The sequence below is a fragment of the Glandiceps talaboti genome, chromosome 20 (assembly GCF_964340395.1).
Source record: "Glandiceps talaboti chromosome 20, keGlaTala1.1, whole genome shotgun sequence".
Lineage (NCBI taxonomy): Eukaryota > Metazoa > Hemichordata > Enteropneusta > Spengelidae > Glandiceps > Glandiceps talaboti.
In genome coordinates this window covers 1,107,748-1,179,836 of record NC_135568.1, presented here as the reverse complement: position 1 = coordinate 1,179,836, position 72,089 = coordinate 1,107,748, and the positions used below count along the sequence as shown (strand labels likewise).

Here is a 72,089-nt window from a genome sequence, read left to right as displayed (position 1 = left end):
TATTTATGATATATACATTTCATGTAAATTCCCATATTTATGATATATACATTTCATGTAAATTCCCATATTTATGATATATACATTTCATGTAAATTCCCAATATTTATGATATATACATTTCATGTAAATTCCCATATTTATGACATATACATTTCATGTAAATTCCCATATTTATGATATATACATTTCATGTAAATTCCCATATTTATAATATATACATTTCATGTAAATTCCCAATATTTATGATATATACATTTCATGTAAATTCCCATATTTATGATATATACATTTCATGTAAATTCCCATATTTATAATATATACATTTCATGGAAATTCCCATATTTATGATATATACATTTCATGGAAATTCCCATATTTATAATATATACATTTCATGGAAATTCCCATATTTATAATATATACATTTCATGGAAATTCCCATATTTATGATATATACATTTCATGTAAATTCCCATATTTATAATATATACATTTCATGGAAATTCCCATATTTATGATATATACATTTCATGTAAATTCCCATATTTATAATATATACATTTCATGTAAATTCCCATATATATGATATATACATTTCATGTAAATTACCAATATTTATGATATATACATTTCATGTAAATTCCCAATATTTATGATATATACATTTCATGGAAATTCCCAATATTTATGACATATACATTTCATGTAAATTCCCATATTTATAATATATACATTTCATGTAAATTCCCATATATATGATATATACATTTCATGTAAATTCCAATATTTATAATATATACATTTCATGGAAATTCCCATATTTATGACATATACATTTCATGTAAATTCCCATATTTATGATATATACATTTCATGTAAATTCCCATATTTATGATATATACATTTCATGTAAATTCCCATATTTATGACATATACATTTCATGTAAATTCCCATATTTATGACATATACATTTCATGTAAATTCCCATATTTATGATATATACATTTCATGTAAATTCCAATATTTATAATATATACATTTCATGTAAATTCCCATATATATGATATATACATTTCATGTAAATTCCCATATTTATAATATATACATTTCATGGAAATTCCCATATTTATGACATATACATTTCATGTAAATTCCAATATTTATGATATATACATTTCATGTAAATTCCCATATTTATGACATATACATTTCATGGAAATTCCCATATTTATGATATATATATTTCATGGAAATTTCCAATATTTATGATATATACATTTCATGGAAATTCCCATATTTATGATATATACATTTCATGGAAATTCCCATATTTATGATATATACATTTCATGTAAATTCCCATATTTATGATATATACATTTCATGTAAATTCCCAATATTTATGATATATACATTTCATGTAAATTCCCATATTTATGATATATACATTTCATGGAAATTCCAATATTTATGATATATGCATTTCTTGGAAATTCCAATATTTATGATATATACATTTCATGTAAATTCCCATATTTATGATATATACATTTCATGTAAATTTCCAATATTTATGATATATACATTTCATGGAAATTCCCATATTTATGATATATACATTTCATGTAAATTCCCATATTTATGATATATACATTTCATGTAAATTCCAATATTTATGATATATACATTTCATGGAAATTCCCAATATTTATGATATATACATTTCATGGAAATTACCAATATTTATGATATATACATTTCATGTAAATTCCCATATTTATGATATATACATTTCATGTAAATTCCCATATATATGATATATACATTTCATGTAAATTCCCATATTTATGATATATACATTTCATGTAAATTCCCATATTTATGATATATACATTTCATGGAAATTCCCATATTTATGACATATACATTTCATGGAAATTCCCATATTTATGACATATACATTTCATGGAAATTCCCATATTTATGACATATACATTTCATGTAAATTCCCAATATTTATGATATATACATTTCATGTAAATTACCAATATTTATGATATATACATTTCATGTAAATTCCCATATTTATGATATATACATTTCATGTAAATTCCCAATATTTATGATATATACATTTCATGTAAATTCCCAATATTTATGATATATATATTTCAATTGACACAGACACAGCCATGTTTTGAAAGTAGATAACATGGGTATTTTAGAAGGAACTCTGTGATTGGTCAATTTGCTGCTGGCTAATGACAGGTGGTAACCGTTTGAGGGCGCTCTAAGATACATGACTTTCAATGACTTTCCTTCAAGGCAGTTGATGGAGAGATAGAAATTGTAGTCATAATGCTTTGATTAGTTAAGATATATGATAAAATTCAATGACTTTCCTTCAAGGCAGTTGCATCTCTCTATTTGTAGGATGTACAACTAATTCTATTGATAATCTAAACCTATCTAATATCCGTTTGTCATCTCTCTGTTTGTAGGATGTACAACTAATTCTATTGATAATCTAAAGCTATCTAATATCTGTATATCATCTCTCTCTATTTGTAGGATGTACAACTAATTCTAAACTGGTATTGTAATAAACACTACAAACCATTTGATGGTGGATTGTATTGTTGTCAAGAAATTGAACAATTAACTCTTGTACAACTCGTTACGTTTGGTGTCTTCATTTCTTGGTGAGTCTTAAACACTGTCATTTGTAGACAATACAATGAATGATACTTATAATGAGTTGAATTTATAGTGTACAAAGACACCTGGTACAAATTGTAAATATCACTGCCACTGGCAGACTGCACCCAATCAAAATACTTACAAATTGTAAATATCACTGCCACTAGCAGACTGCACCCAATCGAAATACTTACAATGTGTAAATATCACTGCCATTGGCAGACTGCACCCAATCGAAATACTTACAATGTGTAAATATCACTGCCATTGGCAGACTGCACCCAATCGAAATACTTACAATGTGTAAATATCACTGCCATTGGCAGACTGCACCCAATCGAAATACTTACAATGTGTAAATATCACTGCCATTGGCAGACTGCACCCGATCGAAATACTTACAATGTGTAAATATCACTGCCATTGGCAGACTGCACCCAATCGAAATACTTACAAATTGTAAATATCACTGCCATTGGCAGACTGCACCCAATCGAAATACTTACAATGTGTAAATATCACTGCCATTGGCAGACTGCACCCAATCGAAATACTTACAATGTGTAAATATCACTGTCATTGGCAGACTGCACCCAATCGAAATACTTACAATGTGTAAATATCACTGTCATTGGCAGACTGCACCCAATCGAAATACTTACAACTTGTAAATATCACTGTCATTGGCAGACTGTACTATTTGTTTGTACACAATTACTAGTAACTACTACATGTAATTAGGAGAAAGAGGATTTAATCAAACTTGGTACAAATATGAGCCGCTACCCATAGACCTTATCATCAGAATTAGATGACATTATTTTTCGCAGTCAGCTGTTGGCTAACCAATTCCATTTTACTTTTCAGTCTTCTTTTGGGTATAATTCTAAAAATACAGAAAAAGTACAAAGCTCTGGTGCCTCAATCATCAAATCATACAGCACCAAGTCAGTCAGAAAGTACTGTTATAACAGCTACATCGAATGGAGATCAAATTCTGAATGGTCCAGTACCTGACGTGGAGAATGCTGCTGTTATGAAAAAAGAAAAAGAGAAAGAGAAAGAGATTACATGTACAGATTATGCTGACTTACTGTGGGCACTTGGTAAATTTGGTCTTATCATGATTTATTTTTATATTTGTGACAGGTTAGTGCTACTCAAATTTGTTTTTTGTTATTCTACAGGAAGATAGTTTTAAAATCTTTATCCTTAGAATGTTGCATATGTGTGACTTTCTGGGCCCAGTAATTTTGCCCTTAGAAGGTCATGTATTGTTTCACCCCCCCTATAGACCCAGTAATTATGTTAGTGCATAGACTTTACCAAATCTCTAATCAGTTCTTGCAGTAACTGTAACAAATTTGTATCTCAACTTTCATTATAATCAGCCCAGTGGGCTTTGAGATATTAAGTATTGTATGATGAATGGACACACACAGACAGACAGATCTCACACAGAATCCATCACCTCTACACTACATCTCCTTACGAGTACTGTACATTCATTTCCTACAGTGTATGTTTCCAATGAAATTCTGATGGAAGTCTGTGTTGCCATGGTGATATAAAAGTTGCTCTTTGATCAGTGATGTAAGCTCTTGATGTTTTGTTTGTAGGAGTGGTTTTATTCCTAGAGAACAAAAACTTTATACACATTTGAGGTTTTTCCTTCCATTATGTTATGTAACTTTACTGGGATTATTTTTCAATGCCAAGACATCTCAGGTAAGTGATTGATCAGATTCTTCATATTTTAATCTCATGTAAAAATTATTTTGAAAATTTTACATTATCAGAGTTGTTGAACATCTGCCTACACCCTGGGGGGGGGGGGGGTACTCAGCCGGGTAATGGGTACAGGTGCACCTGGGTAGATTCAAATTACAAGCACAAACGTTACAACAATTAAAACTAAGAGTCAAATGTTTACCATATTAACGCCTGTACTGGAAACCATAGTAAGTTGACTACCTTACTATGGTTTACAGGTATTAATATTTGAACTCTAAACTTGCAGTAGATCAAATACTCCAAATATGTAACATTCCTAAAAAACATTCTTTTATAATACCAGGTTTTCCAGTCATGACCACACTATTTATTTTAAGGAAGTAAGCACTTAGGAGTCATCAATATTCATATATATTCAGCTTATATCTAATGAATATTCATGTATATTCAGCTTATATCTAATGAATATTCATGTATATTCAGCTTATATCTAATGAATATTCATATATATTCAGCTTATATCTAATGAATATTCATATATATTCAGCTTATATCTAATCAATATTCATATATATTCAGCTTATATCTAATGAATATTCATGTATATTCAGCTTATATCTAATGAATATTCATGTATATTCAGCTTATATCTAATGAATATTCATATATATTCAGCTTATATCTAATGAATATTCATATATATTCAGCTTATATCTAATGAATATTCATGTATATTCAGCTTATATCTAATGAATATTCATGTATATTCAGCTTATATCTAATGAATATTCATATATATTCAGCTTATATCTAATGAATATTCATATATATTCAGCTTATATCTAATGAATATTCATATATATTCAGCTTATATCTAATGAATATTCATGTATATTCAGCTTATATCTAATGAATATTCATGTATATTCAGCTTATATCTAATGAATATTCATATATATTCAGCTTATATCTAATGAATATTCATATATATTCAGCTTATATCTAATGAATATTCATGTATATTCAGCTTATATCTAATGAATATTCATATATATTCAGCTTATATCTAATGAATATTCATGTATATTCAGCTTATATCTAATGAATATTCATGTATATTCAGCTTATATCTAATGAATATTCATATATATTCAGCTTATATCTAATGAATATTCATATATATTCAGCTTATATCTAATGAATATTCATGTATATTCAGCTTATATCTAATGAATATTCATGTATATTCAGCTTATATCTAATGAATATTCATATATATTCAGCTTATATCTAATGAATATTCATATATATTCAGCTTATATCTAATGAATATTCATATATATTCAGCTTATATCTAATGAATATTCATGTATATTCAGCTTATATCTAATGAATATTCATGTATATTCAGCTTATATCTAATGAATATTCATATATATTCAGCTTATATCTAATGAATATTCATATATATTCAGCTTATATCTAATGAATATTCATGTATATTCAGCTTATATCTAATGAATATTCATATATATTCAGCTTATATCTAATGAATATTCATGTATATTCAGCTTATATCTAATGAATATTCATGTATATTCAGCTTATATCTAATGAATATTCATGTATATTCAGCTTATATCTAATGAATATTCATGTATATTCAGCTTATATCTATTTGTTGATAAGACCTTTTAAGCAATGATGTTCCACTGAAAGCACAATAGAGCTAAAACAGAATTTCAATTTGGTGTTTCATGGTAACTGAGCAAAAATTATGTTATGTGAAATCATGAAATGATGCTCCAGAACCCAAAGTTTTATGCAAATACCTGTATTTCCTTGAGTTGCATCCTCTAAATTAACAAATTTTCATTCACAATTTTGTTTTATAGACAGTTGTTTTAAACAGAGACCAAACGGAGGAGTGGAAGGGATGGATGCAGTTAGTTATTTTAATATATCATTATTCAGGTGCTAGTGGGGTAAGTAGTCACCACTTCTTGTAAAACTTGATAAGTTTTGAGTTTACAAAGTTAATCTTAAACCCCCATGTTTGCATCCCATGGTCTTGGATTACTACTGTCTTATTTAGTAATTAGATAGCATCATTATTTTGTCTCAGACCAACTCTTTCCATAGTTCTATCAGAAAACCACTTTTAAAGTCCAAATCTTTTAATCTAGAATCCTTCATCCTGTTCCTGGATAAATTTTGTATTAAAAACATTACGTTTCAAAGGATGTCAAAAGTCATAAAAGTCAGACTGTGCAATTGCACGATTTTGTGTGCAGGGAACAATTGCGTCCTCATTTGCATGTCATTTGCATACAGGTGTGTAATAATATTTCAGTATTGCACTGCAGTGCAAGTACCACTAGTATGCATGCACACCGGTGCAAGTAATCTCTGGTACATATGTACCAATATTTCAGTATCGCAATGCACTGCAAATAGCACTAGTATACATGTGTTTTGATTTCCCACAAATTATCTTAATCCCCCATGTTTGACACAAATGCAAGTAATCACTGGTACATAATTATGCAATAATATTTTCAGTATTGCACTAGTGAAAATACCACTAGTATGTATGCACACCAGTGCGAGTAATCACTGGTACATATGTAATAATATTTTCAGTATTGCACTGCAGTGCAAGTACCACTAGGATGTATGCACACCAGTGCAAGTAATCACTGGTACATATGTGATAATTCTTAAAACCATGTCAGACTTGTTGTATTTTTCTCACCAGGTATTACCTATTTACATGCATATCCGTATTTTAGTTGCTATGTATTTATTTCAAACTGGATATGGACATTTCTCCTTTTTTTGGAGCAAGGCAGATTATGGAATTATTAGATTTTGTCAGGTGAGTGGAAAAATATCATTTGATTGTCTTTCAAGATAGTTTTGAAATGGGTGTACTTACATTCCATTTCAAACAACATGTATTTCCTACAATAGGTATTGTTATAGTCAGAATATGGCAGCCTTTAAAGTCTAGCTACCTGGGATATCATTGCAATGCTAGGGAGTCAAAACATCACATTGTATTGTGGGTAAAGGGTTGACAACCCCTTGTTCCATACAGAATTGACCTGTTAGTCTTTGTTTGCCCATTGAAGTTACACCAGGTTGTAATTCCCTGGTTATAACAGGGTATGGTGGCCTGATTCCACTCTCCATGTACCTGTTGAATTGCCAGGAATTAAGATGTTTGCTACCTTGAAACTTTCTTAGTGATCTTCCAAACTAAAAGTATTAATGTTGATAGATTAAACCAGTATGATGGGTTGGTCTAACTCACCACCTTTATACTCTCAGCTGTCTAGTAGAAAAGTTTGAATGTGTAACAGTTTGAAAAAGTTTGTAGAGGAATAATAAAATAGAAGTGTTTGTTGTAATTATAGGTACAGTTTCATCTAAATTGACGGTATTTATCTGCTTGTTGTAATTATAGGTACAGTTTCATCTAAATTGACGGTATTTATCTGTTTGTTGTAATTACAGGTACAGTTTCGTCTAAATTGGTTAGTATTTATCTTATGTCTGGTGATGAACAGACCATATCAGTTTTATTACTTTGTACCACTAGTGTCTTTCTGGTTTGTGCTGGTCTACATAACCATGTCATTATGGCCCAGAGCTTCAGCTAAATCAGTCACAGGTAAGATTTGATATTATTTTATTACTTGAGTATATGAGGCACAAAAATGAAAATAAAATATAGTTAGCTATACACAGTGTAAGGATTGTATGTTTACTTGAACCATTCCAGCAAATATTAACTTTGTTATGCTACTTTTTATATAATAATATTTTAGTTTAGTTTAGTTTATACATAAATATTATTTCTGAGAGAATTCAGTCCTCTTTACATCTTCTTACAAACTATCATTTTACCCAGATGTATCAAATATTCTCACACCGCTTTCAGTGGGTATATGATATCATCAGAACGTTACGTAATGACAGCACAGGAAATTCGCCAGAATTTCTGCATAATTGTCTCCATTTGGGCTACTTTATTGGTATTAGCAAGCACATATTTCAAAGCCTCAGTCTAGTTCAAGCCTAGTATGAAGAACACAATTAATCTGGTCTCTGTCTACACTTTGTACATATAATGTACATAACTCTTGAATTACTACAGCCAGTTAAATTAGTTGAAATGATTCTAAAGATGGCTACTTTTGATAACTTTTGATAATATGTTATTTTCCATGTTACAGAGAATTCATCTGATTATGTGTGGATGGTATGTAAATTTATTGGTATGGTTGGTATTATAGTTACCGTAGCAATCTCAGAGGTAAGTACTATACTTCTGTTTACATCTGTCTTACAGTATTCAACCTAAAATATGGCGATAGAATTTGCCATCGTGAAAAAAGAAATGATTGAACATGAGCAATGTACCCTCTTCAAAAGCCAATCTGATACACTGCTGATGTATAAATTCTTGTTAGACACCAAAATATGATGTTCTCCTATCCCTTACTATATGGTTACCAGCAGTGAGCCCTCTACAGTCAATATGACAACCACTTACACGGCAATTACTTATGACACACCAAAAGTTGGTGTTCCTCTACCCATATTACAATGTGGTGACCAGTTAGTCCTCTAGGCCAATTTGATGTACCACTGACACATGACAATTTCTTATGACACACCAAAACTTGGTGTTCCTCTCTACCCATATTACAATGTGGTGACCAGTTAGTCCTCTAGGCCAATTTGATGTACCACTGACACATGACAATTTCTTATGACACACCAAAACTTGGTGTTCCTCTACCCATATTACAATGTGGTGACCAGTTAGTCCTCTAGGCTAATTTGATGCACCACTGACATATGGCAATTTCTGATAACACACCAAGATTTCAATTCCCCTATTTCATACATGTACTATGTGGTGACTGTCAAGAAAACATTTCTTAATTTGACAAACAACTCTCTTTTTGTTGTGACAAGGTACATTAAACATGACGAAGTGATGAATGTTAAATGTGTGTGGACAAGGTAGTTGTAATACTTGTGAAGTGACATGAGATCGTTTATGTTCTTCTTCAGTATCAAAGTGATGAATACTTACTGTACATGCTTTGAGGTCTTTACTTCTAAAACCATTGATAAGAGTCAATATTTCCAAATTAACAAACTCAAATAGTTACCACATGTTCACTTTCTTTGAAAGCTCAACTAGATTTGCTGTAAAAACTACTAAATGGTCACCACTGTGTGGGCACCAATGCAGTACAGACACTGTGTTTCTGAATCTAATTTACATATTATTTCAATAGTAATTTGTCCTACTTTTTCAGGTATTTTTTTACAAAATTTTTAACTGGTGGCCGCTTAAAGAAATATTTGTAACAGCTGATGGTAGACTTTATGAATGGTGGTTTCGATGGCAGCTTGATAGATTTGTAAGTATGCAAATTATGTTTGACAAATTATGCATATTAAATAGTAACATTTGTAAGTATGCAAATTATGGTAGACACATAGACTAGATTATGCACATTAAGTAGTAACACTTGTAAGTATGCAAATTAGGATTGACAAACAGACTATATTATGCATATTAAGTGGTAATATTTGTAGGTATGCAAATTAGGGTTGACAAACAGAGTATGTTATGCATATTAAATGGTAATATTTGTAGATATGTAAATAAGTGGAAACAATACAGATCTTACAGGCTATAAATCAGGTTGTATGTTTTCATCATATTTATATAGATTGTTCCGTTTGGGATGTTGTTTGCATTCGTTTATATCACACTCAAGAAATACAAGAAACTAGAAGACAGTAATAGCACTGACAATTTATGGAGTGGTTGTGGTGCATATGCTTTGATGTTCCTGGGAATTTGTATGGTCACAGTAAGTATAACTTGAGATTGCTCAGACTCTTCATTGAAAGCATCAAATACTTCACAGCAAGGAGAATAACCCCCCCCCCCCCATTATCTGTTATTGCTGTTACATATATACTAGCTAGCCTTCAAAGGTGACAACAGAACTTGATAATGATTGAGTCATAAATAACTCAATTTGAGTTGAGGGCTGTCAAAATCACATTGATAGAAATCTGAATAGTCAATGGCTTCGAGTGGAGTATCATATGGATTTGAATTGCAATGATGGTAGTAATATTTTTGCTAAGGGCAATAAGCAGGTAAAATCTACCTGAGTTCTTTTGTCAGTTTACTGGAGTTTCTCACCAGAATTATAGTATCATGAATCTATTGGAAACTATGCCAGTTTTACCATATCCCCCCATTTTGTTACCGCGGTTCCCCAACCCAAGCAAAAACAGTGGGTTGCGGCAATGCCACTACGGTATTATGTCGTTGACATTGTGTTGCATGCATCTGTTTAGCTTGATAATAAATTTCTGCAGTTGATTTGAAATTTCAGACTTCTACCTATTTATAATGTAACAAATATGTAAATTTTATGTCTTTGTTACAATGTTTCCATACAAATATATAAATATATAAGTTTGTTTTGTTTCGTTTACAGTCATATACAGTGTTTGCATGTTTATGCCCCAATAAACCAGCCTGCAATCAGACCCACTCCTACATCAGTGTATTACCGGTAAGTATGCTATAATATTCACCCAGGTCTTGTAAGTAAGACATTGGATCTCTACTTCATATGCTTGCCAGATAGGGCTGAAAAGTGATGATAGAACCTATGGCTGGGTATGTAAGCCATCTTGGCTTATGTCCTCAACAGTACCTTTGGATCAGTGAAACCTTCGGTCACTCTAAAGTAGGCAGAAGAGACTGCAAGTCTAGCAGATAGACTACTCTACACCAGTGCTCAAAGTTTGACTATTAAAATGACACATAGTATAAATTTCAAAGTTGGGCAATCAGTAACATTTAATGTTTAGAACATACACTAGCTACTAACTGGAAGTACTACAATAAACCTAGGTTTCAACCATTGCAAGGTAACGGCCCACTCCACTTTGATGAAAGGTTATAATGGAAGTGCCCAGGGCACTAACATAGCTAAGTGTGGTGTAACCAAACTTGGTACATTGTACAAAACAATCTATTCCCGCATTGCTAGAATGTAGGTGCAAGAAACCATCCAATGACAAAAACTCATCTATTAACAAAAAATCATTTTGGAAACAGGCTGTTAAAGTGTTTTGGGGTTGTTAGTTTGGTTTTTTTTTAGGGGGGGGGGGGGGAGAACAAAAGTTCCGATATTTGAGCTCCCCATGTCAGTGATACACTGTCACCCATTATTTACAAGTACAACTGAATATGCACTTTCAGTAAATCTAAAGAAACAATATTGAGAAGTTTAAAGAATGAATGTTTTAGATCTCAACTTGAAAGTAGACCGGCTGACCTCATAAATATATACTAACTGAACATTTCAATCTTCAGCTTACATTATTTCTTTAAAAAAATACCTTTTGATTCCATTATGCATTAAAATTATATTAAGAATCTTACCTCAAGATTTATATTGTATTGACACAGGTGGCTGGCTTCATTTTGTTACGAAATGTCCCAGGCAGACTAAGAGCAAGATATAGTACATTCTTTGCATGGTTTGGTAAAATTTCATTGGAGGTAAGACATCATATTTATTGTATAGTCAAACATTCTACCCCAGGTATTTTACTTTCACACATTTTAAGAAACTACAGAATGATCAGGGGTGAACAAATTTTGTGAACTGGTGGTCCCCGGACCAGTGCCTTAAAAAATCCAGTGGTCCTGCTGAAAGAATTAGTGGTCCCAGGTCCCGCTAATGTGCAACATTAAATCTTAACCTATGAATCTGTATATTCAGACGACTTTTTAGCATAGTTATTAACAGTAAGGTACTGGTCCAACGGACCAGACAAGGTAAAATTTGTGTGGTCTACCCAAAAAAATTGCTAGTCCCAGACCCAGGACCAGTGGATTTGTTCACCCCTGATGATGTAAAGGGTACGTAGTCAAGCACATGTCCTGTATTATCGAAATATCCAAAAACCTGTGATTTATTATCAATGAATAGAATCAATTAGAACTCACGTTTTCATCCATAAAGCACACCCTTTCTGAGTCAGTGTGAAAAACTAACCATATAACAATAAAATAAAATTGAAATTATTATCATACTTTTCAGATAATATCATTTGTTTGTAGTTATTCAGAAATATTGACATGAAAATCTTAATTAAAACCACATCTATGTATTAAACTATGTCTGTACTGTAATTCTAATCTGTAAGATACAAGTTTTACAATCTACTGCAATTCTAATCTACCCCTATCCATAAGATCAGCTCCGAACTCATCGATATTTAAAAGACATCTTAAGAATGTAGTCTGGTAATAATGTGGGTGGACATCTTTTAAAGTGCACTCTGCGTCTGTAACTTTTTGTCCTGGTTTGTCCCTTTTGTTTGTTTGTTTGTTTGTTTTCTGTGTACATAATCTTGCAACATGTTCCATTGGGAGAACAGTGCTAATGCACTGAAATGGTGTCTGTATATGAAAGATTAATAAATAAATAAATAAATAAAAAGATACAAGTCTTTCAATCTACTGTAATTCCAGTCTTGGTACAACTTTGTATGTGTACTTATTAGAATATTTACAGAATCTTCATATTTTTCCTTGTTTTTTTTCCAGACATTTATTGGTCAATACCATATATGGTTGGCAGCCGACACAAAGGGAACTTTGGTGTTAGTTCCTAACTATCCAGAAGTAAACTTAATTGTGACATCGTTTATCTTCCTGTGTACAGCTCATGAAATATCAGCCCTAACTGTTCAACTGCAGGGTTTCTTTGTGCCAAAAGACTTGAAGGAACTTTTTAAGAGGCTTTCTGTTGTTATTTGTGTTGTGACGGTACTTGCATTCTTTCACAAGGGATTCCATGTTTAAGATCAAACTGTGTAAGGAATGACGCTAGAGACTGGATATAATGGACGAGTTCAGGATTTCATGTTTAACAAACTATGTAAGGAAAGAATGTGGAGGCTGAAAATAAGGACAAAAGCAATGGTCATCATGAACAGTGTATAGTGTGTGAACTAAACATCTATGTCAGAATTGACACAATGTGTAACACCTGAATTGTCACAATCAGATGAACCAATCAAATGCGTATTTCAATCGATGAAGTGTTGAACACCTGGATTATCACAGTCAGATGAACCAATCAAATGCGTATTTTAATCAATGAAGTGTTCAACACCTGGATTATCACAATCAGATGAACCAATCAAATGCGTATTTTAATCGATGAAGTGTTCAACACCTGGATTATCACAATGAAGTGGAGGAACTTGACAGTGGACAGTTTCACAGAATTTAACTTCAAGGTTCCATTTTTCAACAGTTTGTAATTTTATGTGTTGGTGTATTACATTTCACAAGGTTGCCTTTATAGTACTAAATGTACTCAAAGTTTGTAAATATTTGTAATTAAGGGTTTTAACATAAGTGAAAAAATCAACACCATAAGGGCTAGGTATGTATATATATTATGTATTACGTAGCCAACACCAGTGACTAAAAACTCTTATTGATTTTGTCACAAGGGGTAAGGTGTACAAACATATCCATAATTCAATTGAATATAATTGATGAAGTATGACATCCTCCCTGACATTACAACATCCTCCCTGACATTACGACATCCTCCCTGACATTACGACATCTTCCCTGACATTACGACATCCTCCCTGACATTACGACATCTTCCCTGACATTACGACATCCTCCGACATTACGACATCTTCCCTGACATTACGACATCTTCCCTGACATTACGACATCCTCCCTGACATTACGACATCCTCCCTGACATTACGACATCCTCCCTGACATGGTTATATCTTTTGAAGTAGAACTTTAATCCTCTTTCTACTGGGGTGGGGTGGGGGTTGGGGGGGAGGGTATTTGTAAGTTTGGAGAAACTGGTTAAAAAGTGAGGATTCTTTAGAAGATTTCTGGTAGATACTCCAAGTCAGACTAAGTTAGAGACATGTTTGCATTCCATTCACTTCAAAAAATATCTACAAAACAATGGAAGAACAACCCTATAGGTATGATAACCCTATTGACATCCTAGTTGACATCCCTATTGACATCCTAGTTGACAACCCTATTAGCATCCTATAGGGCACCCCTGTCGACATCCTATAGGGCAACCTTTTTGATATCCTATAGGGCAACCCTTTGTAACAACACTTTTGAGATCTGATATAGGGCAACTGTTGATATCCTATATGGCAACCCTTTTGATATTCTATAGGGCAACCTTTTTGATATCCTATAGGGCAGTTCTGGTTTACCTCTCATCTGTAGTGTTACTAGACTTAGTCTATTACCAGTATATACTTTCTGTAATTCATCTCAGGTAAAACTTGTCAAATATTAAAATACACATCTTTATTTGTTGGCTACTAACTATCCTTGCTCCAACTAATGTTATATGGGGGGGCAAGATTTAGGAACATTTTCAGTCTAGGTTCATTTCAGCAGGTATTGTATATTGTTATCATTTGGTAGTTTTTTGGAAACTTGACTCTTAGAATACATATCATGCATGGACTATGAAACTTCTTGAATCTTGTGTATTTATCTATTTTTACTTTCATGCAGGCATGGTAGTTTAGTTTTAGTTGAATTCATGGGTGTCAGTCGTATACATAAGGTTTACTTTTCACTGATCTCTTTGCATATTAGTTTCAGTTGAACAGTTTTAAAAATCAGCTAAATTAATACAATATAAAATCAAAACTTACAGGTTTGTAAATTTACTGTCAAAAATGTAAAAGTTTATAGTATGAATTCTCGTGAGTACAGAGAAATGACATCAGTGATACATTGTTGCTGAGATTCAACTACTGAAGTGTTTACAGGTAAAGTGCCTTATTGTACAAAAAATCTTATTAAAAATACATAACTTTACATTTTCCATTCTTCAATTATATTATATTTAATACTGTCTTTTTATATAGACCAATGCATGCACTCTAGTGTGGCTGGACTGTAAAATCTAGAACCAGATCATTACAACTCTTAACATACAACTAAATCAGTTAACCTGCTTTCCACAATTGTTTATAGCACCTATTAATACTAGAAGTATACTGTTACATTGCTTTAATTATCATCCCAATATCTGGTGTCTCTCAATCTGTAAACAATCTTTAATCAACGTTACCAGTAGTAGTACAAAGCACAAGTTAGTCATAAAATGACTAGAGAATAAACATAAATATCACAAGATGTCTACATCTCACTTAGAGAGCTATAGATAATCACAGTTGTGACACTCTCATTATAATGTACATGTAATTAGTTTGTTGTTTATTAGCTAACAACATTGTTTACAAATTGACTACAGTTGGAAAGGTCACATGCTAGTAATTAAACCAGTATTATTTTACAGTTTACACTTGATATGAATGATATAAATGATTACAGCAAGCAAGGTAAATGCTTTAGTTACACATTATTAAGATTGCTATGCTGGTGACTATAGGAGTACATGTACCAGCAAGCTGTATAAATGGGGACCTATATAGGATAGGGAGTACCTTGTCAAGGATTTACTAATAGAGGTGACAGAGATTGCATACTACCTAGGAACCACTAGTAATGGAAGCTGTGCCATTTTAGGTCTATGCCAGGGGGTAAGAATTTCTTAGAGATTTGATAATGACATTTTATTTTTATAAGGTGCTTTAAGTGTGATAGTATATTACTGGTGATTTCATACCAAAGTCTGCTATCATTGGTTACTATGATTGGGTGAAAGGTGCTTTAAGTGTAATAGTATATTACTGGTGACTTCATACACAGTCTGGTTACTATGATTGTGTGAAAATGAATGAATAAACAAAGAGTACAAAATGTTAAATTACTTCATATCAAAGTGTATGTATATTAAAACAAAATCTTATATAAAATAATAATTGTAATATAGAATCACTATTTCATAGCAGACAAAGAAGTTTACAAGATTTGTAAAGTTTTACAAAATGTCATTTATCAAAGGAATGCACAACTCTTTCATATCCTAACATCAAATAGCCTGTTTACATCACAATCGGTGATTTTGTTTCATTGTCTCACAAATGGTTAGTAAAACTATCAGAAACAACTGATTTTTACTGTATGGTTTGAAAATCATACTCTCAAAGTCTGTGGTTTGAAAATATGTACTCAAACTGATTGGTCACAATGGGGAGTGATAACATACATCAGCTTAATTGACTCTATGCAAATGAAGTCAATATGTAAATGTGTCCTCGTTGAGATGAGCCCAAGAGAGACATAATTTACATATAATGAAAAGTATATAAATATGTATAAACAGACATGCTGATAACTACCATTGGAGGTATGGCTAAATTATCAATTCTACTGAGCATTACAATCGGTTAGTGAGACAGAAGCCAAATCACAGATTGTGATGTAAACAAACTAAAAATGAGATAGAATTGTAATTTAGATTGTTTTATAAACCATTTATCACAGATACTAGGATATGGAATAGTCATCTGATTAATTTATTAGAATTTTCAACCAAAAATAAGTATTATGGGTTTGAAATTTACATTGTATTAGTGATTATCTGTGATGAATATTTCACTAATATATATAGGAATCATTTAATAAGGTTTTTATATTCTTTGGAAAATTCAATTCAAACAATTCAACACCAAGTGTTGTATCTGATAACAGGAGGTTGTAAAATAGATGTCTTGTGTTCAATCTCAGTCTAAGGTTCAATCCATTGTATTGCAACATTGTCTATAAAAATAGTTTTTCTAGTAAGATCAACTTCACTCAGTCTAGATATTGGCATCATTGTGTTTTACAACCTCTTGTTATCAGGTACCAAACTTGGCCTTGATTGTTTGAATTCAACTTTCCAAAGAGTGTAATTGTTTATACACAGGGGACTTATCAATTGAGTTTATCTTGAATATCACAGTTGTGTCTATTCCTTTCACGCTGGTCATTTGAATTTCATTGTAAAATTGCTATACTTGTGAGACCACATTGTAAAATTGCTATACTTGTGAGACCACATTGTAGAATTACGTTAAGTTAAGTCATATCAAATTATAACTACTGTGGTCTAATGGTAACATGATTAATTTCGGACTGTACTTTATTTGAAATTATAATTTAAAAATTGATTTAATTCATTCTTGGGAAATCCAAATCACTACTAATTCCTCTTGGGTAAATTTACAATTTATAATACAATATTGAAAATATCCCTAGTGAACTGAACAAAACCCCTAAATATTTATCTTTATTAGGTGCCCTTCCCTGTAATTTATTGTAATATTTCAATTTTAAAAATGAAATTTTGTTATCTTTTCATTAGATTATGAAGTTTCAGCACTGAGGATAATGGGGAATGGAAAATAAAATATTAGTAATAATTCACTGTGCAATACTAAATTTTTGATGTAGTTTTGATGGAAAAGAGATGAACACTTATTTTGTGTTACTCAACCAATAATTGAGTTTCAATGAAGTGGCAGTGTTTTTATGTCTCATTATAAGGATGTAAAATGATGCGTTTTATGTCACTGTGAACACAAATAAACATCACTATGGGGGGGGGGGACATAGGTAAATTGATGGGGAACTATGGTAACAAGATTTTGCACACTCAGTGGTGGGGGGTTCTAAAATATTTTGTGTGTGTGTGTGTGTGTTTATACTATATTTGTGTATGAAATGACTGGGTGGTAATCAGAACCCTTGCAATGAAACTAAACGATTAGTTATATAAACACACACACACACACACACACACACACACACACACACACACACACACACTCACACACACACACACACACACATATACACACACAAACACACACACACAAACACAGACACACACACACACACGCACACACACACACAGACACACACACACAGACACACACGCACACACACACACACACATAGAATGAGACAAGGAAGATTCAACCACAAAACTTTATTTGTGTTGATAGGGACATAAAATGTAATATTTTATAAGCTAATGTGTGCTATCAGTGTCTGTATTTAGTTTTATGTAATTTGTAACAAAAAATAATGTATGAGATGTAAAAACTCATCATTACTCGGTTTTGATATTATAGCAAATTTCATTTCATTATGTTTTGACTTGATCTTGCATGTATTCAGAAATAATAAGGTATTCCATTGTTGAACAAAATTGTAAAAGGTTGTTATTGCTTTGTAAACTTACTGCATGTCTTTCAACTATATCAGTTGTTGTATTTTTGGTTGTTTTCAAAGAAGTTTCAGTAAACACACAGCCTCTGAAAGTTTGACCATACACACCACGGTTCTTACATCAGTGATTCATATCAAATCAATAGGGTAAAAGTATTCTGTTTTTTAAAATGGCCATATAGCTGAGGATTTGGTATATATTTTGGATATTTAATTTATGAAACAATTTTATTATGGCTTACTACTTGAAAAATCAACCCATTTAGAGTGAAAATGTATTTTGTAGTCTAGAGGCTAGATAGCTTCAGATCTCTTCTCACATCAAGTTCATTGAGACACCTAGATAAAATCTCTATTTCAAACAAAGCCATCATGCCATATGTTAATTAATCACATAATGCTGCCAAATGATAAGTGAGTGTTTACTGGGGAGCAGTTACAGTGATGTCCAAATATGGTACAGTAATGTCCAAATATGGTACAGGGATGTCCAAATATGGCACAGTACTGTCCAAATATGGTACAGTGATGTCCAAATATGGCACAGTACTGTCCAAATATGGCACAGTACTGTCCAGTGATGTCCAAATATGGCACAGTACTGTCCAAATATGGTACAGTGATGACCAAAAATGGTATATTTGTCAGCCCAGGATGCTACTTATATATTGTTTACATCATTCTAACAGTTGGGAGTTTACTCATTTGCATGAACAACTTTTGGTTCATGATGTCTCATTGAGCTTGATGGAGGAGGGGGGGGGGGGAATCTTGAGATTTGAAGGCATGCATAGTATCTAGACTGTATTGTCTGAAACCATCTCAAAGTATTTTGAGAGTATTTATACAAGGTCTTCAATGTATGAAAGTTATGTTTCACTCTCCTATCAAGTAATCTTTTGATTCACATTTTCTGTTATAAAAGTGTTTGTTTATTCCTTTGTTGACCAACATATTTTGTCATCTTAGAAGCTTACCTATCCTAAGTTCCAACAACCTTATTCAATTTGGCTAATACTTGCATGCTGTCAGAGTTTATGGTAAAGTTCACTAGGGGAAACAGTGTTTCATGATTATGTACATTTGTGCACAGAAACAAAGTTTGTGGGAGTGTTAAGATTTACTATGTTTTCAAAGTGTGACTGACCCTGAGGCAAACATGTGTGAATCAAACAACTGCTGTGTTTGATATATCAAGTCATAAGCATTCTTGCCATTCATGTACCTTTTTTAAAGATAAATTTCAATGCATGGGTACATTTTACATTTGTATTGTGTATATCGAGAATATCCTTCTACACTCTGGCACTTTTCTTGCATGAATTAATAATAAAACATCCGATGCTATAAACTGATTGTCTTCCGTGATTTTGTGTTTAGTGTGGAAAGCAAAGACCGATGGTTCCCGAAGAGCAAATCACGGTTTTCTCGGTAACATTTGGCGTACGTTTGAACAAAAGAAAGTCTCGCAAACTTCCAGAGACGATTACAGAGTTTATAAGCCCCCTATGAACACATCGCAACCATACCCATTACCTCTAGGCTTCTACCTTTACTGTGGTGCTAGCGGATACTCGTAATTTTCTATTTCATCGCCTCATGAATAAAAAAAATCAGAATTTCTTAAAAACTTCTCACGATTAGACTCTGACCAATGCGTGAGGGCGCCCATTACAACATACTATACTGACCGGACCGGGCCGGGATGGGTTGATTCTGGTATCACCTGTTGCTATTGGCAAAACAAAGAAACTGACATTTTTCACCTCTTACGTAATAATTCGTTTTCCCCGTGCCCATGACCCAGGCCAATAATATGTTAGAAGTTTTTAGTACAGAAACAAAAAATTTAGAATTAATTTTTGATAATTTAAGGTTAATATATATCTGCGATGGGAAATTATTCAACAAAATACAAATATGAATATAAGGTAGATAGCAGTATGCATCATGAAAGCCCATTCCTTCACAGAGAGATATATAAAATGGGGGGGGGGAGGCGAATAATGTATCTGAGTGTATTTTTGGCCGTGATTGGGCGCCCTCATGCATTGGTCAGCGCCTAATCGTGAGAAGTTTTAAGACATTCTGATTTTTTTTATTCATGAGGCGATGAAATAGAAAATTACAGGTATCCGTTAGCACCACAGTAAAGATAGAAGCCTAGAGGTAACGGGTATGGTTCCGATGTGTTCATAGGGGGCTTATTAACTCTGTAATCGTCTCTGGAAGTTTGCGAGGCTTTCTATTGTTCAAACGTATGCCGAAAGTTACCGAGAAAACCGTGATTTGCTCTTCGGGAATCATCGGTCTTTGCTTTCCACAGCTACACCAAACAAAGAAGCAAAGACCGATGGTTCCCGAAGAGCAAATCACGGTTTTCTCGGTAACCTTCGGCGTACGTTTGAACAATAGAAAACCTCGCAAACTTCCAGAGACGATTACAGAGCTTATAAGCCCCCTATGAACACATCGAAACCATACCCATTACCTCTAGGCTTCTACCTTTACTGTGGTGCTAACGGATACCTGTAATTTTCTATTTCATCGCCTCATGAATAAAAAAAATCAGAATTTCTTAAAAACTTCTCACGATTAGACTCTGACCAATGCGTGAGGGCGCCCATTACAACATACTATACTGACCGGGCCGGGCCGGGATGGGTTGATTCTGGTATCACCTGTTGCTATTGGCAAAACAAAGAAACTGGCATTTTTCACCTCTTACGTAATAAGTCGTTTTCCCCGTGCCCATGACCCAGGCCAATAATATGTTAGAAGTTTTAATACAGAAACATAAAATTTAGAATTGATTTTTGATAATTTAAGGTTAATATATATCTGCGATGGGAAATTATTCAACAAAATACAAATATGAATATAAGGTAGATAGCAGTATACATCATGAAAGCCCATTCCTTCACAGAGATATATAAAAAATGGGGGGGGGGCGAATAATGTATCTGAGTGTATGGTTGGCCGTGATTGGGCGCCCTCATGCATTGGTCAGCGCCTAATCGTGAGAAGTTTTAAGACATTCTGATTTTTTTTATTCATGAGGCGGTGAAATAAAAAATTACAGGTATCCGTTAGCACCACAGTAAAGATAGAAGCCTAGAGGTAACGGGTATGGTTCCGATGTGTTCATAGGGGGCTCATTAACTCTGTAATCGTCTCTGGAAGTTTGCGAGGCTTTCTATTGTTCAAACGTATGCCGAAAGTTACCGAGAAAACCGTGATTTGCTCTTCGGGAATCATCGGTCTTTGCTTTCCACAGCTACACCAAACAAAGAAGCAAAGACCGATGGTTCCCGAAAAGCAAATCACGGTTTTCTCGGTAACCTTCGGCGTACGTTTGAACAATAGAAAAGCTCGCAAACTTCCAGAGACGATTACAGAGCTTATAAGCCCCCTATGAACACATTGAAACCATACCCATTACCTCTAGGCTTCTACCTTTACTGTGGTGCTAGCGGATACTCGTAATTTTCTATTTCATCGCCTCATGAATAAAAAAAATCAGAATTTCTTAAAAACTTCTCACGATTAGACTCTGACCAATGCGTGAGGGCGCCCATTACAACATACTATACTGACCGGACCGGGCCGGGATGGGTTGATTCTGGTATCACCTGTTGCTATTGGCAAAACAAAGAAACTGACATTTTTCACCTCTTACGTGATAAGTCGTTTTCCCCGTGCCATGACCCAGGCCAATAATATGTTAGAAGTTTTTAATAAATTTAGAATTGATTTTTGATAATTTAAGGTTAATATATATCTGCGATGGGAAATTATTCAACAAAATACAAATATGAATATAAGGTAGATAGCAGTATACATCATGAAAGCCCATTCCTTCACAGAGATATATAAACAATGGGGGGGGGGGCCGAATAATGTATCTTAGTGTATGGTTGGCCGTGATTGGGCGCCCTCATGCATTGGTCAGCTCCTAATCGTGAGAAGTTTTAAGACATTCTGATTTTTTTTATTCATGAGGCGATGAAATAGAAAATTACAGGTATCCGTTAGCACCACAGTAAAGGTAGAAGCCTAGAGGTAACGGGTATGGTTCCAATGTGTTCATAGGGGGCTTATTAACTCTGTAATCGTCTCTGGAAGTTTGCGAGGCTTTCTATTGTTCAAACGTATGCCGAAAGTTACCGAGAAAACTGTGATTTGCTCTTCGGGAATCATCGGTCTTTGCTTTCCACAGCTACACCAAACAAAGAAGCAAAGACCGATGGTTCCCGAAGAGCAAATCACGGTTTTCTCGGTAACCTTCGGCGTACGTTTGAACAATAGAAAACCTCGCAAACTTCCAGAGACGATTACAGAGCTTATAAGCCCCCTATGAACACATTGAAACCATACCCATTACCTCTAGGCTTCTACCTTTACTGTGGTGCTAGCGGATACTCGTAATTTTCTATTTCATCGCCTCATGAATAAAAAAAATCAGAATTTCTTAAAAACTTCTCACGATTAGACTCTGACCAATGCGTGAGGGCGCCCATTACAACATACTATACTGACCGGACCGGGCCGGGATGGGTTGATTCTGGTATCACCTGTTGCTATTGGCAAAACAAAGAAACTGACATTTTTCACCTCTTACGTAATAAGTCGTTTTCCCCGTGCCCATGCCCCAGGCCAATAATATGTTAGAAGTTTTTAATAAATTTAGAATTGATTTTTGATAATTTAAGGTTAATATATATCTGCGATGGGAAATTATTCAACAAAATACAAATATGAATATAAGGTAGATAGCAGTATGCATCATGAAAGCCCATTCCTTCACAGAGAGATATATAAAATGGGGGGGGGGGGCGAATAATGTATCTGAGTGTATTTTTGGCCGTGATTGGGCGCCCTCATGCATTGGTCAGCGCCTAAACGTGAGAAGTTTTAAGACATTCTGATTTTTTTTATTCATGAGGCGATGAAATAGAAAATTACAGGTATCCGTTAGCACCACAGTAAAGATAGAAGCCTAGAGGTAACGGGTATGGTTCCGATGTGTTCATAGGGGGCTTATAAACTCTGTAATCGTCTCTGGAAGTTTGCGAGGCTTTCTATTGTTCAAACGTATGCCGAAAGTTACCGAGAAAACCGTGATTTGCTCTTCGGGAATCATCGGTCTTTGCTTTCCACAGCTACACCAAACAAAGAAGCAAAGACCGATGGTTCCCGAAGAGCAAATCACGGTTTTCTCGGTAACCTTCGGCGTACGTTTGAACAATAGAAAACCTCGCAAACTTCCAGAGACGATTACAGAGCTTATAAGCCCCCTATGAACACATCGAAACCATACCCATTACCTCTAGGCTTCTACCTTTACTGTGGTGCTAGCGGATACTCGTAATTTTCTATTTCATCGCCTCATGAATAAAAAAAATCAGAATTTCTTAAAAACTTCTCACGATTAGACTCTGACCAATGCGTGAGGGCGCCCATTACAACATACTATACTGACCGGACCGGGCCGGGATGGGTTGATTCTGGTATCACCTGTTGCTATTGCCAAAACAAAGAAACTGGCATTTTTCACCTCTTACGTAATAAGTCGTTTTCACTGTCCCCATGACCCAGGCCAATAATATGTTAGAAGTTTTTAATAAATTTAGAATTGATTTTTGATAATTTAAGGTTAATATATATCTGCGATGGGAAATTATTCAACAAAATACAAATATGAATATAAGGTAGATAGCAGTATACATCATGAAAGCCCATTCCTTCACAGAGAGATATATAAAATGGGGGGGAGGCGAATAATGTATCTGAGTGTATGGTTGGCCGTGATTGGGCGCCCTCATGCATTGGTCAGCGGCTAATCGTGAGAAGTTTTAAGACATTCTGATTTTTTTAATTCATGAGGCGATGAAATAGAAAATTACAGGTATCCGCTAGCACCACAGTAAAGATAGAAGCCTAGAGGTAACGGGTATGGTTCCGATGTGTTCATAGGGGGCTTATAAACTCTGTAATCGTCTCTGGAAGTTTGCGAGGCTTTCTATTGTTCAAACGTATGCCGAAAGTTACCGAGAAAACTGTGATTTGCTCTTCGGGAATCATCGGTCTTTGCTTTCCACAGCTACACCAAACAAAGAAGCAAAGACCGATGGTTCCCGAAGAGCAAATCACGGTTTTCTCGGTAACCTTCGGCGTACGTTTGAACAATAGAAAACCTCGCAAACTTCCAGAGACGATTACAGAGCTTATAAGCCCCCTATGAACACATCGAAACCATACCCATTACCTCTAGGCTTCTACCTTTACTGTGGTGCTAGCGGATACTCGTAATTTTCTATTTCATCGCCTCATGAATAAAAAAAATCAGAATTTCTTAAAAACTTCTCACGATTAGACTCTGACCAATGCGTGAGGGCGCCCATTACAACATACTATACTGACCGGACCGGGCCGGGATGGGTTGATTCTGGTATCACCTGTTGCTATTGGCAAAAAAAAGAAACTGACATTTTTCACCTCTTACGTAATAAGTCGTTTTCCCCGTGCCCATGCCCCAGGCCAATAATATGTTAGAAGTTTTTAATAAATTTAGAATTGATTTTTGATAATTTAAGGTTAATATATATCTGCGATGGGAAATTATTCAACAAAATACAAATATGAATATAAGGTAGATAGCAGTATACATCATGAAAGCCCATTCCTTCACAGAGAGATATATAAAATGGGGGGGGGGGGCGAATAATGTATCTGAGTGTATTTTTGGCCGTGATTGGGCGCCCTCATGCATTGGTCAGCGCCTAAACGTGAGAAGTTTTAAGACATTCTGATTTTTTTTATTCATGAGGCGATGAAATAGAAAATTACAGGTATCCGTTAGCACCACAGTAAAGGTAGAAGCCTAGAGGTAATGGGTATGGTTCCGATGTGTTAATAGGGGGCTTATAAGCTCTGTAATCGTCTCTGGAAGTTTGCGAGGCTTTCTATTGTTCAAACGTATGCCGAAAGTTACCGAGAAAACCGTGATTTGCTCTTCGGGAATCATCGGTCTTTGCTTTCCACAGCTACACCAAACAAAGAAGCAAAGACCGATGGTTCCCGAAGAGCAAATCACGGTTTTCTCGGTAACCTTCGGCGTACGTTTGAACAATAGAAAACCTCGCAAACTTCCAGAGACGATTACAGAGCTTATAAGCCCCCTATGAACACATTGAAACCATACCCATTACCTCTAGGCTTCTACCTTTACTGTGGTGCTAGCGGATACTCGTAATTTTCTATTTCATCGCCTCATGAATAAAAAAAATCAGAATTTCTTAAAAACTTCTCACGATTAGACTCTGACCAATGCGTGAGGGCGCTCATTACAACATACTATACTGACCGGACCGGGCCGGGATGGGTTGATTCTGGTATCACCTGTTGCTATTGGCAAAACAAAGAAACTGACATTTTTCACCTCTTACGTAATAAGTCGTTTTCACTGTGCCCATGACCCAGGCCAATAATATGATGTTATTTTTGATAAGTTAAGGATAATATATATCTGCGATGGGAAATTATTCAACAAAATACAAATATGAATATAAGGTAGATAGCAGTATGCATCATGAAAGCCCATTCCTTCACAGAGATATATAAACAATGGGGTGGGGGGCGAATAATGTATCTGAGTGTATGGTTGGCCGTGATTGGGCGCCCTCATGCATTGGTCAGCGCCTAATCGTGAGAAGTTTTAAGACATTCTGATTTTTTTTATTCATGAGGCGATGAAATAGAAAATTACAGGTATCCGTTAGCACCACAGTAAAGATAGAAGCCTAGAGGTAACGGGTATGGTTCCGATGTGTTCATAGGGGGCTTATAAACTCTGTAATCGTCTCTGGAAGTTTGCGAGGCTTTCTATTGTTCAAACGTATGCCGAAAGTTACCGAGAAAACTGTGATTTGCTCTTCGGGAATCATCGGTCTTTGCTTTCCACAGCTACACCAAACAAAGAAGCAAAGACCGATGGTTCCCGAAGAGCAAATCACGGTTTTCTCGGTAACCTTCGGCGTACGTTTGAACAATAGAAAACCTCGCAAACTTCCAGAGACGATTACAGAGCTTATAAGCCCCCTATGAACACATCGAAACCATACCCATTACCTCTAGGCTTCTACCTTTACTGTGGTGCTAGCGGATACTCGTAATTTTCTATTTCATCGCCTCATGAATAAAAAAAATCAGAATTTCTTAAAAACTTCTCACGATTAGACTCTGACCAATGCGTGAGGGCGCCCATTACAACATACTATACTGACCGGACCGGGCCGGGATGGGTTGATTCTGGTATCACCTGTTGCTATTGGCAAAAAAAAGAAACTGACATTTTTCACCTCTTACGTAATAAGTCGTTTTCCCCGTGCCCATGCCCCAGGCCAATAATATGTTAGAAGTTTTTAATAAATTTAGAATTGATTTTTGATAATTTAAGGTTAATATATATCTGCGATGGGAAATTATTCAACAAAATACAAATATGAATATAAGGTAGATAGCAGTATACATCATGAAAGCCCATTCCTTCACAGAGAGATATATAAAATGGGGGGGGGGGGCGAATAATGTATCTGAGTGTATTTTTGGCCGTGATTGGGCGCCCTCATGCATTGGTCAGCGCCTAAACGTGAGAAGTTTTAAGACATTCTGATTTTTTTTATTCATGAGGCGATGAAATAGAAAATTACAGGTATCCGTTAGCACCACAGTAAAGGTAGAAGCCTAGAGGTAATGGGTATGGTTCCGATGTGTTAATAGGGGGCTTATAAGCTCTGTAATCGTCTCTGGAAGTTTGCGAGGCTTTCTATTGTTCAAACGTATGCCGAAAGTTACCGAGAAAACCGTGATTTGCTCTTCGGGAATCATCGGTCTTTGCTTTCCACAGCTACACCAAACAAAGAAGCAAAGACCGATGGTTCCCGAAGAGCAAATCACGGTTTTCTCGGTAACCTTCGGCGTACGTTTGAACAATAGAAAACCTCGCAAACTTCCAGAGACGATTACAGAGCTTATAAGCCCCCTATGAACACATTGAAACCATACCCATTACCTCTAGGCTTCTACCTTTACTGTGGTGCTAGCGGATACTCGTAATTTTCTATTTCATCGCCTCATGAATAAAAAAAATCAGAATTTCTTAAAAACTTCTCACGATTAGACTCTGACCAATGCGTGAGGGCGCTCATTACAACATACTATACTGACCGGACCGGGCCGGGATGGGTTGATTCTGGTATCACCTGTTGCTATTGGCAAAACAAAGAAACTGACATTTTTCACCTCTTACGTAATAAGTCGTTTTCACTGTGCCCATGACCCAGGCCAATAATATGATGTTATTTTTGATAAGTTAAGGATAATATATATCTGCGATGGGAAATTATTCAACAAAATACAAATATGAATATAAGGTAGATAGCAGTATGCATCATGAAAGCCCATTCCTTCACAGAGATATATAAACAATGGGGTGGGGGGCGAATAATGTATCTGAGTGTATGGTTGGCCGTGATTGGGCGCCCTCATGCATTGGTCAGCGCCTAATCGTGAGAAGTTTTAAGACATTCTGATTTTTTTTATTCATGAGGCGATGAAATAGAAAATTACAGGTATCCGTTAGCACCACAGTAAAGATAGAAGCCTAGAGGTAACGGGTATGGTTCCGATGTGTTCATAGGGGGCTTATAAACTCTGTAATCGTCTCTGGAAGTTTGCGAGGCTTTCTATTGTTCAAACGTATGCCGAAAGTTACCGAGAAAACTGTGATTTGCTCTTCGGGAATCATCGGTCTTTGCTTTCCACAGCTACACCAAACAAAGAAGCAAAGACCGATGGTTCCCGAAGAGCAAATCACGGTTTTCTCGGTAACCTTCGGCGTACGTTTGAACAATAGAAAACCTCGCAAACTTCCAGAGACGATTACAGAGCTTATAAGCCCCCTATGAACACATCGAAACCATACCCATTACCTCTAGGCTTCTACCTTTACTGTGGTGCTAACGGATACTCGTAATTTTCTATTTCATCGCCTCATGAATAAAAAAAATCAGAATTTCTTAAAAACTTCTCACGATTAGACTCTGACCAATGCGTGAGGGCGCCCATTACAACATACTATACTGACCGGACCGGGCCGGGATGGGTTGATTCTGGTATCACCTGTTGCTATTGGCAAAACAAAGAAACTGACATTTTTCACCTCTTACGTAATAAGTCGTTTTCACTGTGCCCATGACCCAGGCCAATAATATGATGTTATTTTTGATAAGTTAAGGATAATATATATCTGCGATGGGAAATTATTCAACAAAATACAAATATGAATATAAGGTAGATAGCAGTATACATCGTGAAAGCCCATTCCTTCACAGAGATATATAAACAATGGGGGGGGGGGGCGAATAATGTATCTTAGTGTATGGTTGGCCGTGATTGGGCGCCCTCATGCATTGGTCAGCTCCTAATCGTGAGAAGTTTTAAGACATTCTGATTTTTTTTATTCATGAGGCGGTGAAATAGAAAATTACAGGTATCCGTTAGCACCACAGGCAAGACAGGAGCCTAGAGGTAAAGGGTATGGTTCCGATGTGTTCATAGGGGGCTTATAAGCTCTGTAATCGTCTCTGGAAGTTTGCGAGGCTTTCTATTGTTCAAACGTATGCCGAAAGTTACCGAGAAAACCGTGATTTGCTCTTCGGGAATCATCGGTCTTTGCTTTCCACGGCTACACCAAACAAAGAAGCAAAGACCGATGGTTCCCGAAGAGCAAATTACGGTTTTCTCGGTAACCTTCGGCGTACGTTTGAACAATAGAAAACCTCGCAAACTTCCAGAGACGATTACAGAGCTTATAAGCCCCCTATGAACACATCGAAACCATACCCATTACCTCTAGGCTTCTACCTTTACTGTGGTGCTAGCGGATACTCGTAATTTTCTATTTCATCGCCTCATGAATAAAAAAAATCAGAATGTCTTAAAAACTTCTCACGATTAGACTCTGACCAATGCGTGAGGGCGCCCATTACAACATACTATACTGACCGGACCGGGTCGGGATGGGTCGATTCTGGTATCACCTGTTGCTATTGGCAAAACAAAGAAACTGGCATTTTTCACCTCTTACGTAAGAAGTCGTTTTCCCCGTGCCCATGACCCAGGCCAATAATATGATGTTAGAAGTTTTTAATACAGAAACATAAAATTTAGAATTGATTTTTGATAATTTAAGGTTAATATATATCTGCGATGGGAAATTATTCAACAAAATACAAATATGAATATAAGGTAGATAGCAGTATGCATCATGAAAGCCCATTCCTTCACAGAGATATATAAACAATGGGGTGGGGGGCGAATAATGTATCTGAGTGTATGGTTGGCCGTGATTGGGCGCCCTCATGCATTGGTCAGCGCCTAATCGTGAGAAGTTTTAAGACATTCTGATTTTTTTTATTCATGAGGCGATGAAATAGAAAATTACAGGTATCCGTTAGCACCACAGTAAAGATAGAAGCCTAGAGGTGACGGGTATGGTTCCGATGTGTTCATAGGGGGCTTATAAGCTCTGTAATCGTCTCTGGAAGTTTGCGAGCCTTTCTATTGTTCAAACGTATGCCGAAAGTTACCGAGAAAACCGTGATTTGCTCTTCGGCAATCGTCGGCATTTGCTTCTTTGTTTGGTGTTGCCGCGGAAAGCAAAGGCTGATGGTTCCCGAAGAGCAAATCATGGTTTTCTCGGTAACATTCGGCGTACGTTTGAACAATATAAAGCCTCGCAAACTACATACATACATACATACATTTGTACATACATACATACATACATACATACATACATACATACATACATACATACATACATACATACATACACACATACATACATACATACATACATATACATACATACATACATACATACATACATACACACATACATACATACATACATATATACATACATACTCCGGCGTGGGCGTTAAATTTCGATTGATAGTTGACCAATCAGGGAAAAGCGTGTATTTACCCGGACGGCATTTATTACATACATACATACATCCATACATCCATACATACACACCAAACAAAGAAGCAAAGGCCGATGATTCCTGAAGAGCAAATCATGGTTTTCTCGGTAACATTCGGTGTATGTTTGAACAAAAGAAAGCCTTGCAAACCACAAGAGACAATTACAGTGCTTGTAATACCCATATGAACACCTGTGCAGGTGTTGTGTATGTATGTATGTATGTATGTATGTATGTATGTATGTATGTATGTATGTATGTATGTATGTATGTGTGTGTGTATGTATGTACATGTGTGTGTGTGTATGTGTGTGTGTATGTATGTATATGTGTGTGTGTGTGTGTGTGTGTGTGTGTGTGTGTGTGTGTGTGTACATGCATCATAGTGCAAGCATAAGGTTTACCAGGGCCACTGCCCCACTGTCAGTGATATAGAACCAACTCAAATAAATTACAAATTATAAAAAGACATGGATATATTAGTCAGGTCATGATGGGGAATATAGAATTATTAAAGGTTAGCCTGATGTCAAATCATGAAATGACACTCAAGAAATAACATTTAATGAAAATGTCTTTATTCCCAGGAGTAGTGCTCTCATTTAATGACATTACAATAGAAATATAAAAAAGACTTTCAATGTACACTTCTGAATTAGTAAATGATATTTACTGACTTTCTAGTTAACATATTATTACATAAAAGTACAGCTATATTAGGCCTAAAAAAATAAGTGTTTGGTTCCGGTTACCCGACCCTATCTACTTTTTCACTACCAACCCTAAACTTCTTTTAAAGTATTCGAGAAAAAAATAACAAAATTGCAAAAATTGTGAAGTCTCACGAGAAATAGTGGATTCAGAAACTGACATCAACTTATAAAGACAATGTAAAACTATTCTTTCAATCTATAATGGCTGTGCATCTTACGGGAAGAAATAAACAACACAGAGACCATTTGGAAAAGAATGGAAAACCTGAACTTAGACACTCACACATGAAAAAGAAATATTATAAAATAAAATAAAAAAATCTATCTACTCCACCTATTCTAATATTGAGCGTAATCAGAACCATACAATTATTTTTATTACGGTAGGCCTTACAACCTTTGTACTGGTGTGTGTTTATGTGTCTATTTTTTTATACAAAATAGTTATCTTACAATTTAAAAAAATACATACCGGTAATACAAAGTGCCTGAAGTTCAAATTGTCTAAGTGTCAAATACATAAAACTGACCACTAACATCAATTTTACATCATTTTCATAAAGCCTTCAGTGATTGGCTTAGATCATGTCACATGACATGGTATAAACTAGTGACCCATACAGTGACCTCAATTTGCATTCAGAAGGCAATATTTATTTTCTATTTTGGGAGTAATTTGCTTTGATTCTGGAAAGAATATGTGCCTGACAATTCTTGGTACCTGCACCAGAATTCTACCACCTAGGTTTCTGGAAAATAACAACCATTCAATTTCTTGGTCGACACAACAACTTCCGCTTCACATGCATTACTACAGGCACATGTGAGAATAAGCCAACCTTCTTGTTCTATTTTGACCCTCTAATATGACTCAGTAAAATGCTATTGCAGGTACTGAGAATAAGTCAACCTTCTCGTTCTATTTTGACTCTCTAGCGCAAGGTAAAATGCTATTACAGGTACTGAGAATAAGTAAACCTAAAATGACAATGTAAAATATGTGAATCTGATATAACATCAAATCTGTCAGTTTTTTCTACAATATTTCTTGGTATAAACATGAATTGGAAGTTGTATGATCTAAATAGAGCTGACTGATCAAAGATTTCTGTAAAGGAAAAGTCCAGTCCAACTTATTTCTACCTTTACTACTCACACTGGAGTCAATTACTGCTATCAAGGAAAAGTCCAGTCAGACTTATTTCTGTCTTTAGTACACTTGTATCGATTACCGCTATCCACTTACATGTGATTTTAGGTGATAAAATAGCACCTAAATGATTTGCCCAAAATTAAAACCTTGTAAAAATGTCATTCTGCACTTGACACATTAAAAATAAATCAATACAGGTGTCCTAAAGCCAGAAATAAGTCTGAATTGAGTTTTCATTTACCGTATATGTTCTGACGAGCATTTATTTACAGCTAAAATGATGTTGGTTTGGTTTTGCACTCATGGGACCTTACATTTTTGACACAAAGATAGACATATTTCAACTCTACAGTAACAATAGCAGAGACAACAAACACAGCAGGATCCTTTGCCCAATCACATTGAACACTGATAATCATTGCTATTTTTCTCAGAGCAGTAGAAACAGGTCTCTGATGATAACCATTACACATGGACTTGATGGTTACATATATATATAAATGGCTTCAATTGTTTATTTTCTAACTGATAATCAACATATCAACTTGACTACTTCTACATCCCCACAGTACATGACACCTATGGTATTGTATCTTCTGCATTAGAAGTTGTCTAAGTGTGAGTAAAACATGTCACATTACAGGAGTGAAAACGCCAAACCAACATTATTTTAGCTATAGTTACAGACTGAGGGTACTCAAGATTTCTTGATGTCGATTATCTTTGGTAAATTGAAATACTGTTCTTCTTTGGCACACTAGATGATACATACATATATCAACTGAAATCAGACTTTCTTGTTTTTGAAGATCTCCTGCATCCTCTCATGATACTTAACAATAACTTGATCTGAAATGAAAAAAATAGAGATAAATTAAAGTGACTAAGTTCTGTTATGTAGATATGTATTCAAACAGTGAAAGACATAGTTATAAAGTGACTAAGTTCTGTTATGTAGATATGTATCCAAACAGTGAAAGACATAGTTATAAAGTGACTAAGTTCTGTTATGTAGATATGTATACAAACAGTGAATGACATAGTTATAAAGTGACTAAGTTCTGTTATGTAGATATATATCCAAACAGTGAAAGACATAGTTATAAAGTGACTAAGTTCTGTTATGTAGATATGTATCCAAACAGTGAAAGACATAGTTATAAAGTGACTAAGTTCTGTATGTAGATATATATCCAAATAGTGAAAGACATAGTTATCAAGTGACTAAGTTCTGTATGTAGATATGTATCGAAATAGTGAAAGACATAGTTATAAAGTGACTAAGTTCTGTATGTAGATATATATCCAAATAGTGAAAGACATAGTTATAAAGTGACTAAGTTCTGTTATGTAGATATGTATCCAAATAGTGAAAGACATAGTTATAAAGTGACTAAGTTCTGTTATGTAGATATGTATCCAAACAGTGAAAGACATAGTTATCAAGTGAATTAGTTCTGTATGTAGATATGTATCCAAACAGTGAATGACATAGTTATAAAGTGACTAAGTTCTGTATGTAGATATGTATCCAAACAGTGAAAGACATAGTTATAAAGTGACTAAGTTATGTATGTAGATATGTATCCAAACAGTGAAAGACATAGATATAAAGTGACTAAGTTCTGTTATGTAGATATGTAACCAAACAGTGAAAGACATAGTTATAAAGTGACTAAGTTCTGTATGTAGATATGTATCCAAATAGTGAAAGACATAGTTATAAAGTGACTAAGTTATGTATGTAGATATGTATCCAAACAGTGAAAGACATAGTTATAAAGTGACTAAGTTCTGTATGTAGATATGTATCTAAACAGTGAAAGACATAGTTATAAAGTGACTAAGTTCTGTATGTAGATATGTATCCAAATAGTGAAAGACATAGTTATCAAGTGACTAAGTTCTGTTATGTAGATATGTATCCAAACAGTGAAAGACATAGTTATAAAGTGACTAAGTTCTGTATGTAGATATGTATTCAAACAGTGAAAGACATAGTTATAAAGTGACTAAGTTCTATATGTAGATATGTATCCAAACAGTGAAAGACATAGTTATAAAGTGACTAAGTTCTGTATGTAGATATGTATCCAAATAGTGAAAGACATAGTTATAAAGTGACTAAGTTCTGTATGTAGATATGTATCCAAACAGTGAAAGACATAGTTATAAAGTGACTAAGTTCTGTTATGTAGATATGTATCCAAATAGTGAAAGACATAGTTATAAAGTGACTAAGTTCTGTATGTAGATATGTATCCAAACAGTGAAAGACATAGTTATAAAGTGACTAAGTTCTGTTATGTAGATATGTATCCAAACAGTGAAAGACATAGTTATAAAGTGACTAAGTTCTGTATGTAGATATGTATCCAAACAGTGAAAGACATAGTTATAAAGTGACTAAGTTCTGTTATGTAGATATGTATCCAAACAGTGAAAGACATAGTTATAAAGTGACTAAGTTCTGTATGTAGATATGTATCCAAACAGTGAAAGACATAGTTATAAAGTGACTAAGTTCTGTATGTAGATATGTATCCAAACAGTGAAAGACATAGTTATAAAGTGACTAAGTTCTATATGTAGATATGTATCCAAACAGTGAAAGACATAGTTATAAAGTGACTAAGTTCTGTTATGTAGATATGTATCCAAACAGTGAAAGACATAGTTATAAAGTGACTAAGTTCTGTTATGTAGATATGTATCCAAACAGTGAAAGACATAGTTATAAAGTGACTAAGTTCTGTATGTAGATATGTATCCAAACAGTGAAAGACATAGTTATAAAGTGACTAAGTTCTATATGTAGATATGTATCCAAACAGTGAAAGACATAGTTATAAAGTGACTAAGTTCTGTATGTAGATATGTATCCAAACAGTGAAAGACATAGTTATAAAGTGACTAAGTTCTGTATGTAGATATGTATTCAAATAGTGAAAGACATAGTTATAAAGTGACTAAGTTCTATATGTAGATATGTATCCAAACAGTGAAAGACATAGTTATAAAGTGACTAAGTTCTATATGTAGATATATATCCAAACAGTGAAAGACATAGTTATAAAGTGACTAAGTTCTGTTATGTAGATATGTATCCAAATAGTGAAAGACATAGTTATAAAGTGACTAAGTTCTGTATGTAGATATGTATCCAAACAGTGAAAGACATAGTTATAAAGTGACTAAGTTCTGTATGTAGATATGTATCCAAACAGTGAAAGACATAGTTATAAAGTGACTAAGTTCTGTATGTAGATATGTATCCAAACAGTGAAAGACATAGTTATCAAGTGACTAAGTTCTGTTATGTAGATATGTATCCAAATAGTGAAAGACATAGTTATAAAGTGACTAAGTTCTATATGTAGATATGTATCCAAATAGTGAAAGACATAGTTATAAAGTGACTAAGTTCTGTATGTAGATATGTATCCAAACAGTGAAAGACATAGTTATAAAGTGACTAAGTTCTGTATGTAGATATGTATCCAAATAGTGAAAGACATAGTTATAAAGTGACTAAGTTCTGTATGTAGATATGTATCCAAATAGTGAAAGACATAGTTATAAAGTGACTAAGTTCTATATGTAGATATGTATCCAAACAGTGAAAGACATAGTTATAAAGTGACTAAGTTCTGTTATGTAGATATGTATCCAAACAGTGAAAGACATAGTTATAAAGTGACTAAGTTCTGTTATGTAGATATGTAACTAAACAGTGAAAGACATAGTTATAAAGTGACTAAGTTCTGTTATGTAGATATGTATCCAAACAGTGAAAGACATAGTTATAAAGTGACTAAGTTCTGTTATGTAGATATGTATCCAAACAGTGAAAGACATAGTTATAAAGTGACTAAGTTCTGTATGTAGATATGTATCCAAACAGTGAAAGACATAGTTATAAAGTGACTAAGTTCTGTATGTAGATATGTAACCAAACAGTGAAAGACATAGTTATAAAGTGACTAAGTTCTGTATGTAGATATGTATCCAAACAGTGAAAGACATAGTTATCAAGTGACTAAGTTCTGTTATGTAGATATGTATCCAAATAGTGAAAGACATAGTTATAAAGTGACTAAGTTCTGTATGTAGATATGTATCCAAACAGTGAAAGACATAGTTATAAAGTGACTAAGTTCTGTATGTAGATATGTATTCAAACAGTGAAAGATATAGTTATAAAGTGACTAAGTTCTATATGTAGATATGTATCCAAACAGTGAAAGACATAGTTATAAAGTGACTAAGTTCTGTATGTAGATATGTATCCAAATAGTGAAAGACATAGTTATAAAGTGACTAAGTTCTGTATGTAGATATGTATCCAAACAGTGAAAGACATAGTTATAAAGTGACTAAGTTCTGTTATGTAGATATGTATCCAAATAGTGAAAGACATAGTTATAAAGTGACTAAGTTCTGTATGTAGATATGTATCCAAACAGTGAAAGACATAGTTATAAAGTGACTAAGTTCTGTTATGTAGATATGTATCCAAACAGTGAAAGACATAGTTATAAAGTGACTAAGTTCTGTATGTAGATATGTAACCAAACAGTGAAAGACATAGTTATAAAGTGACTAAGTTCTGTTATGTAGATATGTAACCAAACAGTGAAAGACATAGTTATAAAGTGACTAAGTTCTGTATGTAGATATGTATCCAAACAGTGAAAGACATAGTTATAAAATAGATTATAAAATAAATTATTATTTAGATAAGAGCTATTTTGGTTTTTTTTTTAAATTCTGGTATCATTCTTAGAAATTATTTTGCCTGATTAAATAAATATAGGATTGGTTGGGTTACAAAAAACATAGAATTATGTACGGCTTCAAAGTAAAGCTACATGTATTATGAATCTGTTGATTTATTAAAAGTCCTGAATTTCAGCAATAAATCATAATTTTTACTCGTATGTGCATTTGTGATGTTGTGAGATTACAATCTGACAAGTTGTGTTTATACAGCTAGGATGTTATATTGATATCACTTCATATAGGGTTTATTGGGTCATGACAAACTTAGAAATCAATTATTGTAGTCCTGTTTTTTGGCACTGGATTTATTTTAGCTGAATACTCACAAAAAAAGTTTCCTGCTAAAATATGTCACAAGTTATCATATTTCTATGTTAAGATGTTGTGAAACGTGTCAACAACATTTGCACTGATATCACTGGCCAACCAGTGTGCCAACCAGTGGGCCAACTAGTGGGCCAGCCAGTGGGCCAACCAGTGGGCCAACCAACTTACAAGTAGGCTCTGCTTTCCCTTGGCACTGTCTACCAAATTAAAGTATCTCCTCTGTCTCCCAAATTAAAGTCCATCCTCTGTCTACCAAACTAGAGTCCATCTTTAATTGCCAGTCTGCCTTAACTTTTCATGTATCAAAATAAATATGTTTACAATAGGTTATAGTATATGCAATATAGCTAGTTACTTACTGACAAGTTTATAACTCCTCCAACTTCTAAGCATTGCAAGTAATTTCTGAAACAGGTCTGTATCGTAGAAATTCTTGAGACTCCACAGGACTAGCATCTCATAGCATTGTTTGGTACTATCACCAGGATTCTTTTCAGATATTGTCTTGATTTGGAAGTTCAAAATGTCCAGTTTTTTGGCCAGCTCTATCCATTTCTTGTGGTATTTTTGTGCAATAACAAGAAATGCTGCTGTCAAGAGCTCAGCCTGTGGATAAAAAATTGTGACAAAAATATATACCTTGTAGAAATACCACAACAGATCCCTATGATGTGTAAGTGTCAGTATGTGGTGTGACAAAAATATATACCTTGTAGAAATACCATAACAGATCCCTTTGATAAGTGTCAGAATCATATATAGAACATTTACTGATGCTTACATGTCAAGGATTCTATTATTTAACTTTCTTGGATGAAATAACAGCTAGTCTAGTTCCTATACGAGTTAAGATTACTACGATCATCTCCACTCATGACATCTAGTCAAGGTCGTTACTGTAGCACAGAAATCTGTGCTACCCCCACAGCATTCATACATGTCCCCATGTGATTTTAGTTTAGTAGCACTGTACTAATTGAATATTAATGAACAATTGTCTAGAGGAAGTAAACCAATTACAACTGCCTGTTAATTTGTGATGGACTACTGACATACAATGTTTACCCTTCGCCCAGCATGGGGTTTAGTAAAATATTTGATTTTGACTAGACGTAGTGAGTGGGGATGATCATAGTTATCATAATTCATATTGAATAGAAACTAGACTAAATACCAGCAGAACATTATGAACTCACTTGCGTGTATCTCTGAGTAAACCAAATTTGATATCAACATGTCATGAATTCTGTTATTCTATTCATTATCTTTGATTAGCCAAGTAACCTAGCATGGATTTGAACTCTACGACATCTTAAGGGTTAAAGCAGACTGGTGATATGTCATATAAATCCCTACCTGAGCAGCTGCTGCTGTATCCAGTATCTTCAATGCAGTTTTTCTATCAGCCTTTGATTCATACTGAGGTGACATCTTTATTAACCGCCTTGCAGTCACACCATCCTGATTGTAATCAATCAAATATTGAAAACTGAATGACCAATATTTTTAGTTTGATTGTTGTACAAGTAAAAGATGCAGAAAATGTGGAGGTTCTTATGTTCAGGTAGACTGTAAGACACATCAAGTTGTGTGAACTTCTAATCTCAAGTTCAAGGAGTGGCCTAAATTATTTGATCCAGCAGGCATAAGTCCCAAGGAATAGTACAGACGATGAGTGCTGGCTGATAGCGTGGCACGAATGTTTGTATCTTACAGACTAGTCTTCAAGGAAATCTTTGAATCCATCTTTAATTTATCCAAAGAGTTAAACAGTATTTGGCGACCATATTGGATTGTAATGTGGCCATATTGGATTCAGTAGCCATATTGGATTCAGTGGCCATATTGGATTCAGTGGCCATATTGGATTGTAATATTGCTTAATTTTGATGTAATTTTGACATTTATTTTAAAACATTTATTTTTAAATTTTATTGATTTTAAATGAGAATAGGTTGGGGGTTTTCTGGAATAAAGTAATAACCAAAGTTTAGAGAGTTTATTTCTGAGGTGGATTGTACTTTAATTGTATAATTTAGAATGAAAACTACTCCTTATGGACATTAAATTTACTGCCAAGAAATGTTCTGAGTACAATTTGAAAATAATTAAAAACCTAAGGAACAGAAAAGACATAACATTAAATAAACATTTCTATATAAAATACTTACATTGTTTGTAATGTCTAACTGACATCCATATAAAACCAGCAAACGTATAATCCGAATATTACCAAACATGGCGGCCAAGTGTAACGGAGTGTCACCATCCTGTGAAAAATAATTTTAATTAACCACATTTCTGTTAGTAGTATCCAAACAATGACTTGTAAGAATGTCACATGACATGACTTGTAAGAATGTCACATGACATGACTTGTAAGAATGTCACATGACATGACTTGTAAGAATGTCACATGACATGACTTGTAAGAATGTCAAATTGTATACAGGATCATGTCTAAACTTTCCTCTAACTAAACAGCAAATCTGCTCCAAGACTTTGCTTACAAAGATGGTGTATACCCTGATACTGACAAAGTTGTCAAGCCTTAGAGTCAAGTCTCTGGGCAATCTGATTAAAATCTGATGTAGTGTACATGTTACGATTTTGTTTTGGCTGTTACATTTACTGTCGTTTGTTCTTTCGTGAGCACTCGTTACATACATCTGACACAATACCATAGATTTTCCCGAACCCAATCTTGTACTTACAAGTAGCCAACCAGAATCTATCTTACAATATAACACTTGACATTCGAAATTAAAAGAAAGAGAATGGCCAAACAATAATGATAACATCGTTGTCTGCGCTCTGTGCTTGTGCTCTTTTTGAACAGAGGGCTCTGAAGAACTGTACTTGTATGTTTTGGCATATTAAGCGTTTCCAATGGTTAGGTGAATTCACTCAGTGCTCTTGTGTGGCTCTGGAAAACCTATAGTAGTGTGTCAGATGTATGTAACGAGTGCTCACAAAAGAACAAATGGCAGTAAACGTAACAGCCAAAAAGAAATTGTGACATGTACACTACATCGGATTTTAATCAGATTGGTCTCCAGGATAACTGCAACTATGAACCATTTTCATTATACAGTGCCCTCAAGTGGTAGTCTTGCAGTGATGTAGTTAGCTGAAATACAACTATATAAATGCTAAATATTACTTAAATGTGAATGTGCATAAAAACAAAGTGAATAATAACACACTGTTAAGTTAACATATACTTACTTATTAGACCTTGTATTGGTTTGTTAAAATGTGTGTGTGTGTGTGTGTGTATATGTATGTATGTATGTATGTATGTATGTATGTATGTATGTATGTATGTATGTATGTATGTATGTATGTATGTATGTATGTATGTATGTATGTATGTATGTATGTATGTATGTATGTATGTATGTATGTATGTATGTATGTATGCAGTGTGCCCTCTAATGATAGTCAAATTTTATTGTTGTGAGTCAAAATGATAGAAACTGGCATTTCCTGTGAATCACCACATAGTAAGAGATAGGAGAACAAATTTCGGTGTTTCACTTAAAAAATGTGTGCGTCAGTGGCGCATCAATTTGGCTTAGAGGGTACACTGTATGTATGTATGTATGTATGTATGTATGTATGTATGTATGTATGTATGTATGTATGTATGTATGTATGTATGTATGTATGTATGTATGTATGTATGTATGTGTGTATGTATGTATTATGTATGTATGCATGTAGGCATGTGTATGTATGTGTGGTGTATATGTGTGTATGTGTGTATGGTATGTAGCATACATACATGACATTGTATATAACATTCCAGAGCAGAGCCAAATCCAACAACCTGGTTCAGTTGGATTTTAGAATATGCCATGGTACAGGTATATATACAATGTATATACATGCATATAGTTACATATGCTACATGCATATATACACATTACATACAGTGTTTTTGAACTCTAGGGGTGAACATCTAATAGTACAAAGTACATTAATATTTTACATATTTTTCAGAAGTAAATGTTAAAGGAACTTGTACATGTATATATACCTTTACTTAAAACACTGCCACAACTTACTGAAATCACTTCTAATTAGTCACTACAAAACAACCAACACAACACAAAATTTTCATTAACAACACAAACAAACACAACACAACACAACACAACACAAAATAAACAAACAAACTTCAAATACATGCAAATATACGAAGGTATTATCAATACTCAATAAGTACAAAATTACGACACAAAGTTTTGTCAAAATATTTCTGATAGAGCTAAGACTATACAGGGGATAATAGAAAATTCATTTCACAGTAAATATTAGATATATCTATTCGTAATCTAAATACAATATAGTGAATGTTGACACACACACATTCCAACCTATCAGATTCTATCAACACCTACCAGTATTTTTATTCTAATTCTTTGTCATATTAGACTATTAAAAGTGCAATTGTAGATTTCATAAACACACGAAGTGTGTGAAATGGAATCATAATTCCATTTCATAAACCCTCCTTAAGATATAACACTGTATTCTCCCAAATGACTATAGCGGTAGGTTGAGGGCGCTATTGTCATTCGGGAGAATACAGTGTTATATCTTAATGAGGGTTTATGAAATGGAATTGCATTCTTGATATAATCAGATAAACTTCAAAAAATTACCTTTATTATTTATGTATCTATTTTTTATCTTAGTTGTGTACTTAATCTTGTCTACAGGAATTACATATTATAATTAATATTGGACCAAAGTGTGCTTCAGAATTATTTTACTATTTTAAATTACTTTGCTGTTACAAAAATAAACTGTGCTTAGGGAATTAATGCAAGGCAGCATTGAGAGCCAAGAAATTCTCAAGCTCATAAGTATTTAGAAAATATATAAACAATATTGGCTTTCTTTATTAACTATATTGCTTTTGTAAGAGTGAATGTTTATGGATTCTTGACTCACAATTACTAATGAACATTTCTACTCACAAAGTCTAAAACTTTCGTGGAAGTGAATCATAAATTTTAGCTGATGTCTTGTCAGCATTGTGATAATAACCCTGATGATGATACTGACAAGAAGTTGGTGAAAATTTGGAATTTACTTCCAAGGAATTTATTTTCACTCTGAGTAGAAATTTTCGTACTTATATATAGTTTTTGTTTCATTTTTTTTTTTTTTTTTTTTTTTTTTTTGGGGGGGGGGGGGGTTTACCATGGTGCCAATGGTTATCTGTGATTAATTGGTGGTTTTAGCATTGTTACTGTATATGTTAATTATTAGTATATCTAACTGTGTTTCTCTTAACTTGCAAAGTGAAGGAAAGAGTTGGAATGTTGATGAGGATTAAAATAATTGTGATGGGTGAGAAGGAGTTTTACAGATATTTTGGTTATCAAGAGGTGCTAACTGTAGGACAAATTTATTATGAATTTAATTTCATCTTGGCAGATATGAATCATAACTTAAATTAACACAAAAATAACATGCATTGCAGAGACAATATGCAAATTTACAAAATAATAAAAAGTTATAATGAACACCACAAAGACATGTACATGAAGTGAGAAAATGTTAACATGAAAGTTAAAGAGTATTTCCGAAGAGTTCTAACCTTATTCTTAATCTCCATGTACCTAACATGATGAGGGAAAATGCCTACAACTATGTTCTCAGCAAAAGTACTGCAACCATGAGCTGCTGCTAGGTGAAGAATAGTGTTACCGTCCTGGAAGGGAAGAAGTTGTCAGAAGATGGCATGGTTGTGAAAAGATGGACTTTATTCAGAGTATTACCATGAACACTGTGAACATTTGATATCAATTAATGTCAAATAATGAATGAATTAATTTTAGTTCAAATGTCTCAAAAAAGCCTGCTCAGGTGAAAAACTAGTCGAAGAGTCAAACCATTTTTTGCACTGAATTGTGATTGATAATTAATTAATCAATTCACCCATTGCATAATTTAGAGAACCACACAACTGCAATTATGCAAGTGAAGAGTAATAGGCCTTTCCAAAATTTGCCATTGTGGCACTCTACTTCATGTCTGTGGTGGCGCTCTACTTCCTGTCTATGTGTACCTTGGGGGTATACATAATATAGGTTACTCGGTTAATCATAGAGCACTGCCTGTCAAGCCTGGCACCCTAATATTTTCTGCATGCAAAGATGGTCAGATGTTAATTATTGCACCCATTGCACAATGCAGATGACAAGACCACTGCAATTAGGCAAGTGAAAGTGTTATGAAAGAAACTTATTTCTAAGACATATATTTACATCACTTTGCCATACAGCTATGGGCAACCTATGACTTTCTGCCTCCATATGGTCAAATATCATCAACATGAAGACAACCATGGTAGTAACCCATGCCTAAACCCTAGATCCTATCTAGGTCTATTTCAACAAATAATCTATAGAGTCCCATTTTAGGATATGTATATTTCCTGAAACATGTCTTGAAATGTACTGGTATAGTGACTGTGTGCAATCTGTCTGTATATATTTGATATGTGAGACACTTACATTGTTAGGCAACAGAACCGTTTTGTAAATTGGGAATCAAGACTGCATAATATTAACTAGTTTCAGACCCAAATATTCAGAATACCGTAGTAGACCCCATTATGAAATCTTTTACCCGAGTGAAATATTCATTACCCCATTGTAGAGATATGGGCCAAAAAACAATGGGACTTACTGTATTTTGGAAATCAATTCTAGCATGGTACTACACCAACTAACTTACTGTATTTTGGGAATCAATTCTAGCATGGTACTGCACCAACTAACTTACTGTATTTTGGGAATCAATTCTAGCATGGTACTACACCAACTAACTTACTGTATTTTGGGAATCAATTCTAGCATGGTACTGCACCAACTAACTTACTGTATTTTGGGAATCAATTCTAGCATGGTACTGCACCAACTAACTTACTGTATTTTGGGAATCAATTCTAGCATGGTACTGCACCAACTAACTTACTGTATTTTGGGAATCAATTCTAGCATGGTACTGCACCAACTAACTTACTGTATTTTGGGAATCAATTCTAGCATGGTACTACACCAACTAACTTACTGTATTTTGGGAATCAATTCTAGCATGGTACTGCACCAACTAACTTACTGTATTTTGGGAATCAATTCTAGCATGGTACTGCACCAACTAACTTACTGTATTTTGGGAATCAATTCTAGCATGGTACTGCACCAACTAACTTACTGTATTTTGGGAATCAATTCTAGCATGGTACTACACCAACTAACTTACTGTATTTTGGGAATCAATTCTAGCATGGTACTGCACCAACTAACTTACTGTATTTTGGGAATCAATTCTAGCATGGTACTACACCAACTAACTTACTGTATTTTGGGAATCAATTCTAGCATGGTACTACACCAACTAACTTACTGTATTTTGGGAATCAATTCTAGCATGGTACTGCACCAACTAACTTACTGTATTTTGGGAATCAATTCTAGCATGGTACTGCACCAACTCTTCAGCAACTTCTTCATGACCATGGATGACAGCAACGTGTAATGGAGTATGCTCATGCTGAAACCAATCAGTTGATCAATCAATCAATCAATCAATCAATCAATCAATCAAACAATTTATCTCCTTTATCAATACACAAATCAATGAATTCACAAGGAAAGCATCAATATCATATCCATAACATCACTGTACATACAATGAGTAACACTGAAGTAAAGCACTTTCTCTATGTACTACACTCATTTATAGCATTCATATTACAATAAGTAACACTGAAGTAAAGCACTTTCTCTATGTACTACACTCATTTATAGCATTCATATTACAATGAGTAACACTGAAGTAAAGCACTTTCTCTATGTACTACACTCATTTATAGCATTCATATTACAATGAGTAACACTGAAGTAAAGCACTTTCTCTATGTACTACACTCATTTATAGCATTCATATTACAATGAGTAACACTGAAGTAAAGCACTTTCTCTATGTACTACACTCATTTATAGCATTCATATTACAATAAGTAACACTGAAGTAAAGCACTTTCTCTATGTACTACACTCATTTATAGCATTCATATTACAATGAGTAACACTGAAGTAAAGCACTTTCTCTATGTGCTACACTCATTTGTAGCATTCATATTACAATGAGTAACACTGAAGTAAAGCACTTTCTCTATGTGCTGCACTTGTTTATAGCATTCAAATTACAATGACTAACACTGAAGTAAAGCACTTTCTCTATGTGCTGCACTTGTTTATAGCATTCAAATTACAATGTGTATTAAACACTGAAGTAAAGCACTTTCTCTATGTGCTACACTCATTTATAGCATTCATATTACAATGAGTAACACTGAAGTAAAGCACTTTCTCTATGTACTACACTCATTTATAGCATTCATATTACAACGAGAAACACTGAAGTAAAGCACTTTCTCTATGTACTACACTCGTTTATAGCATTCACATTACGAGTAAACACTGAAGTAAAACACTTTCTCTATGTGCTACATTCGTTTATAGCATTTATATGAAGTGTAAAAGTACACTGTTTCAATTGGTTTATTTACAAGCCTAGCATGTGGCCTTTCTAATGTGGCCAATTAGCAAATGAAAGTGTATACTTTTACACTTGATATGGATACTATATAAACTATTGTGGTACATAGAGAAAGTGCTTTACTGTGGTGTTATGGATGGTATTTGATTGCCAATCAAACTGAAAGTTTCTTGAATTTTTTTTTTTTTTTAGAAATGCTTCTGATCAGAACATCATTTCATCAGTAGTAGACAATTAAAACTGGCATTAAAGGTGCTGAAAAGTCACAAAAAATCACAACATCAAACTAACATACAGTGATACAAAAACAATAGCGAGTCACTCTGATGTAGATGCATGCAATGTTTTTATCAGTCTGTGAAAGTTAGACATATTGTATATATGGCAATAGTGACTAAATATCACAGATATAAACAAACTGATAAGAACATGGCATGAACTTACATCACAGACAGACACTAATTGTTTTTGTATCAATGTATGTCAGTTTGATATTGTGATAAGGAGACGACTTTCCAGCACCTTCCAAGTCAGTTTTAATAGTCCACTCCACCACAGATAAAACGATGTTCTTATCAACAGCATTTCTAGACAACCAGTGCAAGGGTTGTAAATACACACAATAACATCAAAGTGATCTGATCAATAACTTTGTCTTCTTATCATTCTAAAAAATATAAAAATCAACTTACAATGTCATTTCTGATTTCAATGTCAGCTCCATGTTTCACTAACAGCTTAACAGTTCTGATGTGTCCATGTGATGCTGCTCTATGAAGTGGCGTATATCCATACTAGAGAGAGAGAGAGAGAGAGAGAGAGAGAGAGAGAGAGAGAGAGAGAGAGAGAGAGAGAGAGAGAGAGAGAGAGAGAGAGAGAGAGAGAGAGAGAGAGAGAGAGAGAGAGAGAGAGAGAGAGAGAGACATAGAGACAGACAGAGAGACAGAGAGACAGACAAACAGAGACAGAGACAGAGAGACATACAGACAGAGACAGAGACAGAGAGACAGACAGACAGAGAGAGACAGAGAGACACAGAGAGAGAGAGACAGACAGACAGACAGACAGAGAGACAGACAGACAGACAGACAGACAGACAGAGACAGAGACAAAGAGGATGAAAAAATAAGAATAAATGTATATCTTCAGCCACATGTAAATCATCTAATCATTATACACTTATTTTTTAAAACAGAAATATAACTTTTTCTTTAGTCCTTGCCAAATCAATCATCATTATTACTCTAGTCCTTTATATATAATCAGCTTTGCTGTCTACTTCATCACCACCAATGTCTCACCTCTGATATCATCACCATCACCCTCACACTCACTATCATCTTTGCTGTCTACTTCATCACCACCAATGTCTCACCTCTGATATCATCACCATCACCCTCACACTCACTATCATCTTTGCTGTCTACTTCATCACCACCAATGTCTCACCTCTGATGTCATCACCATCACCCTCACACTCACCCTCACTATCGTCTTCTGTTGATTATTGCATAAAACATGTACTGACATAGGAATACTGTCTTGCAACACACTTTGATTTATTGATAAACCCAACAATATTGTGTAATAGACTTACCTTATCTTGGGCATCCAAATATGCATCATAGTGATAGAGTAAATTAACAGTTTCTGTATGGTCAGCTACTGCTGCTAAATGTATTGGTGTTACACCATGCTGTAAATTAACAGAAAAGTACTGTATGACATTGCAATGACAGTTGATAGTGGATATCATCAATGGTCATAGGCTTGAATAATTTCAATTTGTATGATATACAATATTGACAGATACATTTACAGCAGTACAAACACCAGACTGGCACCAACCTGCACCGTCCCTATGTCACCACAAGGCGAGCTCAGTACAAACAGCAGGCTGGCACTAACACCTCACCAGTATCTGTTAGCAACCACAGAGGAACATCTGTACCAACCCCATGTCACCACAAGGCTAGCTCAGTACTAAAACCAGGCTGGCACTAACACTCACCAGTATCTGTGAACTTAGCAACCACATAGGAACATCTGTACCAACCCTATGTTACCACAAGGCTAGCTCAGTACAAACAGCAGGCTGGCACTAATATCTCACCAGTATGTGTTAGCAACCACACCAGTATGTGTTTAGCAACTAGAAGGGTTATTTGTAATGCCTGCACCAGTCTAATGTCAACACCAGACTAGCTCAGTGCTCACACTAGGCTGGTTCTAACATCTAATCAGTGTGTGTTGGGGGGTTAATGTCTGCTCTAGCCCTATGTTAACACCCACCTAGTCAGCTGACATAATGCTAGCATGTTGGAAAGGGACGTACTATAATTTGATCTTTCAAAGTACTTTTGATGTTATATGGTCAATCAAGGACATATCAAAAGATTACTGAAATAAAATAGAGATATTTAGAGATGGAAAATATATACTAATCATGACTTGTATGCTTACCTTATAGTCCCTGGATTCTGTGTCTGCCTTGTTTTTTAGTAGAGTCTCTGCTGCTTCATTATGTCCATACTGAGCAGCTCTGTGCAGGGCTGTATAACCCCACTGTAAAGGTACAGACATGCAATGAATACTTATACTGGGCTGCTCTGTGCAGGGCTGTATAACCCCACTGTAAAGGTACAGACATGCAATGAATACTTATGCTGGGCTGCTCTGTGCAGGGCTGTATAACCCCACTGTAAAGACATGCGAAATGTGAAACAACATATGCCAAGTCCTTGTTTGTAACACAATAAATTGCAAAAGATTGATAAATCTGCAAAATGTTTGTTATTGAACGTACAAACTTTTTACACATTTGTTAGCGTTTTGCAATGTATTGAGTTGTAAACACAGACTTAGTCTATGTTGTTTCACATTGATTTTTCAAGTAGGACACCATGACACAATTGTTTTATAAATCAAAAATCCAAAATAACTACCCAATCCTCATTCATATGGTCACTATATAGGGTATAATTGTTTACAAACCTCTGGTGTCCTAATGTTGACATCAGCTCCATTATCTACTAACACTTGAATTACATCAGCATCACCTCTCTCAGCTGCTTCATGGACCGGACTCAACTTATCACTCTGGTAAAATTCAAAATAGCAAATGAAATTTATGTAATCTGAGTTGTCATAATAATGATTTTCAGATGTTATTCTACTGGTAGAGGTAGTGTTATCTATCAGTAATCACAACTGTAGCAAGTACACCACCAATTCAATACGGATTGGCAACTTCAAAACTGCACTGACTACAGTTGGAACATTTTTTGAAACTGGTTTGTTAGATGTAATGATTTACTCTCATAATATCAGACATCTTGCAGTGTTGAATCACTTATGGGTAAACATATTTGTGTAGCTGTACATATATAATGTACAATAATTCCTATCAAACTGATGTTTGGGTGAGCACCCAAAAATCACCAACCCACTCAAATCGCAATTTCAACCTTTTACTCTACAACCAACCTCTAATAAACCAGTTCTGACAAGTTTAAACTAGTTCAATCCAGTTTTACACCAGTTCTGACAAGTTTAAACTGGTTCAATCCAGTTTTAAACTAATTCTGACAAGTTTAAACTGGTTCAATGCAGTTTTACACCTACCTCACTGGTATTTTCATAATCAAATTCCACCATAACATTTACACCTTCTTTCAAACCAGAACTGATGTCTTTTACTTCTGAAACATTACCTTTCAATGTTGCATCATGAAGTCTCTAAAAAAGAAAATGTAATAACAGATGTTACAGTATTTTTTCATTTATTCGGATACGTTCTTAATTAAAGCAGTTTTCCAACAATTTTAAAAGTAGATAAAGTGAGTAACATATAAATACTTACAAGAATTTTATCAGCAGAATCCAACATTTTCATAACTTCAGCTCTAGCAGTTTTGGATTTGTACTGATTTGAGACCTCAGCTGTATCCAGTGGAATTCTGCCATACTGCAGTGAAGTCAAATTTACAAGTTTGAATACAAAACATGCACTCATTATACATTATTGCTACATTGAAAATTTGCAATTTTAAACCGACACTAGCCATAACGGACATTATTTTCATCACACAACCAAAGATATAGTCACTTGAAATTATTCAGCAACTTATAAAAAAGACATTGTACCTGTTAATTAGTGATCAATTTTATCTACATGTAGTATAATGACAGGTTTAACTGTGTGAAAACTTGGTTTTGAACCTGGCACCATGTTAGTTTAGTTTGCCTTGATACCTATATATGGTAGTGCTCATTTAAATATTCATATACAAGCTAGGTCATACACTTTCAGTAACAGTAATCATCAAATATTACTTCACAGTGTGTTTCATGAATGATATTATGTGCAAATTCAATGTATTTTGGCCAATAGAGACAGATTTTCAATCTGTTTTGGCCAATGGAGACACAGATTTTCAATGTGTTTTGGCCAATGGAGGCATAGATTTTCAATCTGTTTTGCCCAATGGAGGCACAGATTTTCAATCTGTTTTGGCCAATGGTGACACTGATTTTCAATCTATTTTGACCAATGGAGGCACAGACTTTCAATGTGTTTTGGCCAATGGAGGCATAGATTTTCAATGTATTTTGGCCAATGGTGACACAGATTTTCAATGTATTTTGGCCAATAGAGGCACAGATTTTCAATGTGTTTTGGCCAATGGAGACACAGATTTTCAATGTATTTTGGCCAATGGAGGCACAGATTTTCAATGTGTTTTGGCCAATGGTGACACAGATTTTCAATGTATTTTGGCCAATGGAGACACAGATTTTCAATGTATTTTGGCCAATAGAGACACAGATTTTCAATGTGTTTTGGCCAATAGAGGCACAGATTTTCAATCTGTTTTGGCCAATGGAGGCACAGATTTTCAATCTGTTTTGGCCAATGGAGGCACAGATTTTCAATGTATTTTGGCCAATGGTGACACAGATTTTCAATGTATTTTGGCCAATGGAGACACAGATTTTCAATGTATTTTGGCCAATGGAGGCACAGATTTTCAATGTATTTTGGCCAATGGAGGCACAGATTTTCAATGTGTTTTGGCCAATGGTGACACAGATTTTCAATCTGTTTTGGCCAACGGTGACACAGATTTTCAATCTATTTTGGCCAATGGAGGCACAGATTTTCAATCTGTTTTGGCCAAAGGAGACACAAATTTTCAATGTGTTTTGGCCAATGGAGGCACAGATTTTAGGGTCCACATGTACAACACAACACAAGTTTGTGCTCAAAATTGAGCATTATTTTTGGAAACAGTTCAGTTCAGCTGCAGACTTGTAAAGGCATTTGTATATTTCATTAAAGCTACCTACCTTGTTTTTTACCGTTAATTTAGCTTCATAGGAAATCAATAGATGTACAACATCTGTGTGTCCAAACCAGGCTGCTACATGTAAAGGTGTGTTACCACTCTGAAATTATACAAAACATTAAATAAGTATGATCAATAAATACAAGTATGATGTATACACCAAGACTGTAAGAGACACTAAATTTAACAAATTAGTTTGCTAATGTTCATGCACAGGTTGTCTTTCCTTTTTAAAGTAACATCTTGCCATTGTAATTTTTTGTGTTAGTCCAAGTATTTTTAGTTTATTTCATTATGTTTTGTTTTCTTCATTTGTGGTGAATGTGTATTGGTTTCTACATCTTGCACCAGGGTTCATTGGGAGACAGTGCTGTACACGGATTATAATTGAATATAAACAGATGGATAAATAAATCAAGTCACACAAGTGCATTGTGATATTAATAGAATGAATTGGTGTCAAAGTTCGCCGAGACTTGTTTGGCCCTCTAGTGGTCAACTAGTAGTGGGTAATGAAGACTCGTCTGTGCAGGTGAATAGTTAGTCTCAGTTTAATACCCAGACTCTTGCCAATGGGGGCTCTGCCTACGAGACCAAGCAGGAGTGTGTGGAAACAGAATTCCAATTTGAGCAGTGCATGCTGGGGAATACTTCATGTCCAACATTGCAGGCTGAACGATCTAGGTACTATCATGAAGGTTATCACTTCTCAAGCAACTGATACATCTTAATTACAACAAACAGGCCTGGTAAGCCCATTTTTTTATGACTTGAAGAAATTTACTGTGTCACTTTTGTTGTGGGGAAGATGAAACGTTGTTTCCTCAGATTCTCGCCTGGGTGGTCTTGTAGAAGAGCCCCAACAGTGGGAGTCTGGGTAACCAAGACTAGTCAATAGTTACAAATAAATTCAATCTTAATATTGCACCAAAATGCTTGCCATGGATGAAGATAATTTTCATCCTGAGTTCTCAGGTCAGACAGAAGAAGACGTGAAGACAACCTGAGAATTCATGTTGAAAGCTACAATTATCCATGGCAACTATTTTGGTGCAATACTAGTATAAGTTTATTTGTAACTACATTTTGTATTCACCTTGACTGAAAACTTGACTTGTGAACAGCACTCCTAGAGGCCAAACTACAAAATCTTTTATCTGATAAACAGACTATGGCATACTAAGAATTGTGAAATACAAAATGTGTTGAATGCAATTTGATGTTAATACCTTATTCTGTGCATTGATATCAGCTTCATACTGCAATAGGAGATGTGCTGCATCAACTTGTCCATAACCTGCTGCAGCATGGAGAGGAGTTGACTTCACCTAAAATGAAATATATGAAGCATTACAGAGACCAACAATAATGGAGCACAAATTACAAGTTGTTTTAGCACAACAAGTAAAGCTAATAAGTATTGACTTGTGTATTACAGAGTATGGGAAAGATACGTCATGTGATTTGCTATTTACCAAGTGTCCATTGTAACTTAACACATTCATATAACCCACCTCTGAGTCCCTGGTATCAATGCCAGCACCATTTTGGAGAAGTACTTCAATTACTTCTAGATGTCCCTGTGATGCTGATAAGTGAAGTGCAGTTTGTCCATCCTGTAATCAAATTATCATCATATCTAAGATTATAAGCATAGCCTAGAGAAGGACAAATCAACCAATAGGGCTGTACACAGACCCACTCCAGGGTCTATGGACTGTACATAAAGGTATGGAATATGACCAAACATAACGTTATAAAGAGCCGAAGTTCGAAGTATGGACCAATACTATTGGTAGTACAAATTATCAAATAACAACAATAAAAACACAACCACCACACAAATAAAACATGCATGCAGATTAAAACACTCAGTGTCAAAATCAATCTGATTAAAATCCGATGTGGTAAAAGTGGCTAGATGTCCTTATTTACCTCTATTCATCGTGTTGTGACATTTGTTTTGTTCGGAGTGATTGCCACCTTCCCACTGGTCGCCATGGGAAGGCGGCGATCACTCGGTATGAAAACAAACAACACAAAAAGATGGAAATAGAGGTAAATAAAGCATTTAGATGAATTGAATTGAATTGAATTGAATTGTTTATTCACCAGATATAAAACAGGTGCTTTCACTACATTGGATTTTAATCAGATTGTGTCAAAATTAAAGATTTCTACATCATATTACAACACACAAGAACACTAATAGTTAATAATCAAAATTTAAATAGACAATTATATCATAACATAAGAGTCCTGCTTTGGTGAGAGAGATGTTATACAGTTTTATACAGCCTGTTTACACTGCACTGTTGAGATACATCATTAGCTGGTCATACCTCCCTAGCCCTATAGCCTGTTTACTGCACTGTTGAGATACATCATTAGCTGGTCATACCTCCCTAGCCCTATAGCCTGTTTACTGCACTGTTGAGATACATCATTAGCTGGTCATACCTCTAGCCCTATAGCCTGTTTACTGCACTGTTAAGATACATCATTAGCTGGTTGTACCTCCCTAGCCCTATAGCCTGTTTACTGCATTGTTGAGATACATCATTAGCTGGTCATACCTCCCTAGCCCTATAGCCTGTTTACTGCACTGTTGAGATACATCATTAGCTGGTCATACCTCCCTAGCCCTATAGCCTGTTTACTGCACTGTTGAGATACATCATTAGCTGGTCATACCTCCCTAGCCCTATAGCCTGTTTACTGCACTGTTGAGATACATCATTAGCTGGTCATACCTCCCTAGCCCTATAGCCTGTTTACTGCATTGTTGAGATACATCATTAGCTGGTCATACCTCCCTAACCCTATAGCCTGTTTACTGCACTGTTGAGATACATCAGTAGATGGTTGTACCTCCCTAGCCCTATAGCCTGTTTACTGCACTGTTGAGATACATCATTAGCTGGTCATACCTCCCAGCCCTATAGCCTGTTTACTGCACTGTTGAGATACATCATTAGCTGGTTGTACCTCCCAGTCCTCGTATTCTCTGCTTGTCTTGATTAAATTGTCAAAACTGTTAATAACGATTTGAAAATTTTCACCCCAATACCCTGCTGGTCGATGATAGAGAGGTGTCCCTTCACCATGACAACTCGTCAGACCATTATTATTCATATCATTATGCAAATTATGCAAATATACATGCATTGATTGGTGAAGGCAATGCATCATCATGGACATGATGTAGTGGACATGTACATATTATTTACATATGATTATGTAATTCGTATTTGATAACAACTTTTGGGGGTGTGGCTGCATTAACCATTTGAAAACGTAGTCAAGACAAGCAGAGATTACGAGGGCTAACGATGTATCTCGACAGCACTGTACACAGGCTATTATACTGTTAATGAAACATTCATCACAAACACGATGAAACAAAAGTTATCTGGAACAACACACAGAAAAATAGACACACAAAGACATTAAAATTCAAACCATTTTTGTGCAGAAAAAGAAATCATTTAGCATTTGAAGTGGGAGATTATTACATGCATACATCACAGCAACATAAATACCAATCAGTGAATTAGTGCAAGTTTACATGCATAGCAGCAGGTGCAGTGATTACCTTGTTATCGCAAGAATCAATGTTTGCGCCATGTTTAAGGAGAGTGGAAACAGTCTTGTGATGTCCATTTTGTGCTGCCCATAGCAATGGGGAATAAAAATGCTATGCAATGTACAATGCAAAGAAAATAAGTTACTATTAATTGCTGTCATTTTACCCTATCGCCTTGGACAATGGATTGACCAATTACTGCAAAGTAAAGGAGGTTATACCATTTATAACAGATGGGGGTGTGGATCAGGATGAGATGTGGCAGGAAATCAAAAAGTAATTGCTGTAATTCTATTTATTACTTTGAAAAATAGATTTACCTATCATGGGGGGGGGGGGGGGTTATTCCATTTATGGTGACATTAAGGGGTGCATCAAGAAATTGGGACATGATAAAATGTTAGCCCAATGCACTGAGCCATAGCTGAAAAGCAATGGGATATTATGCCATCTATGTTGTATAATAAATGCATAAATGATAAATTTATTTGCTAGAAGTTAAATATTGAAATATATAATATGTATACACATACACATACATATGATGTACACACACGCACATATACATACATACATACATACATACATACATACATACATACATACATACATACATACATACATAATACATACATACATACACACACACACATACATACATACATACATACATCATACATACATACATACATCCATCCATCCATCCATACATACATACATACATACATACATACATACACACACACATACATACATACATACATACACACACACACATACATACATACATACATAGATACATACATACATACATACATACATACATACATACATACATACATACATACATACAAAAATACATACATATAATGTTGTTCTACAGAGACTGGTGTTCTAGTTCAAATTTACGATAAACAAGGCAAGCCTAACACAGAGGGTGCTCTATTAAGTGTACCTTTGTATCCTTGCCTTCAACCTTAGCACCATGCAATAAAAGAAATTCCACCACATCACAGTGACCATTGATAGCGGCTTGATGAAGTGGCATTAAACCATGCTGTAAAGCAAAACAGAGAAATGACCTGAAACAATCAAATATCTTATGATTTATCAAATTACAAATTTCAGATAGTACATGGTTGTGATACAAACATTATTATGTGAGCTAAAATCAGAAAAGTAAAAACATATTAAAGTATCAGTTATATTGAAGTTAAATCCCTACCCATTTTTACCAATCTATCGTAATTCTAAATTACAAAATAATAGTATCAGTGCTCTCCCCGGGTTAGGTTCCAAGGGAGGTGGTTAATTTGCATACTAATTTACATATTACCAGAGTTTTGCATGTAAAGGTCCATGTCAGATTAGGAATAAAGTTTGGATGAGGAAATCAATTGTCTGTATAAATTATAGAAGAGTTTGACCCTGAAGAAAAGAAATCCTAAACTAATCCTTACGGCTTCACTAATGTAAGGACCTGGGATTGAATCATGGGCCTTTCAATACTGATAACTTGGTTAATATTGAGAAATAAGAATTCATTCCATGGGGTTTTTATGACAGTGTTTGTTTATCTCTCTCTGGGGTATGTATTTATGTTTACTTAACATAGGACATGGATATCTCACACAGGTCACAATACCAAACATTCCTAAACCTTTTGATAGCCACAAACAATAGGGGCTACCTTTTGCTTTCAATGGAATGTTATCAGACAATTCACTTGAGGGTACAGGTATATTGTTCTCATGTCACTTTGCAACTACTTTTGTCAAGTGACACATAATCACCTACTAAACATATTTGGAAGCAGATTACATGGTTCCTGGTTACATAGTGACACATACAGAATTTGAAATCCCCCACTGACTCATCCATATGACTGACAGAGATATCGCTGAAATAAGAAAATTTATTTACATACTAAACTTAAGTTAAAGAGTCATTTCACATTTACTATCATTAGGATTAAAAGTTAAAATTCAGAACAAAATGATAACCCTATGAATTTCTCATAGTTTCACTGATTAGATAAAACTTATGTGACAGTAGAACCTAGGATTGAAACACTTGTCTCTAAACTATAATGCCATTTTTCAAACACAATAATTATTTTCCTAACAGTCTAGATGTCAACTTGTCTGAATATAGATTGCTACATAGCTGATATTTGAAAACCTAATATTATTATTATTTTATAAAATAAATAATTCTTACCTCTGATGACTTGGCATTGATATTGGCACCACTTTGTAATAACAGTTTTATTATACTCATGTTTCCTTCACTAGCTGCCCAATGTAACGGTGTACACTTGTCATAACCCTGTCAACAAACAAACAAACACATACCCAATGTAATGGTGTACACTTGTCATAACCCTGTCAACAAACAAACAAACACATACCCAATTTAACGTGTACACTTGTCATAACCCTGTCAACAAACAAACACATACCAAATGTGACAGTGTACACTTATCATTACCTTGTCAACAAACAAACAAACACATATGTAATTGTATTCTGGGGTTGTGAGCACACCTAAAGGTATTAATAGCGGTTTTCTAGACACCTCAGTATTTTATGTTGATATATACCTTCAATGGCACTGTAATTGTATTTTGGGGTTGTGAGCACACTTGAAGACATAACAGGGGTTTCCTAGACATCTTAGTTGAATTGTTGTGTATACCTTCAATGGCACTGTAATTATATTCTGGGGTTGTGAGCACACTTGAAGACATAACAGCGCTTTCCTAGACATCTTAGTTGAATTGTTGTGTATACCTTCAATGGCACTGTAATTGTATTCTGGGGTTGTGAGCACACTTGAAGACATAACAGCGCTTTCCTAGACATCTTAGTTGAATTGTTATGTATACCTTCAATGGCACTGTAATTATATTCTGGGGTTGTGAGCACACTTGAAGACATAACAGCGCTTTCCTAGACATCTTAGTTGAATTGTTGTGTATACCTTCAATGGCACTGTAATTGTATTCTGGGGTTGTGAGCACACTTGAAGACATAACAGCGCTTTCCTAGACATCTTAGTTGAATTGTTGTGTACACCAGATTACATTCTTGCAAGCCAGACCACATATTGGTGCTGATGCAATAAAATACCTATAGGCAGATATGTTTTGGACGGTGTCGTACTGACCTATGACTTTATTAAGAGGCCTGTTTTAACGACATTGATCAGGTTTGAGTTCTCCCAATAATAGCAAGTGATGGTTGTATATATTATGCTTCACCGATGACAATACAATAGGTATATTTTATCTACAGTAAAAATGACTCTAAACTCATTGATCAGGTTTGAGTTCTCCCAATAATAGCAACTTGTGATGGTTGTATATATTATGCTTCACCGATGACAATACAATAGATATATTTTATCTACAGTAAAAATGACACCCTAAAATCATACATGTATATATATACTCAGGTTGTGGCCCTTTAAATGTCTGATTCAATAATGACCTGTAAACACCCACGGGAACGTTACTACATGTTTACTGATATTACATCTACTTCATACAGTCTTTAACACAGTAGAATCTACTAAGCTACGTGTACTTAACAATAACATGCCCTACGTCTAAGATTAGGTCATTGACCCCGAATGATCTAAAGCTGAATAGACATTATTTGTAGAAAGTACTCTTAAAGATCACTGTATGCATATATGTACAATTCTTTGAGATTCCCTTTGAAGGACTGAAACGTTCAGTATCCATATAAAAGGACAATATCTCTTATAACATAAGATTTTTTCCTTATTGTAATCTAAAGCTGAGTTTATCCTTTGTCCATACTTTACCACATATTCATGCATTTTTTTGTATTTCCACCAATCACATATTTTCCATATTGGTTACCTGTGTCTTTTGATGCAAAAGTAAGTTCTGTGTGTTTTGTTGTTTATTAAAATTTGTGGTTCTTTGAAGGTGTCCCACAATGTACCCTAGGTGTCAATAGATTAGTGCTACTTGAAGTACTATGGAGTTAGGAGACACAATGGATACTAGTAAAGGACTAGATATGACCAAATAAGCCTGCAACTATCACAGAAAGGAAAACTTGTTGGGTGAAGTGTGTACTGTCGACTCTAAGCTGATATAAAAGTTGATGATAATGTTGTAAACACTTGTATATCATTCAAGTGGCTAGAATGGAGACATGGGTTGACAGTTCATTCACACCAAATAACTTTAGATTTGCAAGAACGTTCATGGACTCTGGTTACAAATGAAAATTTCTACTCACAGAATCAACAATTTTCTCAGAAACAAATACAAAATATTCGCCATCATTTCATCTTTATCATCATCGGTGTACTACTTGTAACAATGTTGATGAGATGTTAGCAAAAATGTGGGATTCAGTGCATTTTATCACTTACATTCTGAGACATTACTTTCATGTTAGCATGTCTTCCTATTAATCTGTGTATCTCTTTTACATCCTTGGAAAGAGCAGCCTGCCACAGTGCCTGCATGTAGAGAAAGAACAAATATTTTATTGTAAGAAAATAAAGAACATCACAGAAACAAACTTTTGGTCAAAACTACGAACGAAAAACACATACATGTACACTTCTGTATCTGTGACTCTTATGCTACAAAAAAATACCCAATAAGTATGAATATTTTCTTTTTGAGCAAAAATGTACATGATTACAAAATATTGTTTTTATCTACAGGTTATAAGGTTGAAAGTTCAATGCTTAAATATTTTGAATTGTTAATGTGTTATAACCTATGTAACTCATTTGATTTATAGTGTGTGTGGTAAGAGGGTAAAATCTTGGGTTCCCCAGTAATTTTACCAGGATTCCCAAACAAAATTATGGTAGATTGTCACATGGGAAACTATGCAACTTCGAAGTGTTTTACAATTTATTACCCCTGGCACAGATCTATAGTGGCACAATGATAGTTGGACCTTGGATAGGTGAAAGCTTATATTATAGAGGTCACAGTGTACTGATACATCATGTTTGTCAATAAAAAATACTTATCAAGACATAGTATTGAATGACAAACAAACTATAAACAAAATTGGAAACTCCCAATCTACATATGGATACTTGTCAACATCTATTAGACTTGCTCAAGCCTCCAAGCTTTTTTCAATCATTATTTGAATAAAATATTCAAAAAAAAAACCCACACAACTCTTCTTTTGTGTGAAATGGTAACCTGCAAAATAGTCAGTACAGCCCTTGGGGGACTATGATAGTAGTAACAGGGGAATTTTTTTTTTTAAAGTCAAGTATATTTTCAAAACAGAGTAACAAACTCAATAGTACAATTGAAGATTATGAGACTAAACAAAATAGTGTCAAGGGACTGTGCCAGTCAAGGATCTATTAAAGTTATTAACTTACCTTAGAGAATTTGTCATCATGGTATTGATGATGCCGTTGATGTGAGGCCATTTCTACTTGTACCGTATTTACAAATCACATCAAGGAAAGCAACCACAATCTGTTTGACAAAATATTGGATGACATTACTGTGGGTATTACTGAGGGTATCACACTCAGGGAGGGGGGGGGGACACATCACAATTTAGGATGTGTGAAATGCACTTTAATTTGACAGACAGAGGAAGGGAAAGTATAAAGTGAAAAATTCATCCAGTCGTGTACCATATTGAGTGCAACTATTGCTGACATCTTTTACAACAGCTTAATATATAGATATATGACAACTCATAAAAGTACCTTGTATTTTAGCGGGACTTATTTCTGCAGAAAAAAACTTTTGCACATGCTCAGCTAGAATAAAAAAAATAATGACTCAAATACAGTGCTTCATGTCAAATAAAATATATTGCAAGGCTGTCCTAGAAGCACTTTTTGAGATTTATTCAATTGAGTGCTTTCTTGTTTTCAGTGAGTTGTTATCTTTATGAAATAGACAGTAACACACAACAAAATAATTACATTTATTTAAAAAATCAAAATATCAGCATATGGTACACTAAAGCAATGAGGTTTTGACCAGCTGTATAATACTCTCTAGGGGATAATTGTATTTCATAATATACAACACCAACTTATTACTTATTTTAATTCATTAGCAAATTTCAACTATGCACTAAGATTTTCCCTTTTTTAAAAATCTTTCTTCATTTTTAATGAGAATTTTCAATATTCTTCTGTGAATTATATTGTTTGAATAATGCATTACATGTACGAATTTACTGTTGTGTTTGTAGCTTGTAATGTGTTTATGAAAATACAAAAATAGTTCTAGAAAAGCTGTAAAATGAACCATAGACCCCCCCCCCCCCCCCCCCCCCCAAGGAGGTGGAGGGTCTATGAATGAACTCTATGATGTCACATCTTTGGCTTGCTACATATTTGCATTGTTAGGGGTACAGGTGCGTGTTGTGTTAACGATACAGTCATGACAGTGTACTTGAATTGACGGGGTTTATTTTAGAAAACATCATTGTCAATGTGATTGTGAATGTTATGCAAATAAACGTACGCAACAGGACAGGTGGAAATACGAGACAGGTGAACTATTAACGTCAAGTTATTTTACGCTTAAGGCACTTCCAATATATACGGATATGGGATATAATTACAGACCATATTGAAATCACTTTTCACGACTGAAATACAATATGTTCTGAAAAGCGAAAGCCACTAAAATGATGTATTGGATCCCCGCTGGCAGCCCCAAGCTAATTTCGATGCGACGTTACGTTCTAATTCTTACCTTTTGCCTTGATATCCAATCCAAAACTTCTTGTAGATTACAGTTTTAACGTCAAGTGAGATATTTGTGCCTTAAGTCACACGCAGGGTTGAATAAAATACGTGATATAAAGGACTTGCACTGAATAAGGTTTTCACTCGTCTACCAACAAAATGATTTACAAATGGCGGTTCCTTAGCTACCGGAACAGACTACTATTTTGTGGGGGGCTCTTTTTACGAAGAGTGAATACTATCGTTAATCCGAATGAAGCGTATCGTTAATCCGAATGAAGCGTGGTTGTTCACGTCCTCTAAAATCCTGTCTTGAAACATTGCAGGTAATTTATTTTACCAATAACCTGTAAACAATGTGTACAGAATGTATTTCTCGGCTTATAATACGCAATTTAGAAAATGAGTTAGAATCGCTAAACCCCATAAATAATGTATTGCGCCACAGCCCGTCCTAGACGTTGTCGTAAGATCGAAAAGTGAACAATCACACTTTTCACGAGAATGTGTTTGTTTGGTTGTGTATGTGTACAGAGAGGTGTTAAAATCTTCCATACATGGGAAAATGTTTTATTTTGTAATTAACCAAACTACCGCTTTTGTTCGGAATGTATAACCCACAAAACCATTTGATGGGTGGGGGGGGGGGGTTCCCAGGTTGGGGTGGGTTGAGGGTGGGGGTGGGGGTTGATTCCCAAATTAGAAATAGTTAGAATAGAAGAACTCATCCCTGATACAATAGTAACGTACTTCCAGTAGTGTACTTCTTAATTACATGAAAATAAATGAAAATAATCCACTTCTTTACTACAAACTACTGTTCCAGTACAATGCAGTCAGAGATAGCCATGGATGAAAGTAAGGTGTGTGCAGGAACAAAAGGGTGAACGGGTACAAGATGTTGCTTGTGCCTTTCTCTTGCAAAGGGTATGGCGGCACATATACCTTCATGGGAAGGGTGATTCATATACAATTTAATACAAATGTGCAGAGGAGATTTATATAATAATATAGCATGTATTATTGTATATCTCTTGCACAGGGTGATTTAAATGCATTGTAATGTATACGATTTGTTCCTGCGCAGCTTAATTTCACATGGGCGTGTAATATTTCATAGATTGTTGTTTTCTTATTGCTTAGAATGTCGTTTTCTTAGGAAAATATCATACGAATCTTACTGCTACAAATGTATCAATCTCTATACTACGAAGAAATATTACTCTTCCTCTTACATGTAGGAATATATTAATCAAAAGGCTGTTATATTTAGTCTGTAGACCTGGAAAACAATAATCTATGAAATATTACACGCCCATGTGCTTAATTTCCCCTACCGTACTTTTAATAAGTTTTGAAAATGTCTTTAATATTGTATTTTATTTACTTATTTTTGTATGCTTTACCATGCTCGCTAAAGCATGATGTTACGCAATAAAGATTGATTGATTTTAATAAGTCATGTCATAATGCTAAATTATACCAAACCTTGTTTTACTCCCCATCGCCTAGGGGGAGACCTGCAAGAAGTACATCACTCCAGACGTAACTCGTATAGTCAGCTAACAATCAGATGCACCAATATTTTACTGTCATAATGGTATTAAAGTTTTCTTAAACATTAATTGCTAATTTTAGTTGTACTGTCTATTAGAGATGTGAAATTATTGCCAGTATAATTTCTGATACTTGACGGTGCTGTCTTGAAGTTATTGTCTGAGAGGCTCTGAATAGCCTAAAGTAAAAGTTGGTCCAGAGCTCCTAAGGGAGAGACCCCCTAGGACCCCATCCACAAGAGGTGGACATATCCTAGTCTAAAGCCCTTTCCCTACCTCTTACTTCTCTTTTAATTTTTCAACCCTATGTAGTTGCTTTTTACATGTTGGTGTTGTCTTGTAAAGCTTGGAAATTATTGTCTAAAAGGGTCAGAATAGCCTAAAAATTGGCTTTAAGAATAAGAGTAAAAAGAATAAGAGTGAAAAGGAGAGAGAGAGAGAGAGAGAGAGAGAGAGAGAGAGAGAGAGAGAGAGAGAGAGAGAGAGAGAGAGAGAGAGAGAGAGAGAGAGAGAGAGAGAGAGAGAGAGAGAGAGAGAGAGAGAGAGAGAGAGAGAGAGAGAGAGAGAGAGAGAGAGAGATTTCGCCCAATTTTCCCCCAGCCCTCCCTGCCGTAAATTCTGACCCCAGCCTTATCACTCCTGGATTTGCATAAATGTCTCGCCCGGTATCACATTGACCTTTTTATGTGAGGTGTCAAATCCCGATATATCATACAAGTACCTTCACCTTAGTACCCGACGATGACGTCCAAAGAAGGAACCAATGACCCTGAAACAGCTGTATCATTTGAGGGACGTATATTTGAGACTACTCAAAAGGGGTTCCTGTCTGTTGGTATCGCCATTGGATCAGCACTGGGTATATTCGATACCATAGCAAGACTTGGCGAACCATCGACATCACGAGACATTGCATATGCCGCTGGACTCAAAGAACGGTAAGTTACAACGGTTTTATTTACAAAGATCGTTGACCGGGTATCACTGTCTGCGTTTAGGAATACTCGATATAGCGAAGCGCTATCGGTCATTCCGGGGGTCATTCAAGGTCACTGTTGACACATCTTTAGTAACAACCTGTTTGTCGTTTAGCAATCATTTCAGTATAATAAATGGCTTCTGTCAGCTGTCCACTGCACTTCTGTTGCGATCTGTAGTTGGTACCCCCATATTTATGTCCTTTATCCCAAAAACTTTGCTTAGCTTTTGTCCGAAATACAAAGTCTTCTTTCTGTTCTGAAAAGGACGGGATAACCGCTATTTTGTGTTGGTTGGACCGGTTTGACCTAGGTCATTCCGGGGTCACCCAGTGACCTATTTCTAATATAACACCTACACGTCATGTATGTTGGATATGTAGAATGTTATTCCATAGTCTTCAGTGTAATACTGTCAAATAAGTCAGTTCCATTATCTAGATACGATAGTGACAAATAATTTCAAACACACTCTTTCGAATATGTGAAAATAACTTTCTGTCTGTAGTACCTAGCTCTCTGTCCGTCTGTCTATCTATCTATCTATCTATCTATCTATCTATCTATCTATCTATCTATCTATCTATCTATCTATCTATCTATCTATCTATCTATCTATCTATCTATCTATCTATCTATCTATCTATCTATCTATCTATCTATCTATCTATCTATCTATCTATCTATCTATCTATCTATCCATCCATTTATCCATCCATCCATCTACCTGTATACATGTCTGTCTGTCTGTCTGTCTGTCTGTCTGTCTGTCTGTCTGTCTGTCTGTCTGTCTGTCTGTCCGTCTGTCTGTGTGTCTGTCTAGCATCCATCCATCCATCCATCCATATGTTTGTCCACCCACCCATCCACCCATCTATCTATCTATCTATCTATCTATCTATCTATCTATCTATCTATCTATCTATCTATCTATCTATCTATCTATCTATCTATCTATCTATCTATCTATCTTTAATCTCTTTATTTAATCTTTTGTACATCTTCAAACTCTTTTGTACATATAAGACCAAACTAACTTCTAACTAACAATAAATTCTTATCCGTTTCTAGATATGTCAGAGAATGGCTGGGTGCCATGGTAACTGGTAATATAGTTGAAGTTACTGATGATGAAAAGTATTTCCTTCCAAAGCACCGTGTAGCCACTTTATGTCAAGAGGAAGGCGGGGGCGCACTTCCAATATTTTGTGAAGGTATCCCGATGATTTGTGAGGTTTACAAAGATATGACAGAGTGTTTTAAAGAGAATGGCCCAGCAGGTAAATATTAGTATGGTATCCAGACTATACACAGTGCAGATTGACTTGACTTAACTCTAAGTATATGCATTGCCACAAAATTATGTTGCCCTGACAACCACTAAATGTGATCTAGTTTGAGTGTGAATGAGAGTATCTATGCGATAATAAGAGATGATGATCTTTGTGTCTATTTTAGTTGAAACCATCATTGTTACTTTCATGTTTTCTTATAAACCATACAAGTATCACTACAATCTCAACTTGTGCCTACATAACAATTCTATGGGGAACTGTCTAAGGTACATTTGAAAAAGATAAGCAACAACAAAAACAAAATACACGAAAATGACACCAGATTATATAGTTACCATAGTTACCATAGTATATATTTCAAAATGGCCATATGGATGGCAAATGGGTATTCATTTGGATTTTTAATTAAATAAAAGATCTTTTTTTTTTTTAAAAGAAATCTGATACAACATATACCAAATCCTTGTTTGTACTTCTATAAATTGCTAAAAATTAAGTAAATTGTTACAAATTATTTGTTATTGTATGCATAGTGGCAAACTTTTTACACATTTTAGCTTATTTGTAATTTATTGAGTTACAAACAAGGATTTGATCAATTGTTTCACATTGTTTTTTCAACTACGGAAACATAGTAGAGTTGTCTTAAGAATTAAAAATCCAAAATATATACCCATTTGTTATCAATATTACCACTTTAACAAAAACTTTGCATAAATTATTTTTGTATTTATTGTTTTTAGGTGTACCTCTTTCAAAGTACAGCCTACATGGTCAATGGGAAGATAAAAAGCTACAGAAAAAAATTACAGATAAACCACCCGAGTTTCTCATTAATAAAGCTGAGATTGTTGATTTACTCAGTAAGTTACAACTTATTCTATTTCAATCACTTTATTCAACTGCAAAATTTAGAGATTAAAAAAAAAGAAAAGAAAAAGGATAACAGAATATTTTCCTTAGATGTAAAAAAACAATGTGAATATTCACACACTATTACTACATCCTGCAAAAGCCCATCAGATCTGGGCAGCCAGACAATAGAAATAACAGCTCATGTGTATGATATATACTTACATAGATGAAAAGTACAATAAATGTGTTAATTCATGTTTACAATGAGTTTAACAAAGACTACAATAGTATTCAATTTGAACTTTTGTTCCAAACACAACTAGAAAATTTACCTGAAATTTTCGACTGTACACTTCAGTCTTTGTCAACAGATTGACCCACTATTCAGCACACGTGACCTTACAGGACACGTGAGCCTAATAAGGGGTCAAAGGTGCCTGGAAGTTTGTATCGTCCCCCGTCTCTGTTTAGTGATGGTTTGAGTGCTCGGATGTAAATAGCTTCTTTCACTCCCCGTTCAAAATATCTGGTTTCAGTGTCCAGTATCTTCACTTCATTTATGTTAACCGAGTGACCGGGTGATTCAATGTGAATGTGCTGGGAGACCTCTGATGTGCTGGAACTAGGTCTTCTGTGTTCCAAAAATCTGGTCTTGAGTGATCTCTCAGTTTCCCCTATATATGAATCTTTGCATTGGCCTGTGTTGGTCTGGCCCTGGCAAGGAATTTGGTACACTACTCCACATACATGTTCCTTTTTAGTCTTGTCCTTTGGAGACACCAGGCACCTTTGACCCCTTATTAGGCTCACGTGTCCTGTAAGGTCACGTGTGCTGAATAGTGGGTCAATCTGTTGACAAAGACTGAAGTGTACAGTCGAAAATTTCAGGTAAATTTTCTAGTTGTGTTTGGAACAAAAGTTCAAATTGAATACTATGGTTTACCAACACAGATGAATTTCCATTTGAAAAAAAGACTACAATAGATTCTATTCTTCCATGGTATATACCCTGGTAAGGGCTATTGTGACACTATAGGTCTGTGCCTGGATTAAAATTTCTAGAGCACTTTGAGCACTGTGTGGAAGAATGCCCTGTAAAATAACTTTTGACTATACTTTTTCAGAATCCACTTCATCAGTGTGTGAGCTTGGCTGTGGTAGTGGTGCTGCAACCTGTGCCTTGGCGAGAGATTTCCCAAATATCCATGTTCACGCTACTGATATATCTGATAGTGCCTTGACAACAGCAATCTCTCGTGCAGAAAGCATGCAATTGTCAAACACAACATTTTCTGTGCATGACATTGCATCCTTACCTTTGGATTGGAGTGGCAAGTTTGATATCATATTCTGTATTAATGTCATACATGACATAGCTAGACCTGACCTAGCTCTCAAAGAAGTATACAGAATTTTGAAAGATGAGGGTGTATTTTTTATGGTCGATGTACGTGGACACACAAAACATGCTGATAATAAAGAAGATAAGAAGGCTCCTAGCAAATACATCATTAGTTTATTTAGCTGTGTACCTATATCCATGGCTTGTGAGGGTGGTTGGGGTTTGGGGGGTATGTGGGGGGTAGAAAAAGCCATGGAAATGCTAGAGGAGGCAGGGTTAGAATGTAAAGATACACAGTTATATAGTACAAGCAATATAGTTTATCAGTGTAAGAAGAAGCAACAATAGGTGTGATGATATCTGAGACCACTATAATGGTATTTAGAAGAGGGTAACTAATGGCAACCATTTGTCTCATATTTGTTTGTCATAATTTACCTTTTAGGATATCAGAGAAATATCTTGATTAAATGTATATTCCGTAAAAATATTTCTTGTTTTATCATGTTTTAGTAAGACCTCTTAAAATGACATGTAGTGGAACTAAACACTTTCTGTGATTGGGTGTACAAGTAAAATCTTAAAACTAAGGCCAAAACAAAGACATTTTTCTGGTCAGGACATTTTGTCTAAAGTGGTGCAACAACTCAATTTTTTAAAATTTTTAAATTCTCAACAAACCTGTCTTTTTATTTAGTACTTTACAGCAAGTGTGTATGTGTGTGTGTGTGGGGGGGGGGGCACATATGTTATTTGCTATTTGCTCATCAGTTCTTCACTTTGTGTTTCCCTGCTGATCTGCAGAGTGCATGGGCTGGACACACACACACACACACACACACACAGACAGACAGACAGACAGACACACAGACACACACACGCACACACACACATACATACACAAACACACACACACGCGCGCGCACACACACACACACACACACACACACACACACACACACACACACACACACACACACACACACACACACACACACACACAAAGACCGACACTAGGATATTTAAAGTGATGCATGTGCTGACCAGAAACAATTCTTCTTTTTGGCCTAATCTTATAATTTTTACTGATGATATATACCCTGAACTGAATTCAAATTCATCAGTTGATGTTGTTGCCATGACAACAAAGCCAGAGTTGACAATTAATCTGTCATCATATAGAACTATATATCAAACTGTATATCAAAAGTTTAATTTGTTGTAGAATGAAATAAAATTAATATGTAATATCGGAAAATGCAAATTGGAAAAATAAAATAGCGTGATTAAGAAAATTTGCATTGAGAGATAAGTTATATAAATTTCAAAAGATGATTCAAGGAACGTAATGTTTTGTATTGTGCATGAATAGATGAAATTGAGGGATTTGGTATAGTATAAAGTATTAAAACATGGATGCAAAACGAATTTTACTCATGTTCCATAATGTTAGCCAAGATTTGCATATTTGCGTGATCGCAATCAGGCTAGACAATTTTCGTTACAAATGGTCTTTACACTAAGGCCCCACATTACTTGTTACTTTTACTTTTTCACTCCTAACACTACAAAGTGGAATGCGCCCTCTGTGATGAGAATGAGGCAGGACGTGAAAAACGGCAGCTGTCAATCGTATGACCGTATACGGCGCTATTCTGTCTGCTTACTGCGTGTGCGATATTACGAGGTTATTACCTGATATCACCTGCTCTTCGTTCGTCGTAGCACCGTCAGTGCAGATTCCGTTACAGAAACTGCACGAATGGTGATACGACGAATGAAGAGGTGATATCGGGTAATAACCTCATAATATTACACATACACTGGACACTGCGTCAAGGCCCAATCGAAGTAGTATTCCAAAGTTCACAAAAGGACACCGTATTTCTTTGTGTATTGAAATTATATAGATAATATTGTGAAAACACTAAACAGATTGTAATTCTCCACGCCGTTGATCTAAAAGCCACATGGCCATTCTACAGATATTTATTATGTATCACCGTACCATGGCAGAACTTATGATATCTTTAGAAATTACTTGTATTGACTTCACGTTGTGTATTGTCTTTTTTAGTGTTTTTTAGTAAACTGGCATCAGTCTCGTGGCATATCCACCAAAATGTCAAAATGAGATTGTTATTAATTTTTAGTTTTGTAACTTAAAAGGAAAATGGCCTCATTTAGGTTTTTTCTGTGTTACTAATAGTCTCCCAAGGGTTTAGGCGGTCATCCAACAGTTCGTAATCACTCAGTCAGGACACAGTAGTACTTTAATCAATTTATTCAAATAATGAGTGAAAAAACGGAGACTTTACCAAGTCTACGGTACTAGTAGAAATATACTTGAGATGACTCAGAGACTTTTACTGTTCTTCTGTTATTTTATAGTATATCTACGTGTCTTTTTATATCTCTCCATCACGAGTAAATCCATGTTGTTGTTGTTTTATTTCTCAACCGTTTTATCATACGTTTGCATTTCACAATCCTTGGCAATCGACGCAGGTGCATTGTGAATCTTACTCGATCGACAACAGGTAAACATACTGACGACGCATGCGTAGATTTGCTTCCGAAACTGACGTCGAGTAATTCCGTATATAAAGGGATTGATCATGGAATTACTAAGAGACATTTTGTAGGCGATGTAGTCTAATATCGGACTTGGCCATACACCCAGATGTTTGCACAACATCCGCACCTGTAAATGGAAAATTGAAAGTGTTAAATTTATTTCTGTCTGTAGAGCAAATTGTCGATTGTCGTCGTCCTATTCATAAAAGGGACAAACCCAGAACTAATTTTTTTTCTCGATTGTGGTTTCTTTGTTTGAAATTATTTTAATCGTAATACCTAAACATTTTATATAAAATATGTAGAATTAGAGAAAATAATTGTTAATTTCTACACATTTTATATAAAATGTTAGGTATTACGATTAAAATAATTTCTAACAAAGAAACCACAATCGAGAAAAAAATAACAATCATTTTCTCTAAATATTTACGCCATCAAATTATCCATACATTATTTATCACATTATTGCTAAAATCTTATCTTGAGATAACTTAAAGAATAAGAAGGTATAATCTCTGTCTCATTCTCTCTTTCAATTTTTACCCGTACGTCTGTTTGTCAACCTTTTTGGTTTTTTTTGCTCGCGCGTGTATCTCTCTCTCTCTCTCTCTCTCTCTCTCTCTCTCTCTCTCTCTCTCTCTCTCTCTCTCTCTCTCTCTCTCTCTCTCTCTCTCTCTCTCTCTCTCTCTCTCTCTCTCTCTCTCTCTCTCTCTCTCTCTCTCTCGTAATAGAAAGAGTTGTTATTGCTCGTGATTTATTACATTATATCGATAAGTGTTACAGTATTTTTTCTGTCCGTCTTACTGCCTATCATTCCATCTACCTGTACCTTACTACATGTACGTCACTTTACAAGTAATATGAAGTACGTTATATAAATTAAGAAATCAGGGATGGTGACCAGTAGAAACATCAATTACCTCAACAAAGAATACCGTCACCGTGTCAGAATCGACAACTGATCATTGAGTCTACTGATTGAAGCATGCACTGACCTTTAACCCCACCGCATTGTTGTCTACATAGCTTGTTATTTTGTTTCTCCTATAGGGTAGCCAGTCAAATGTATGCCTTACACCACTTTCTCAACTACGTCATAGATGCAACATAAACGTCAAGTTTTAAATATTAAGTTTGTTAGCATTATGTACTTCATTGTGGAAATGTGGTACACGAATTGTAGACATTTTATATGACAAGGTGGGAACCTGACAGAACTAAACGTATACAGAAATGACTATCATTCGATACAGATTAAATAACAGTCAGAGAATTGTAGCAAACGAATAGTCTGGTGATGGTTTGGTTGTCATATGAGATGAATTATCTTGTAGTTCCTGAATCTATTCCCAACGGTGTGAATCCTTAAAGTTTGGGTCTCGTTTCTGTTCAGCCCAATCTTCACGAGTAATTTTTCACCTAAGTACATCAATGCATTGCATTATATCTTACCAAGCTCACTTCTAGCTTTGCAAGACATTAATTCGA

The 72,089-nt window shown here is 34.9% G+C and overlaps 5 protein-coding genes across 5 annotated transcripts in view; 3 read left to right on the top strand and 2 right to left on the bottom strand.

Moving 5' to 3' along the window:
* LOC144450941 (N-acetylneuraminate (7)9-O-acetyltransferase-like) overlaps positions 1-13,586 on the top strand; it is a 32,460-nt gene extending 18,874 nt beyond the window's left edge. Inside the window, exons 9-20 of the mRNA XM_078141701.1 lie at positions 2,576-2,706; positions 3,572-3,853; positions 4,324-4,432; positions 6,334-6,423; positions 7,197-7,316; positions 7,958-8,114; positions 8,680-8,786; positions 9,778-9,882; positions 10,198-10,341; positions 10,984-11,061; positions 11,967-12,059; positions 13,113-13,586. Of these exons, the coding sequence (XP_077997827.1) occupies positions 2,576-2,706; positions 3,572-3,853; positions 4,324-4,432; positions 6,334-6,423; positions 7,197-7,316; positions 7,958-8,114; positions 8,680-8,786; positions 9,778-9,882; positions 10,198-10,341; positions 10,984-11,061; positions 11,967-12,059; positions 13,113-13,370 (1,674 nt within the window). The 3' untranslated portion in view covers positions 13,371-13,586. The remainder of the gene's footprint in view (positions 1-2,575; positions 2,707-3,571; positions 3,854-4,323; positions 4,433-6,333; positions 6,424-7,196; positions 7,317-7,957; positions 8,115-8,679; positions 8,787-9,777; positions 9,883-10,197; positions 10,342-10,983; positions 11,062-11,966; positions 12,060-13,112) is intronic.
* A 19,611-nt stretch (positions 13,587-33,197) lies between these two features.
* LOC144450428 (uncharacterized) lies at positions 33,198-39,183 on the bottom strand. The gene is made up of 3 exons (XM_078141028.1): positions 39,095-39,183; positions 38,098-38,344; positions 33,198-33,478 (listed from the first exon to the last, which is right to left on the bottom strand). The coding sequence occupies exons 1-3, from the start codon at positions 39,167-39,169 to the stop codon at positions 33,417-33,419; spliced, it is 384 nt and encodes a 127-aa protein (XP_077997154.1). The 5' UTR covers positions 39,170-39,183; the 3' UTR covers positions 33,198-33,416.
* Positions 39,184-39,785: 602 nt separating this feature from the next.
* LOC144450940 (uncharacterized) lies at positions 39,786-52,431 on the bottom strand. The gene is made up of 12 exons (XM_078141700.1): positions 52,408-52,431; positions 51,674-51,772; positions 50,187-50,291; positions 49,949-50,062; positions 49,319-49,423; positions 48,788-48,889; positions 47,922-48,020; positions 47,017-47,118; positions 45,215-45,313; positions 43,353-43,466; positions 39,910-40,008; positions 39,786-39,854 (listed from the first exon to the last, which is right to left on the bottom strand). The coding sequence occupies exons 1-12, from the start codon at positions 52,429-52,431 to the stop codon at positions 39,786-39,788; spliced, it is 1,131 nt and encodes a 376-aa protein (XP_077997826.1).
* Positions 52,432-64,265: 11,834 nt separating this feature from the next.
* Positions 64,266-66,587, top strand: LOC144451076 (S-adenosylmethionine-dependent methyltransferase Rv2258c-like; the record flags this gene model as incomplete). Its single annotated transcript, XM_078141851.1, has 3 exons — positions 64,266-64,490; positions 65,601-65,809; positions 66,568-66,587. Coding segments are annotated over exons 1-3 (426 nt in total), but the record flags the coding sequence as incomplete, so codon positions are not given.
* Positions 66,588-67,946: 1,359 nt separating this feature from the next.
* Positions 67,947-68,369, top strand: LOC144450939 (S-adenosylmethionine-dependent methyltransferase Rv2258c-like). Its single transcript, XM_078141698.1, has one exon. It carries the CDS (start codon positions 67,947-67,949, stop codon positions 68,367-68,369), a length of 423 nt encoding a protein of 140 aa, XP_077997824.1.
* The last annotated feature ends 3,720 nt before the right edge of the window (positions 68,370-72,089 follow it).

Coding starts and splice junctions, on each gene's coding strand:
- LOC144450428 (XM_078141028.1), bottom strand. CDS start 39,169: ATGTCACCTCAGTATGAATCAAAGGCTGATAGAAAAACTGCATTGAAG. Junction 38,345..39,094: donor ATACAGCAGCAGCTGCTCAG/GTAGGGATTTAT, acceptor TTTTATCCACAG/GCTGAGCTCTTGACAGCAGC. Junction 33,479..38,097: donor GAGGAGTTATAAACTTGTCA/GTAAGTAACTAG, acceptor TTTTCATTTCAG/ATCAAGTTATTGTTAAGTAT.
- LOC144450939 (XM_078141698.1), top strand. CDS start 67,947: ATGCAATTGTCAAACACAACATTTTCTGTGCATGACATTGCATCCTTA.
- LOC144450940 (XM_078141700.1), bottom strand. CDS start 52,431: ATGGGCTTACCAGGCCTGTTTGTT. Junction 48,021..48,787: donor CAGAATCCAGGGACTATAAG/GTAAGCATACAA, acceptor GTTAATTTACAG/CATGGTGTAACACCAATACA. Junction 40,009..43,352: donor ACATGGAGATTAAGAATAAG/GTTAGAACTCTT, acceptor TATTTTTCACAG/GATGGTGACACTCCGTTACA.